The sequence below is a fragment of the Hemicordylus capensis genome, chromosome 4 (assembly GCF_027244095.1).
Source record: "Hemicordylus capensis ecotype Gifberg chromosome 4, rHemCap1.1.pri, whole genome shotgun sequence".
Lineage (NCBI taxonomy): Eukaryota > Metazoa > Chordata > Lepidosauria > Squamata > Cordylidae > Hemicordylus > Hemicordylus capensis.
In genome coordinates, this window is record NC_069660.1 from 10,592,057 (window position 1) to 10,648,832 (window position 56,776).

General features: G+C 45.4%; 1 protein-coding gene, 1 long non-coding RNA gene and 1 other non-coding gene across 5 annotated transcripts; 1 reads left to right on the plus strand and 2 right to left on the minus strand.

Moving 5' to 3' along the window:
* Positions 1-238: 238 nt before the first annotated feature.
* Positions 239-44,511, plus strand: EEF1A2 (eukaryotic translation elongation factor 1 alpha 2). Of its 2 annotated transcripts, none has more exons than XM_053245514.1 (8): positions 239-262; positions 5,088-5,293; positions 18,104-18,283; positions 25,685-25,981; positions 33,521-33,671; positions 37,065-37,321; positions 40,225-40,459; positions 44,163-44,511. In XM_053245514.1, the coding sequence occupies exons 2-8, from the start codon at positions 5,150-5,152 to the stop codon at positions 44,288-44,290; spliced, it is 1,392 nt and encodes a 463-aa protein (XP_053101489.1). In that variant the 5' UTR covers positions 239-262; positions 5,088-5,149; the 3' UTR covers positions 44,291-44,511. The 2 variants fall into 2 exon arrangements, with proteins under 2 accessions (XP_053101489.1, XP_053101488.1); XM_053245513.1 differs by lacking the exon at positions 239-262 and adding an exon at positions 2,023-2,178.
* On the minus strand, positions 27,794-33,527 carry LOC128323027 (uncharacterized). 2 transcript variants are annotated; one of them, XR_008306158.1, is made up of 4 exons: positions 31,712-33,527; positions 30,815-31,040; positions 28,860-28,971; positions 27,794-28,539 (listed from the first exon to the last, which is right to left on the minus strand). It is a non-coding gene; the product is annotated as an uncharacterized LOC128323027 (long non-coding RNA). The 2 variants fall into 2 exon arrangements; XR_008306157.1 differs by having other exon boundaries at positions 30,815-33,527.
* A 6,736-nt stretch (positions 44,512-51,247) lies between the features above and the next one.
* TRNAV-UAC (transfer RNA valine (anticodon UAC)) lies at positions 51,248-51,316 on the minus strand. Its single transcript has one exon. It is a non-coding gene; the product is annotated as a tRNA-Val (tRNA).
* Positions 51,317-56,776: the final 5,460 nt, after the last annotated feature.

Below are 56,776 nucleotides of genomic sequence, written 5' to 3' on the forward strand. Positions count from 1 at the left end.
TGTGCCCAGCAATAGACTGGCAGCTAGTGTAGCTGTTTAAAGCAGGACATAATTAAAAAATTATGTCTCCTATAGTTGGTCCTATTAGAATCCAGCAACTGCGAATTGTATAACTGAAGTTAGTAAGAAGTCTTCAAACGCCCGTATCAAGCCCCTGGTGGTTTACAGAGGAACATAACAGGTCCCTGCCAAAGTGGTTACAATCCAAATTTGGACCTAGAACAAGAGACAACAGTTTGAAGGGGAGGAGAGAAAGACAGAGGTGAGGATTGTACCCCTGCTAATTGGGCAAAGAGGCACCTTTTTAACGTGGTGATTCTCTTTAGCAGAGGGAGAGTTACTGGCCCTATCCACCCCCAGCACCTCCAGTGACTGTTGCTGCCTGGTGTCTATCTTATATTTCTTTTTAGATGGTGAGCCCTTTGGGGACAGAGAGCCATCCTATCTATCTATCTATCTATCTATCTATCTATCTATCTATCTATCTATCTTTTTCTAAGTTGCTAATCCCATGTTCAGCAGCAAGAGTTCACGAGTGAGCTGCCCACAGGGGAAGGAAAGCAACGGACAGGCTTGCGGGCGAGGCGGGAAACAAAATGGTGGCAGGGGGTGGTGGTGGGAGAAAACTGGCGGGCAGGCAGAAGAAATCGGCCGCAGCAGGTAGGGAAAGAAAATGGTGGCGAGGAGACCTAGAGGCTCATATGCTCTGCGCCTGGCCCAGCTAGTTTATTTTTTATTTCTCTGTGTAAACCACTGTGGAAACTTTTGTTGTTGAAAAGCAATATATAAATATTTTGTTTTGTTGTTGCTGTAGCTCTTCCCCTTCAAACTGTTGTCTGCTGTTCTAGGTAAAAATTTATGTTTTAAGATCAGCAAAGATTGACCTATGTTTTGAGATCAACAAAGGAGGCCCTGCTGTCTGGCCCACATTAACTAAGCAGGAATACGGGACAGGGCCTTTGCCGCCTTTCAGGAGCGGCTGCTTCTCTGAGAAATTATCTTCCTGGGAAGGTGCATGCAGCAGGTTGGCCCTCTTTCCCCAGAAATGGAAGACCTTCCTCTTTCAGTGTGTGACTGCAGGGGTTCCCATTGTGGGGTTCCCCAGATGACGTTGTTGGACTACAATTCCCATCATCCCCAGTCACAATGGCTGAAGGCTGATGGGAGCCTTAGGTTGACAACATCTGGAGACCCAATCTTGGGAACTCAGGCAGCCTGACTCTGTTTTATTCTTTATTGTGTCTCATTTTCCTTTTTTTGAAAAAATTCTGCTTCTTCAAATTGCCATGACTTATTTTTGATGATGTCTTATATGTTTTTATCATTTGAAATATTGTTTTGCAACCTGCATTGATATTTTATTCTAGAAGCAGGATATAAATACATTAAAATAACATACTAATATTAACCAACACAATCACAATTTACATTCTGCTGTATTCAATTGCCATCATACGTTTGAGCACCATAATCCTAATCACAACAATTTAAACTCCGCGTTTTAAATTGCTGTTATTTACGCTTGATGAGGCCTTCTATCTGTTTATTGCTGAAAACCCTGGTCTGCCACTCGCAGTGACATTTGAAGCAGATATGCAGGCGGAGGAGAAGAAGAACCACAACCTTTGACACTCTTCTCTTTCCAACCATGCTTCCTTATGTGGGATGAGGAGATGATGATGTCTCCTAGCCTTGGCTTGCAACTCGGCGGGGATGCTTGGTTCTGCAAGCGGGACACCCAGCAAATGGAAATGGTGCTGATAACAGTGGCAAGGCAACCACAGAGGGAAATCTTGTGCAAATGCAGCTGCACAGAAGAGTCAAAGACATCACCTTCTTCGCTAAAATGGAAAATATTTTCGCGCACAGCGCCCATTGCAGCCCCCTCTGGCTGGCTCTCCGTTTGTCCTTATCTCTCCCCTTTCCAGCCCATCATCCTCTCTCCCTCCCTCCTCCCTCCCTCCACCTGCTGGCTTCCTCCCTCCCTCCCTCTCTGCTCCCTCCCTCCCTGCCGTCTCTCTCCGGCGCCTGTACCGCATTGCTGTAGTGCGAGGGGAGGGGAGCGGGGCTGACTGACTGCATTGCGCCGTCCCCGTCAATAGGTGGACCCCCTCCCGGGGAAATAAAGCCGCCCGAGCCGAAGCTGGCAGCCTCTGCTGTCTGAGACCACAGCTGCCGGTAAGAGCTCCTGGAGCGGGCTGCTGCTGCTATAGAATCATCCACGAACCCCCGCCCCGGGGGGAGGGGGCTGGTTTTTCTTGGGGGGGGGCTCGCAAAATGTTGGAGTGGGGGGGCTGTCGAGGTGAGGGGGGGCGCGATCCCGGCTGCTTTGGCTTTCTAGGGCGGCGGGGGGGTGGTTATTCCGCTTTTTGCTTTCTTGGTTTTTCCTCCCCCCCGTTTTGTTTTTTGTTTTGCAAGGGAGAGAGAATAAGGCGGAGAAAATAACGGGCACGGTCTGGGCTTGCAATGGAAACCGGGAGGCGGCGGCGGGCGCTTTGCGGAGGGCCGGGCTGCTCCCTCCACCCCCCCCCCCGCGCGGTTGGAAAGGCAGGCAGCGACCTCTCTTGCTGCCCAGGCTCCTTCCCCCGCCCCAAGTTGCGCAGGTGATATGCGGGCTGAGGAGCGGCAGAGCCTCCCGCCGGAGCGCGCGCGCTGGATCCCCGGGCGCGATCCTCCACGCATTTGAGCCGGGAGCGTGCCGCCTCCAAACCGGTGTGAAGCCATCCAGGCATTTCGGCGCAACCGGACTTTGGATGCTGCTTTGCTGCGCTCTGGGAGGACCCGCTGTCGGTCTTGCTGCTGCCCCCTTCTCCCCCCGCCCGCAGCTCCGTTTATCAACCTCCATCTAGGGCCTTCTAATTAGAAGGTGACCCCTCCTCTTTTTATTTTGATTCTTTTTTGGGGGGGGGGATTAATACAAAAATCATCCATATGCAACTGGCTGCACTTGACCTTGTTACCATACGCACGCCCCCCCCCCCAAAAAAAATTGGAAAACCGTTCGTAATTTTTGTTATACGGGAGGGAAGGAAATGTTGTGTCTCCCCCGTGCCCAAGATTTATCCGGTGTTTAGCCTGCGGGGGATCTGAAATCGCCTCGGTCGGGTCATTCTGGTTTTAAAAATAGCCCATGGCACGTCGGGGGGGTGGGGGCGAGGAGGGAGCGTGCCTTTCCAGCGGATCAGATCCCACATGTGGGTGTGTGGTGACGAAGACCGGTAGCAATCGTGGGTCATGCAATTAGCCCCCCCCCCGTAATCTGAATATATATATATATTTGCCCAGCAACACAATGAATTTAGCTCCCGAAGAAAGAGCGAGAGAAAGAGGAGGGGAAAGTCATTTATTTGCATGGATAGAGGCTTCTGGAATCTGATATAGTGGCTTATTATTTGAGATGCTTTTGCCGCCTGGAGAATTCGGTTGCATGATCTGCAAGTCGCTGGCATTTCAGTTCTTTATTTTATTTATTTATTTATTTATTTATTTATTTATTTTTAAAAGGCTGATCGGGTACATCAGATGTCATATTCCCAGATTATACCTGCTGATGTGTCCCTTCTTCCTTTTCAGTTCCCTGAGCACGTGGGGTAGATTTTGCTATTCAGAGCCCTAAGCAAGAGGTTGGCAGAATGGGTGTTAATGCTGGCAAATTGGCTTCAGCTTCTTCCCTTGTTTTTTTGAGCGGGGTGGGTGGGTGGGGGAGCAACCTTTAAGGGCAGAGACACCAGATCAGATTTAGAGACTTAACCAGGCCCTTTTTGTGATTTATTTTATTTTCTGTTTTCTGGCATCATTATATGCAATGCAGTTATGCAAGAGATTTCTGCCCGGGTAACATGGACATCTTGTTTAGGTTGACCTACAATGTGTATTTATCTGCCTATGTTATATCTTGGTATATGGAATAAAACCTAGCTCTCCCTTCCCCTCCCCTCCCCTCTCCCCCTACTGGTTGATCCTTCTACGCACAGTTGGCTTCCAGTTCAGCTCCGAGGAAGCGCCTGAGAAGCTATTTCTGGCTCTTTCCTTTTCTGGATGCCACCATATTCTCCCTTCCAGCAATGCACTTATTGGGACATTTTCTAAGGTGGATCTGAATATTGGGCAGAAAAATTCCGATGCTTTTGTTGTCCAGGAGTAAATGGGCACTAGGAGTGGAATGTAGGAGGCTTCTGCCTAGATCTTTTTTGGGGGAAGAGGGTGGCATCCTTTGTGCATAAACAGGAACCTAGGAAGCTGCTTAACACTGAGTCAGTCCCCTGGGCCATCTAACTCAGTATTGTCTACACTGCCTGGCAGTTCAAGGGTGGCTCTGGAGGGGGGGAGGGGGGAGCATGTGTCTCCTTAGACGTGACTCCCCCCCATTTCTGTTTCAGAAATCGAATATGTGGGACCCATAAATGCACTTTGCTCTTCCTGTGCCCTCTGGGCCATTTTTTCTAATGCTGTCACAGTGGCTTCTCCAAGGTTTCAGGCAGGAGTCTCTCCCAGCCCCACCTGGAGATGCTCCCAGGGATTGAACCTGGGACCTTCTGCCCACAAAGCAGATACCCAACCACTGAGCTACAGCCCCATCCCCAGGGGTGATTTTTATTTTTATTTTACTGCGTAATGCAATCACACGCGCGGTTTCTTTGGAGTGGGGAAAGGGGCTGGGGACACCCATGAATCACAGGTGTTATCAGTTCTGAAAAAGCAATCTCTGCGTTAGAAGGAGGTGACATAGCCATCTTGGGTTGGCAACGTGGTTACTGTGGAGGAGTAGGCAGTAAGGGGGTATGATTCAGACTCAAGGAACAGAGGAGAAATGGGTTCCTTTCCTGGCTAAAGTCAGGACAGATTTCTCCCATCCCAGACAGAAAATCCTTCTTCTGTCTGGCCTACATTCAGCCTGCTGTTATCCAGCAAAAGATCTAATGCCCAAAGCACAGGCTTAACTTATTAAACAAAATCTAGGCATAATATCCATGGAAGAAGAGCCTAGAAGGAAGGCTTTGCACTGCACGGGCTGTGTTGTGTTGCTGTTGCTCATGGCGACCCTACTGATCTCCTCCTCCTCTGCCCTCTCTTCCTCCTCTCAACAGCCTCCGGTCGCAGCGGCTGCTCAGTTTTCCATCCCTTAGCTAGCGTTGGGCCCTTCGGAAGGATGGGGAAGGAGAAGACCCATATCAACATTGTTGTCATTGGACATGTGGACTCTGGCAAATCCACGACCACTGGCCATCTCATCTACAAATGCGGGGGCATCGACAAAAGGACCATTGAGAAATTCGAGAAGGAAGCCGCGGAGGTAAGGCAAAAACACCCCCTCCCATTCACAAGTTGACCTTCACGTTTGCCCTTCCCTTTTTTCTCAGGCACAGAAAATGGGAGATGAAAAGCATTTGTCATCCTGTGAGCATCCTGCCCTGGTTAGAATATTCTGTATTTTTCCTCTCTTGTTTTCCTCTGTTTTGCTTTGTTCCCTGTTCTTTCTTGCCTTTTATTTTGGTATATAGAGGTGCACCTAGGTAATTTCGGAGCCTGGACCTAAAGGCCTTTGGAGGCCCCCACCCACCCACCACTGCAAGTTAAACTTCATTTTTTAACATGTAGGTTCTTGAGGCACAAGCCACACCACTCAAGACAGACTGGGTGGAGAGCTGGACTGAGAGCTGGTCTTGTGGTAGCAAGCATGACTTGTCCCCTTAGCTAAGCAGGGTCCACCCTCATTACATATGAATGGGAGACCAGAAGTGTGAGCACAGTAAGATCTTCCCCACAGGGGATGGAGCCGCTCTGGGAAGAGGATCTAGGTTCCAAGTTCCCTCCCTGGCAGCATCTCCAGGATAGGGCTGAAAGAGACTCCTGACTGCAACCTTGGAGAAGCTGCTGCCAGTCTGTGAAGACAATACTGAGTCAGTCCAATGGTCTGACTCAGTATATGGCAGCTTCCTATGTTCCTATGACTAAAGAAGATTTGGGAGGGGGCCCAGGGGGTGTGGAGGCCCTGGACTTAGGCCCTGATGTCAAGGGGTAAGAGCGCCTCTGGCTGGTATATACCCTTTCCCCAGTATTGATTTCTGATTCCTTTGCATTAAAAACAAGGATAGGCCAGTGTGAATGGGGGAAGAGATGATGATGTATACCCCATAACAAGTCAACTCTCTATCTTCCTCTAGGGTTGTTAATAAGCCTGCATGTGTCATACTCTAATACGTGCTTTAAAAAAGAAATGTATTAGCTTTATGAGCGAGATTGGCCTGTAAGAACAAGGGCGTCCTGTTTTCAGAATGGCTGCTAAGAGAGAGTTTCTTTGCAACTCACCTTTCACATCACATCCTTGAAACCCTGTAGTTAATGTGTAAATTAATGTGCTCCCCCATGGAGCCACATAGGAAGCTGCCTTCTATTGAGTCAGACCATTGGTCCACCTACCTCAGTGTTGCCTACACTGACAGGCAGCAGCTCTCCAAGGCTTCTTAGAGGGGGGTCTTTTCCAGCCCTATCTAGAGATACTGCCAGGAATTGAACCCGGAGCCTTCTGCATTCAAAGCAGATGCTCTGTCACTGACAATGTCCAGTGACTGAAACCGAGAACTGTGTTTCCTTTGTTTGGCTAATGGGGCATAGTTGCATAAACCTTCACCTCCAAGACATTTCTAACCACATACCTTATTTATTTATTTTTGTTTATTTGATTATTACATTTCTACATCACCCCATCCAATGGCTCTGGGTGGTTTACAAACTAAAACAAAATATAATCATCATATATGTATGTATGTATTTCATATTTCTATACTGCCCAAAACTTGCGTCTCTAGGCGGTTTACAGTTAAAATCAAAATCATGTAAATATTAAAATCATTAACATTAAAATCATTTAAAACCCAACATTGAAAGGATTAAAACTATAAATCTAATTAAATGCCTGGGCGAACAAATATGTCTTCAGTGCCTTTTTAAAGGTTGCCAGAGATGGGGAGGCTCTTATCTCGACAGGAAACTCATGTCAAAGCCAAGAGGCAGAAACTCCTGGAGCCTGTCCTTAAGTAGCCTCCAGACAAGCCAGTGGCAACTGTAGACGTACCTCTCCAGAAGATCATTAGGAACCTCTAAGAAAAACACCAAATTATTCTAACCCTTATACCAAATTAGAGGAGTCTTTTCCAGCCTTCCTAAACCAATAGGTTTATACACATCATAAACTGAGAGTTCTGATTAATCAAATAGGTAGCAGCCCCCTCCCCCAGTATAGTTTACTAATATGTACTAAAAACAATTATTTTCTATACTCTGGCTGCAGTCCTCTGTACAGACTGCTAATGCCTCATTGAATTGGGGCTTCTCTCACAATTTTGTCCCGCATTATGAGAAGCTCCAGAAGAAGCACACAGATTCCACAAATGACAGCTTCACAACAGTTCCAAGACCAGTTTCTTCTCCTAGAGATCTGTCAACCTTGCACAGCCATAGTGCGTAGTTCAACACCCCCTCAGAGCCCATAGGTAAGTAGAATTAAAGAACGAACCCTTTCCATGGCCCTAATAAAATGGGAATGGGAATAAGCAAGCACATTAGATATACCAGGACAGATCTCTGCACATGGCCTTGTACAATATAATTGTCTGGGCTGTGTGTCTTCCGTGCTAAGATTTATGTGTCAAGACAAGTGAAATTTGCACGGTCCTTTTACCAATTGCAAAATCCCTCTTATTTTGCATTTTTTGAAAATTTATATATCTTCTGTAATTCATTCTGATTTTGCTAGTCCAGCATCTTGTTTCACACAGTGGCCCACCAGATGCCACTTGAAGCCTACAGCAGGAGTTGAGGGCATGCCCTCTCTCCTGCTGTTACTCCCCTGCAACTGGTACTCAGAGGCATCCTGCCTTTGAGGCTGGAGGTGGCCTATAGTCCTCTGACTAGTAGCTGTTGAGAGACTTCTCCTCCATGAAGTTATCCAAATCCCTCTTAAAGCCATCCAGGTTGTTGGCTGTCACCACATCTTGTGGCAGAGAATTCCACAAGTGGATTATGCGTTGTCTGAAAAAGTACTTCCGTTTGTTGGTCCTAGATTTCCTGGCAATCAATTTCATGGGATGAGCCCTGGTTCTAGTGTGATGTGAGAGGGAGAAGAATTTCTCTCAGTCCACTTTCTCCACATGGTTCTTTCAAGCCTTCCCCTTTCCTCCCCACCTCTGATTAACTCACACAGGAAGCTGCTTTACAGCGAGTCGGTCCCTTGGTCCATCTAGCTCAGTATTCTCAGACTTCTATATATACACAGGATATACACAGACTCGGTATATTCACAGACTTCTCCAAGGTTGCAGGCAGGGATCTCTCTCAGCCCTATCTTGGAGATGCTGCCAGGGAGGGAACTTGGAACCTTCTGCATGCAAACATGCAGATGCTCTTTCCAGAGCAGCCCCATCCCCTATTGTATAGTGTTCAAACATGTGGTGTCCCATTGAAATGCAAACCAGGGTGGATCCTGCTTAGCAAAGGGGACAAGTCATACTTGCTGCCACCAGACCATCTCTCCTTGCCTGCACATAATATAGTCCACAATATGCCAGGATCAGAGACCATGCACCATACCAAGAACTAAAAAGAGAGTGAGCCACTTATGGGTGAAATTTTGTAGGATTGCTACCCGATGTGACATAGGGGAAATCTCCCCCCTTGCCCCCAGATGTGGTGGTGAGACAGGCCTGGAGCACGTACAAAAATCTTTGTGCAGTCTCTTGGAAGGGAGGGGGCCCAAGGTTAATGGTAGAATACATGCTGAAGGTCCCAGGTTCAATTCCAGGTGTCTGTAGGTAGCATGGCTGGGGAACACCCCTGTCTGAAAGCCTGGGAAGTTGCTGCTAGTCAGTGTTGACTATACTGAGCTAACTGAGTCAAGGTTCTGACTCAGTACTGTATTAAGCTGAATCCAAGACTAGATCCCCCTCCCCCAAGTTCTTTGATGTTCAAAATCAGGGGGCCATCTTAAAGAGTCCCTTTCCTTTTGGGTAAATATAAGTATAACCTGTATCTAACCTCTTCTTTTCGTCTTCAATTCAGGGGCTCGTCTTCAATTCAGAGTCATCTTGCATTCGAGTAAATACGGTATATTACAGGTTCATACTGTATTTACTTGAAAACAAGATGACCCTGAATTCAAGATGAGTCCTTTTAAAAATAGAGGTTAAATGCAGGTTATACCTATATTTACCTGATAGGAAGAGGTCTCTGAATTTAAGATGACCTCTTGATTTCTAACATCAAAGAACTTGGAAAAAACCCTAGTCTTGGATTCAGGTAAATTCAGTATGAAATGTTGTTAGGTTCTCTGCACTCTCGTACCCTTCCACTTTAATAAGGTGGATTAATTTGCTTAGGGAGCAAGAGGTTGCTGGTTCGAATCCCCGCTGGTAGGCTCTGTGGTTGCCAGGAGTCGACACCGACTCGAGGGCACACTTTACCTTTATTAGAGTGGTGCTTAGTAGAGTGACCCATACTCTGAACATGCTCAGAAGCACTGTGTTTCACGTTTGTGGAACTGAAAACAGGTTCTGGGGGTTGAGGCTGGTGAACTGCATGATGGCTGGTGAACGAGCCAGCGTGGTGTAGTGGTTAGAATGCTGGACTAGGACTGGGGAGACCCAGGTTCAAATCCCCATTCAGCCATAAAACTAGCTGAGTGACTCTGGGCCAGTCACTTTTCTCTCAGCCTGACCTACTTCACAGGGTTGTTGTGAGGAGAAACTTAAGTATGTAGTACACTGCTCTGGGCTCCTTAGAGGAAGAGCGGGATATAAAATGTAAATAATAATAATAATAATAATAATAATCATAGTTTAGCATGGCCTAAATCCACCACCACTAGACATGAGCCCTGAAAACCATTGTAATTCTGCATTGTCATGTCAATTCGTATCCCTGAACCTCCCTGAGATGAATGATGAGGCAAATTTATCCTTTGGGCTGCCGAGTCTTATTACATCTGAACTTAAGAGTCCAGGAGGAAGTTGTCTTCTGTTGAAATGTATAAATGATGGGGTGTCTACAGGGTTTAGATTGCTGAAAACATTCTGTCTTGGCCCAGGGAGGTTGCATTCTGCATTTGACAGTTGAGACGCGGATAGAGAAAAAGATGAGTGACTGACAAAGGAGTTTGGATGGTGGGTAGGATTTGGCATGTGTCTGAGGATGATGAGAGTGTGGCATTTTAGGAGAAGAGGCTGTAGCTCTGTGGTGGAGCAATCCAGGCAGAAGGCCTCAGGTTCAGCCCCTAGCATCTCCAGGCCAGCCTGGGAAAGACCCCTGCCTAGAACCCTGGGAAGCCGCGTAGTAAGAGATTGCCCATACCTCAGTGCTAGAGTATCTGCTTTGTATGCAGGTGGCTTCAGGTTGAATCCCTGGCGTCTCCAGGTAGGATGAGGAAAAACTCCTGCCTGAAACCTTCACAGAAGCTACTTTCCTGATTAGAAAACTCACAGGGTGCACTTCTTTTTAGGCACAGCAGAACTAGCCACTGCAGACTTTCTTGTGCCCCGCCTCAGGCATTAATTTATGCATGGCAGGCCAAAAGGAAATATTTCAAAAGGTGATATTAGAACTGGCTTTGACTGTAGTTGCAGAACGTGGCAGAATCTGAATTCACATCTTCTGTGCCCGTGACTTAACATTTAAGATGCTGGCGAAATTCTCCAAGCTCTGGCTCAGAGAAGAATTTGGGGGCTTTGAAAAAGAAATCCTTTTCAGAAGGCTGCTGGGGGATACAATTTGGCAACTAGAGGGGGAGTCTGGGTGGGGCTTATTGATTTAAAGAAGGGCTCTCATGCCTTTCTCCCTTATTTCAAGGGAGAAAATCCAATTTGGGACGGTATGTGTGGGTCATTTGATCTGCCCTTATTTTTCTCCCCGACACCCAGTTTTCATTCTCTTGTCTGCAAATGATTGTCTACAGAAACAATACACATTTATCTATTTATCTGTTTATCAATCATTTACGACATTTATAGACCACCCCATCCAAATCGCAAACATAGATAGTGATCTGCTGCAGTGGTAGGCAGAAAGTAGACAGTAGACCAGTGAACTACCAGCCAGTTTCTGGTGGACTGCCCAGTGCCTGCTGGTTCCTGGGATTTCTACAAGGAGTGCTGGATAGGGTCAGCCTTGATGTAATCCTGCCTCTGAGGCTGGAGGTGGCCTTTTAGGTTCCCGTATGCAAAGTCATGAACTTTGCATATTTTTAAATGGGTTGCAGGAAGCATCTCTCAGGGAGTGCACAATTTTTATTTGTTTATTTTAACCCCAGAATAAACATGGCCATGGAACAATGCAATGTATTACAAGAGGCTTGGTTTCTAGCCTTGCCTCATAATTGCTAGTAATGCACCAAGAAGACTAAAAGCAGAGATGCCATTTCATAATGACATCTATTAAAACCCAGTATCCTGACTTCTTATATAAATAAGAACAGAGAGTTGGATCTCAGTGATTTCCTTTTTTGGGGGTGGGGGTGCCCCTTTAACATTTGCAAAAGATAATTGATGTATTTTAAGGACAAACTCTCAATACCTGAAGTCCGTATAGACATTGCTAATTGCCTTTGATTCTCAGATGTGTGATTTAGCCTTTAAAAATGTATGTGACCGAAAGCAGACGTGTTTTGCTGATCTCACTGTGCCCTTCTGAGCATCCGGAATAATATTCTGTGAATAATATCCTGTCTTAGGGATTCTCTAGAACTTGGGTTGCCCAAAAAGGCCACTGTGACTGGGAATGATGGGAATTTAGTCCAACAATATCTGGGGACATAAGTCTGAGAACCCCTGTAACTTGAATGGCCCTAATATTCCATTTGTGTGGTTTTTCTTTTCTGTCAATCCTGCTTTCTTCTTTTGCTTCCTCTGTGTGTTCTACTTTGCCTCCGTCTTTATTTAACAATGACATCATTTGGGTAGTGATCTCATGCCTATTTCTCCAGTTTGCCTCATTGTCACAGCTCTGTAGTTCTGATCTGTCTATCAAATGCTGCTTCCAGTCTACAAAAGGGATTCTCAAACTTGGGTCCCCAGATGTTGTTGCCCTTGGCCATTGGAGCTGGGGATGATGGGAATTGTAATCCATCAACACCTGGGCCTGAGTTTGAGAGCTTCTGGTCTATGGGTAACTAACTAGATAGATTAGATCATTTTCAGAGGTGGAAAGCTTGTTCAGCATTGAGAATTGCATCTTACTCTTTTTTTGGGGTCATAACATATTCACAGAAAGAAAGAAAAATAGGATTTTGAAAGTGTTAGATGTGGGCCACGGTACTGGAGACAATTTTGCAGTCCTGATCTAATTTGTCCTTTCTGTCTCTTTATCTGTTTTAGTTGTCTAATCTTTACTATTGTTTTTTGAAAATGTTTTTATTGTCTTTGTGTGCTTCTTTGAGGTCCTTGATTAGCCAAAAGGTAGCACACGGATATTTAGAATAAACAGAATCTCTCTTGTCTGTAACAGATCAGTAGCAATGAAACAGATGCAGTAAGAACTTGTCTCTTCTAGAAAATGATCTACCATTTTAAAAAATCAATCAGGCAAGCTCTCGGCCACCTTGCTTGGCACAGCGGAATATGCAGAGGGACATGAACCTGCTATTCATAGCCCATTGACTGTGCTTTCAGGCTCCATTTTCTGATGCACGGCTGTGGATGGGGTATTCCTTTTCACTCGTTTGCATTGGTAGGAAATGGAGGCTGACTCTAATAAGATTTTTAAAGGTGCTGCTTAACAGGAGGATTAAAAAAAAGAGGGTACCAAAAGGGAAGAGGGTGCCAGGCTTTGAGAACAGAGATAGCAACAGCTTGGAAGGCTTTTTCTCTTTTAAAAAATTCGTCCTTTGTGGTCTGAACAATACGACTGTGCCTTCTGTCCGGCCAGATCAAGACAGAGCCATGTAACAGAGCCGGTACTGTGCTAAGCAAGAAAATACAAGGCTCCCCCCCACCCTTTCTTCTTCTTTTTCTTTTGCCTACAATCTCGCCTGGTAATTGAATATAGCCAGCTGGAAAAAGGGGCAGGAGTGGGGGCTGTTTGCCAGATAGAGGCCCGTCTTCATCTCTGAGTGATGCATGATGCAGCAAAATTTGGCATGCACCATTTTCAGACAGAAGAGGCTAGTTTGGGCTGAAGTGGGGGAGATTCAGCTGGGTGGGTGTGGGGAGGGTACGCTGATTATGGTTGTTAGTTCATCATCATTATGTTTGGCCTGTGGGGGAAGGGTTGGCATGCTTCCTTTGTAGGAAAATACTTCTTAATCACAGATCAGGGGTTCCCACCCTTTCTCACCATGGGCCTTCCTGAAGTCCGATTAGTTTCATCCTTCCCAAGTGTGAATAATATTCTTGGTTGTTGATATATGTGCAAAATTCAGGTGCCACCAGTTCACCTAGTGACAATTTGGGATCAGGCCTTCTCAACTGTCATCTCTATGTTGTGGAACATGCTCCCCATGGGTATTAGTTAGAGGCTTATTTTTGGAGGTTTTCAGAAGAGCCATAAAGACCCATCTTTTCAGCCTGGCTTTTAATCATATTTAAATGGTTTTATTGATTTTTAAATTAGTTTTATGTGAATATTTTAATTGCTTTTATTTTATGTTTTTAATGTTTTGACTTTTTATTATAAGCCAGCCTGGGCCACTTTACGGTGGGCAGTGCAGAAATGAAATGAAATAAATGAAATTAAAGCCACGATCCAACGCAGAACCTGCCAATTTCAGCTATAACTGATGTTACTCTGACTTGGTTCTAGTTCAAGCGATAGTTTAGTAACTGATACTATATGCATGACACAATATTCTGCTTTCCTTGGTGCAGAATTTGGATTGCTTGGGTGCAGAATTTTAATTCTTTTCGTGTGGAGGAGATGCCATCCTTAAGATACTAAACAACAACAACAACAAATACTTATATACCGCTTTTCAACAAGAGTTTCCAAAGTGGTTTACATAGAGAAATAATAAATAAATAAATAAATAAATAGGGCTCCCTGTGCCCAGAGGGCTCACAATCTACACACATACACACACTACTGTAGGTATGCTGTTCTGGAGTTGGAATCTAAATGAACAAACACATCAGGGAAGCTTGAACATAGTTGATTGCCGACTGGCAGGAACACAGGGAAAGAACAGACATTGATCCTAGATTTAAGATTTGATTTGAAAGATAAAATATGCTGGGGGTAAACTAACAAAGATTCTTATTAAATCTCTTATTTTACTGCCCACATATTGCCAGCCCACTGAACTGCCAATTTCCTTCTTTCTAAAACCCTACTCACATCTTATATTCAACACACATGTAATTTGTGTACAGTATTTGCACATAATAGATCTGCACAGTGCAGTTATTGCACTGTGCAGTTATTCAGATATTATATTGAAGATACATTCAGCAGTACACTTCCTATCTATACCCTGCATTTGAGGGCTCCTGTGCCCAGGTTCACTTTTAACATGATTGCATGTAGAGCCGTTCACCCAAACACATGTACAAGTGGCCCTCGTTATCTACAGACCCGGCACTTGCGGTTTTGCATATCCACGGTTGAGTCATAGGGACCCAGTTTGTTTATTTGTGGGTGAAAATAGGGTTATCTTTGCCTATCCGTGGTTCTTGAGTGGACGGAAATGTCTTCTGATGTCATTTCCCACTGCCATTTTGTCGTGCTGAGCCATTTTGTGGCTCTTTTCTGCAAAGAAACCCCCCTCAAAAAGGAACAAAAATCAAAGGATTTGGAAGTTGGTGGGGGGCATAGCTGGAGAACAAGGCACTTTCTGCTCTCCCCTGCTTTTGTGTGTGTGTCTGTGTGTGTGATTTTCAGCTCACTTTAGTGTGCTTAGGAACCTAAACAACCCCCATAGGGTTGAAGCTTCTTTATGTATGGTTTCTTTATCCACGGAAATAGGCAGGAACTGAACCCCGCGAATAATGAGGGCCACCTGTACATGCATATAGATGCCTGTACACAGCGGGGAAATGCCTGACTAACAAGCAGAAGGTTGCCGGTTCGAACGAATCTCCGCTGTTCCTATATTGGGCAGCAGCAATATAGGAAGATGCTGAAAGGCACCATCTCATACTGCACGAGAGGAGGCAATGGGAATCTCCTCCTGTATTCTGCCAAAGAAAACCACAGGGCTCTGTGGGCGCCAGGAGTCGAAATCGACTCGACGACACACTTTACCTTTACACATCTAAAACATAATGTCTGAATAGGGCTTAGGTCTCCCCATCTCAAATCAAGGGTGCTGGGAGGATTAATTCTGCTCTGCCAGGGATTCTTTAGGCCAGCTTACCAGTGTTCCCTCTCACAGGGATTTCCAGATGTTGTTGACTACAACTCCCAGAATCCCCAAGCAAAAGCCATTGCAGCTGGGGATTCTGGGAGCTGTAGTCAGCAACATCTGGGAATCCCTGTGAGAGAGGACACTGCAGCTTACATGGCTGTAGCCTGTTTGTAAAGAAGCTCCCTTTTGTTGCCTTTTGGGTTGAAATTAAAAATAATAATAATAGAAGAAGAGGTTTCAGTGACCATTTTTCAGAGCTAGTGAGCGCCGACTGGAGCAGGCAGCAGCAATTTTGTCTCCTCCTCACTCCATCGGACACTTCCACTCCACAGCATCCTGCAGTGGGGTGCAGCCTTAAAGCCCAGGCTTTTGACCTGCCTGCTGCTTCCTAGCCCTTGAAGGTGGCAGGAGACACAAGAGTGGGCCCAACCCAAATTGATTTTATGTGCCCTTGAATTGTTCTAGTTGGGGCGAGCGAGTTTACCACTCACTGGCCCCAACTCTTACTTTGAACTAGCAAACCGATTTTCCTTAGGAAGCTCCTACTGAGTCAGACCCTTGGTCCCTCTAGCTCAGCATTGTCTACACTGACTGGCAGCAGCTCTCCAAGGTTTCAGGCAGGAGCCTTTCCCAGCCCTACCTGCCAGGAATGGAACCTGGGACCTTCTAAAATGTGAAGCCGATGATCCAACACTGAGCAATGGGCCCCATCCTCATCATCAAGTGAAAAGGACTTTGTATGAGTCACATCTCTATTCTGCTGCTCCTCCAAGGAGCATTTTGTTTTAGTCCTCACAACAACCCTGTGAGGTAGATTAGGCTGGGATGCAGTGCCTGGCCCAGAATTACCCTCTCAGCTGCTTCATGGTGTACCCCAAGGGCTCCCAGTCTTGGGTCCCCAGATGTTGTTGCACGGCATCTCTCACCGTCCCCGGCCACAACGGGCTTTGGAAGGACCCCTGCCTGAAACCATGGAGAGCAGCTGCCTGTCAGTGTAGGAAATACTGAGCAAGATGGACGGATGGACCAAAAGGTCGCATTGCATGCAGTCAAAATTTAAAAGCCAGCCATCTCCGTGTTTTCTGCTTCTATGAAGAACGGCATCCACACCTCTATAAAATGTTTTGTTTGAGGTTGGCTTGTTCGCCTCATTAAATTCTAACAATAATTTGATTGTGTGTGTGTGTGTGTGTGTGTGTGTGTGTGTGTGTAAAATACACACACACACACACACACAGGGTATTCACATGACCATTCGGGCGGGCAGTGGGGGAGACTGCAGAACCCGGACTTTTCCAGATGAGCAGCACAGCAGCAGGCATTGGATTGTTCTGGAGGCCGGGACGGTGCATCCCGGCCTCCAGGTATCCCACAATGCACTGAGCATGGTGCAGTGGGGGATTCCCGCAGGGGACGGGCACTCTAGGCTCCCAGCTCTGTGTCTCACACAGCCCAAGGTTACCCACGATCGCAGAGCCCAGGTTAAAAGAGTGCCTTAACCCCAGCTAGAAGCTAGGCTAAAAGCCGGGCTAAGCAGTGTTGCCCAGTGGTTCTCATGCACAGCCTAACCCTAGCCTGGGTTAGGCTGCCTGTGAGAACAACCTCAGTATATATCCATATATAACTATAATAAAACACAATCACCACTTCTCCTTGCAAATGGAACTCGGGTTGTTTTATGGAATACAATGAAATTCCCGGAAGAATGCCAGTGAATGTGTGTTTTGGAATATAAGAAGCTGGTTTAGACCAAGTTAGACCTTGGGTCCATCTAGCTCAGTATTGTCTCTAAACTGACTGGCAGTGGCTCTCCAAGATCTCGGGCAGGAGTTCCTCTCAGCCCTACCAGGAGCTGCTGGGACCTTTTGATGGGACCTGAGACCTTCTGATGCTCTACCACTGAGCTATTGCCCTGTGCTCTTAAGGGGAGCACCTTACAGTGCTCACATGTAGCCACCCATCCAAATGCAAACCAAGCTGAGCCCTGCTTAGCAAAGGTGGCAGGCCATGCTTGCTACCCCAGGACCAGCTCTCCTCTCAAACCGCTGTTGGTCTGCACTGTTGTAATATCTGAACCACAGACTTCCCAGCTCACAGCCTCTTAGACTTAGTTTTCACAAACAACTACTGTAATCTGCTGATCTGGATTGTCATGGGAAAGGTTAGGCTAGCTACAACCCTTCTCCGTGACACTGAGTTTTGTGCCTGTGAGTGCTTGGTTGGTTTTTTGTTTTGGTATGAAGCAGGATTCAGTCAGGTGAGTCCCCGTGTGTAATCTGAGAGCCAGCATAGCATAGTGGTTAGAGTGTTGGACTAGGACTGCGAAGAGCCAAGTTCGAATCCCCATTCAACCATGAAACTCACTGGGTGACTCTGGGCCAGTCATGTATCTCTCAGCCTAACCTACCTCACAGGGTTGTTGTGAGGATAAGCTCCTCGGAGAAAGAGCGGGATATAAATGTAAAAATAAATAATCTGAAGTAGTACATTCCAGATACAGGTTAGAATCCCAGCATATTAGCATTGGAAGGGGCCTCAGAGGTCTTCTAACCTCCTGCACAGTGCAGGAATCTGCTAGAGCGTCCCTGAGAGCAGGTGCCTGCCCAGCCTCCATTTCAAAACCTTCAGCGAAGGGGAACCCAACACTGCACCAGGCAGGCTGTTCCTCTACAGTTAGCAAATCCCTCCTGATGTCTCCTCCTCTGGCGTTGATAGGAACTGGGCCTTAGCTTCTGTGTATATCCAACTCTGGTTTCTCTTTCCCCCTTTTTTCCCTAGATGGGGAAGGGATCCTTCAAGTACGCCTGGGTGCTGGATAAGCTGAAGGCTGAGCGTGAGCGAGGCATCACTATCGACATCTCCCTGTGGAAGTTTGAGACCACCAAATACTACATCACCATCATTGATGCCCCTGGCCACAGGGACTTCATCAAGAACATGATTACAGGGACCTCTCAGGTGAGAAATGAAAGGGGTGACTCTGTGGACTTAGACGTGGGACAGAGTGCACGTTTGGGACATGTCCAGATGGCAGGTTCCTGAGCATTGGCTGAGCACAGAGCCAGGGCTATTTTTTTCAGTGAGTCTCTGCCACTTTTGTGGACAAGTGGAGCTGGTAACACACTGCTAGGGTTGTGCAGAACTGGTTTGAAGTCGAACCGATTCGGCCTCAATGAAAAACGCGGCCGGTTCGACCCGGTTTGAGGGGCTATGCTTGCCAAAACCGGTTCCATGCACAGCCCTAGTCCTACATACTGCCTGTGTTTAAACATACTTTAGGGCCCAGATTAGCAATTCACCAGGATTGTATTTGGCTAAGCAAGAGCTAATGCTTGGGTCCCCAGATTTTGTAGGACTACAACTCTCATAATCCTCAACCACAAAGACCTTCCTTATAACCAGGGGTCATCCTTTGAAACTTATTGCCAGGAAATTTAGGACTGGCAAAAGGAAGTGAACATAAGAACAGCCCTGCTGGATTGGGCCCAAGGCCCATCTAGTCCAGCATCCTGTTTCACACAGTGGCCCACCAGATGCTGCTGGGAGCCTACAGGCAGCATCTGAGGGCATGTCCTCTCTCCTGCTGTTACTCCCCTGCAACTGGTACTCAGAGGCATCCTGCCTTTGAGACTGGAGGTGGCCTATAGTCCTCTGACTAATAGCAGTTGATAGACTTCTCCTCCATGAAGTTATCCAAACTCCTCTTAAAGCCAATAAGAACATAAGTGCTTTTTCACACGGCACATAATTAATCTATGGAATTCTCTACCTGTGGATGTGGTGGTGGTCACCACCTTCGATGGCTTTAAGCAGGGCTTAGACAAATTAATAGAGGACAGGTCTATCGGTGACTACTAGTCTTGGTGACTATAGGCCACCTCCAGGCTCAGAGCCAAGAAGCCTCTGAATATAGTTGCAGGGGAGCAACAGCAGGGCATTCCTTAATCACCTGGTTGTGGGCATCTGCTGGGTCACTGGGGGAAACCTTGGGCCAGGCCTGATCCAGCAAGGCTGTTCTCCTGATCCAGTTATATTGGTTCCATCCTCTGACTTGCTCCCATGCAAGCCATGAAACTGGCAAAGGATGCTTTAACTCAGGGCTCCCCAGTCCGAACTACATCGGAGACTTTTTCAGAATGTTTTTCTCTTGGTATGTTTTCCTCTCCCCTCCCACCCCCCTCTCCAGTTCCCATTGGAAAACCTCTTTGGGACTTTTTAATTTATACCTTATGTGTTTACAGATCTCTCTACAAGTATTTATTGTTGTTGGTCTTTACCCTGGAGAGTATTTTTTTTTAATTGTCCTTGTATATATTTTGTCTGGAATTATACAGGTTTTATTCAGATTATTTTTAGATCATATGTTGCCTATCTTTTATGAAGTAAGAATACAGATTTGTGATTCCAGATAGTTTCAAACCTAAATATAAATATATTATTTGTCTCCTGCTAACTGAGCAAAGGCCACCTAATGGCGCAGCTGGGAAGTAGCGAGCAAGAGGTTGCTGGTTCGAATCCCCGCTGGTATGTTTCCCAGACTACGGGAGACACCTATATCAGGCAGCAGCAATATAGGAAGGTGCTGAAAGGCGCCATCTCATCCTGCACGGGAGGAGGCAATGGTCAACCCCTCCTGTATTCTACCAAAGACAACCACAGGGCTCTGTGGGTGCCAGGAGTCGACACCAACTCGGTGGCACAACTTTAACTGAGCAAAGAGGCACCTTATTAAAGTGGTGATTTGCTTTATTGAACGGGGCAGAGCAACGGGCCCTGTCCACCCCCAGCACAGCATCCCTCCAGTGGCTCTTGCTGGTGTCTATATCGTCTGTTTCTTTTTTAGATAGTGAGCCCTTTGTGGACGGGGAGCCGTTTTATTTATTTATTTATATCTGTGTAGTCTGCTTTGGGAACTTTTTGTTGAAAAGCAGACTATAAATAGGCATAGAACATATAGCTGAACTACAACTCCCATTTTCCTCAGCCAAAGTAAATCTTGGCACGGCACGATGGGAGTTGTTATTCACCAAACGTTGGAGAGCCAAGGTCACCTACCCTCTGAGCTGGGATGTATCATAAATGGAAGACTCTGCCAAAGTCTCTGTTGCAGTTTGTGTTGGGCAGGAAAAAGTTAATGAACCCTTTGCCTGCATCTTGATTCACATGGAAAAGCAACTGGGGTAAATCGTAAGGGGAGGGGGCTGGGTTCATGAGCGGTGGGGGCGGGATGCATTATGGGAGTGCCCATGCACAGACCAAGGCAAGGAACTTTCTAGAGAGCCAGGCAGAATAGCAGACGCTCCTGCCTGTCCCTGTGGCTCAGTATTTGGTGCGTACTTGAGCTTGTAGCATTTTGCATGCCGGGCAGGGCACTGCGCCTACTAGAAATCTGGGCCGGATAAGAGACACTCCTGCCCTTCCCTCAACTGGGAATTTGGTGTGTCCACTGCCCATATGAAATAGAGGTTGGGGCTTCTACAGTTGTGTGGAGGAGGACATTTTAGCAGATGCTGCTTTTCTTGCCGCCACCTTGCAGAGGTGAGAAAAGCGGCGCTGGCCAAAATTCCCTCTTCTACACAACTATGAAAGATGAGCAAGATGCCTGCCATTACGAAGGTCAGGGCAGATGTGGAGGGAGAGTTATATGTTGGAAGGACCCCCCTGTATGTGTCTTGAGTGTATGGGCAATGTGTCTCTGAGCACAAATATACACTTGACTCATGTGTGGGGTTCTGATCAATGGGGCTGGGCCACTCAGTATCACAAGTGGAAGGGAGGAGGTATCTTGGGGGTGGAAGCTACTCTTTGCCCCGGGCGACCCCTAGACCTGGAGAATCAAGCCTGCTTTGGTCTACATGGCCCAGTCCTGGATCCTGTTTCTTGGTCATGCTGGAGTGTGATGGAACTGGCTTTTATATAAGAAGAGCCTTGTCCTCTGTTGCATCTGCTCATCCATACAAGAATTGTACGTCTGCTTTACATCTAAATGGAATCTATTTGAAGCACGGTTTTCCCCCCTGTGAGTGAAAAGGATGAACTCTCCAAAGGCTCATCAACTATTTATAGAAGCAGTCGGCATTGTTGGGTTTCGGATATCAAGCCAACATCCTTAGAACTTATTAAGTTACAATATAAAGGGAGTATTTGCTGATAGGAGCCCAAGATGAAATCTCAGATAATGGTGTGCGCTGGTTATACCTAGAAGTATGTTTTGTTTTAAGTATGTTGTGTTGTGTAAAAAAGTATGTTGTGTTGGTGTTACTTTTTAAGAGTTTCGTGTCTTCAGCAGTTCTGTGACAAATATAATCCTGAGTGTGTGTGTAATTTCAGTTAGGATGGATATACATGTCCATATACTGCTCAGTAATGATACTCTATAGAAACATTGGTTGACAGCCAGCCTAGATTACTCCTGCGTGGTTCTGTTGAAATCAACCAATTCTGTAGAGTAACTCCTTAGTACTGATTAAGGATGTGCAACTTAGTCTGGATGTTGACCATTTATTATTATTAAAATGTTGATCACCAAGTATGATAAACCTCAGTCTAGAAAGTAATTTCAAATCAAGCATCAAGTTTCTCTACTCTTGAGCCACTAATATGGGTTTTCTGGAGATTTCTGAATTGGAAAACTTTCTGATGCCCTAAGTTGATCTGGATCCAATTCAGTATGTTTGAGTTACGTTTAGTAAACAGAACTATTTTTTTAAATGCCTTGATTGTTTTACATACTCTATAAATATAGGGTTTCCCCCCAGTAGCCAAAAGTATTGCAATGGAAATAATTTATTAGGAAAATAAAATTTAAAACAGCATATTTAATGTGATTCAAACATTAGAACAAATCCAGAACTTTATTTAGTAATTCTTCTTATTCAGATACTTATAAATATTTGGAAACATGACAGGCCAATAGAATAAACTTCCATAACATTGTTTGAACTTAAAAGTAAAATAAGGGCACTGAAAACATACTAATTTTAGCACACCAGGATTTATGCATTGATAGTTATTCTATATGCATGCATGCTTCCTAAAAGTAAATTTAAGTCACCTAAAAAAAGTTAATTACAACTTTGGAACTGCCCCATATAATTGGTATTGTATCAATTCATTATCATACTAATTATTTTTTAGAAGCAATGCATTTTTAGAAATGTAAATAGAAAGATTTTCATGAAAAAATAGAGCCATGGGACATTTCTGAAGCTATTTCCCCTACAAACACAACTATTTTGAGCCCAAATGTTCCTATCATTCCTATAAGGAAACCCTTCTGTTAAGGTTTTCAGATTGTTTTAAAAAATTGTATCTTGCCACTCTATATCAAGGCAGCTGATGGAAACCAGCAAACACTAAAGAAGCAATAAATCTGCAGTACAACAAATAACAAATTTAAAATTATCTAAACTTACAGTAAAGAGTTCAAAAACAGTAGGAGCCGGATCTTAATTTAAAAGCAGCATCCAGATACAGTGTCCCCTGAAATAAAACAGTTTTTGCTGCTGTTGGAAGCGAGGCCAGGCATAACTCCCTGAGACTGTTCCAGATTCCAGCTGCCACTACAGAAAAGACCCTGCCTCTTGTGCTCACCCACCAGATATCCAGTGGCGGGGACGACACAGAAGAAGGCTGTAGTAGATGGTAGTGCCCAAGCAAGTTCATATGGAAGGGAGTGATGGTTCTGTGTGGGGCTGCCCTGGAAGACAGCCTCACACAGCTTCAACAGCTGCAGAAATCACTGCCAGAGTTCATTTTTACTGGAGCCATAAGCCCTATTCACACATTATACATATTCAACACTCATACGATGCGTGTACTGTGTACACAGGTACAGATCTGAACACAAATACAAATTTTCATACATTATGTTGAACACAGGTACAGCAGTACATCTCCGGTCTATGCCATGCACCTGAGGGGCCTGTACCCAGGTTTACTTTTGAAATGAATGCAGGTACGGTCATTCACACAAAAAACATGGACAAGTATAAAGGTGGACCTTGTTATTGTGGGGGTTCTGTTCCCACTGATTTCTGCGGGTAATGAAACCGTGGATAACAAAGCATTGAGTGAATGGGAATTGCGGGCATTAGGTACCTGGAGACTTTTTAAAAAGGTGAAAGTAAGAGCAATAAAGGGCCATAGCGTGCTCCTCAGGGTTCCATGAAAATAATTTTAAAAAAAAAAAAACAAAAGAGCCACAAAATGGCTCCTTTAAACAAAATGGTGGCCGGAAATGACATTGGAGGTCATTTCCAGCCATGCCGAAATCGTGGATACGCAGAAATTAACCATTTTCCCACCAAGTAAACCGAGGTTGGGTGTCAATAGCCGACTATGGATATGCGGAACGGTGGATGTTAGAGCCGCGTATAACAAGGTTTGCCTGTACAGATCTCACACCTCCAATATAATGTCTGAATGGGGCTATAGAAGACAAACTCTTTATCAGCTCACTGGTTACCAAATTGCTTGGTCTTGGTCTCTGGAGCCTTGAATGATCTGGGACCAGAATACCTGGAGCACTATCTCCCCTCATATGAACCTGCCCAAGAACTTTGTGTCTCCTCTGAGGCCTTCTTCTGGGTCCCTGCATCAACTTAGAATGATTTTAATTGTTAAGTGATTTAGTGTTTTAAGTGATTTTAATTCTAAACCACCCCGAGATGCAAGTTTTGGGCGGTATAGAAATATTTTAAATAAATAAAATAAAATAAAACTGAGGTGTGGTGGATGAGGACTAGAGATAACAGCCTTTCCCACTGAAGGGCTCTGGATTTAGAACTTCTCCCCAAGAGAATTGTGGCTCTGCTTCCCAGTTGTAGGCAGGAAGGGGATATTAGCTCGTTTCTCAGATCATTGGGCCTTGAGAGCATATGGCTGTTGTTTGCTGTTTTAGATGGATTGATGTTTGTGTTTTTTATTGTAGTTTTGCTTTATTTTTGTTTCATTATTTTTTAAACATTTGTGAAGTGTCCTGATTTTGCTTTAGAAAAGCAGCATATAATATATGAATACAAACATACGAAAGCCTTTGGCGCTGGTCTTTGGTGCTTTATTTCCGGGCAGTTTACAATAACATAAATTAAAACATTAACCATTAAAACAACAGCAGATTCTATATGGTAAATATAAGGTTAAATCATAAATATATATCTATGTGTGTGTGTGTAAATGTATGGTAATTATCTGTCTATCTATCTATCTATCTATCTATCTATCTATCTATCTATCTATCTATCTATCTATCTATCTAAATTAAAATATATATAAGGTAATTAAAAGCCTGGATGAATAAATGCGTCTTCACAGCCCTTTTAAAAGTTGCCAGAGATGAGGAGGCTTTTATTTCTGCCGAAGTACATTCCAAAGTCATGCAACAGAGAAGGTTGTGTAACCAGTAGACAAGCTGGTGGCAACTGCAGATGGACCTCCCCAGATGAACTCAATGGGCAGTGGGGTTAATAATAGAGGTGTTCTCTTAAAGACCCTTTGCCCAAGCTGTTTAGGGCTTTATAGGTTATAACCAGCACTTTGTATTTTTGCCCAGAAGCATATTGGTAGCCAGAATAGTTATTTTAATATAAGTGTAATATGGTATTTGAGATGGAGACCAACCTGACCGCCACATTTTGCACCAGTTGCAGTTTCTGGACTATATACAAAGGCAGTCCCACATAAAGCAAATGTTCGCATCGAAACCATAGAATTGGCATTGATAGCCACGTGAATAAAAGAGCTTCCTTATACAAAGTAAAAGTATTGCATGAGTCCAAGGGTAACAGAATTGGGCATGTTGCCACTTTTTTGATGACTGTAGCCATAAGCAATTTTTCAAGTTGATATATATGCCTACTGGCAAAAGAACATCACCTACTATGAGGCCATGCTTTTTTTAAAAAACTGGAATATTATAGATAGTGTTTGAAATGTGCAAAATATGCTGGTAACAGAATGGAAATTACTGGAATTGTTTCTGATTCCATTTACCAACATATTTTGCACATTCAGACACAAAATATAATATTTAAGAGTGTTGTAAAAATATGGCCTTACAGTAGGAGACACTATCTTGCCAGTGGGAACATATCTACTTGAAAATCTGCTTATGGCTATAGTCATCGGAAAAAGTGGCAACATGCCTGATTCCGTTACCCTTGGGATTGTCCTAGTGGATCACCTAACTCCGGATTGTCTTCTGCAATTATAGTTTCAAGTAGGGGGTCTAGAGATGCCAGGGATTGCACCTGGATCTTTTGCACATTAAGCAGGTGCTTTTTCACTGAGTTGTAGGCCAATTCCTCCTGCCATGATGCAACGTCTTCTTAACCAGATCCTCGTTGTTTCTCTGTTCAGGCTGACTGTGCAGTCTTGATTGTGGCGGCGGGTGTAGGTGAATTCGAAGCTGGCATCTCCAAAAATGGGCAGACCCGTGAGCATGCCCTCCTGGCCTACACCCTGGGCGTCAAACAGCTGATTGTAGGCATCAACAAGATGGATTCTACAGAGCCACCCTACAGCGAGAAGCGCTACGACGAGATTGTCAAGGAAGTCAGCGCCTACATCAAGAAGATTGGCTACAACCCATCGACCGTGCCCTTTGTGCCCATCTCTGGCTGGCACGGTGATAACATGCTAGAGCCCTCTCCCAACGTAAGTGTCTTGTGGGCCTGGGCAGCGTTGAGCCTCTCTCGTGTGGGACTTGCTGTTTCCAAATTCAACCAGAGTTTGAGATGCTCAGAGTTGGCGTCTGAGAGAGCACAGGTTGGAGGGTGAACCTAAGAACTAGATCAGACACGGTGAGAAATGTGTCGTTGCATTTCTGTCTTTTGAACTTTTGAAAACATGGCAGCTGGAGCCACGGGGAAAGGAGGTTTAATGGCTCCCCTCTGTAATCATTTTGCTACTGAAAATCACTCCCCCCAACCCCTGAAGTTCCTATTTGTCCCAGAAGGAAAAACCTATGGGAACCTATATTCTTGCCTTGTCTGATTGGGTTCTACCTCCAAGGCCAGATGTAATCCAGGGTCAAATATGATAAGGGATTGTTTCCTTTCCTTTCTCTGGGGCAGTGGTTTCCAAATGGTATTATGCAGAGCACTTGGTTTTCTTCAGGAGCTTCTCCTGGAAACAAGTATGGCACATCTGAAGGCGTACTCAGTTGGCACAGGGTGCAGACCTGGCCAGGGTTCAGTATGACCCGAGTGTGTGCCCCAGAATCCTTTGCACTATACTCAGATTCTGCAGCAAGGTTCAGAAGGGTTCTTCGGCAGGCCATCAGTGCAAACGGAGCATCCCAGTTGTAAGAAGTTTGAAAAATGCAGCTCTGGGGCATAATGTACTGCCAGCACTCAAGTTGGGCCTGATATAGGGTTTTTTTGGACTGAGTAAGGCCTGGTTCTCCCCAAAGTGCTAAACGGCCTGTACCACTGGCCTGTACCACTGTACCTTCTGGCCTGTACCACTTCAGCCTTCAGGGCAAAAGTTACATGACTGAATGCTCTTCCGTAAAAAACAAAATCCCTGCACATTAAAAAACCCCCAAAAACTTAATATGTCAGGGGAAAAGGTTTTAGTCTGGCACAAGGGTAGGCAACCTTGGCTCTCCAGCTGTTGTTGAACAAGTCCCATCATCCCCAGCCAAAATAAATTTTGGCTAGGGATGATGGGAGTTGTAGTTCAGCAACAGCCGGAGAACCAAGGCTGCGTGTTGTAGCATTTTCGCTGACATACTTAATTGATTTTCTGGGAGCAAGCAGTATTTCTTTCTCTGGAGAAATATTAAATCATGTCTGAAGTGGTACAGTCCCGACGTAGGTTTATCACCTCCATGCTGACTATGCCTTAGTCAAACCAGCAATCATCTACCACCCACATTCAGTATATTCAGTACCCACTGAGAGAGTACTGGCCCACTTTGTTAGGCTATTGTAAAAGTTACTGAGAGAATGAGGTTGTGCACACGACCTCGCTGGGGTGAGCGGGCTGCGGGGAAGGCAGGGGTTCACCGTCCTCCTCTCCACCGCACTGTGTGCCCACACCAGCAGCATGGCAAAGGGAAACGCTGGGAGTGGGAGGAATTTTTCCCCTCCCACATCGCATGTCCTCTGCCCTGCACGGCCACTCCTCCCCCCCCCCCGCGTGCTGCTGGGATGGCGCTGGGCCTGGAGGAAGTTGCTTAACCTGGTGGCTATCACCCAGACGATTACAGGACCAGGTGAAGTGACGGGTTTTAAAGGGGGCTTGGCTCAGGCGCAGCGCCGGGAGCGACCTCGCTCCCGGAGCATCACATGTGCTGCCTAACCCTATTAACTTGAAGCTATGCCGTCAATACCAGGTGCGAGGAGAGCTAGGGAAAGCAAATTAGGAGGCAAACAGAACAAAAAATAGATGCAGATTTGCTTTCGTAGCATAATAACCCTTGCAGATGGACAGATTCCGCTTTATTTGTCTATTTATTTATTTTTATTTATTATATTTATAAACCGCCCCATCCAGAGGCTCTGGGTGGTGTACAACAACTTTTAAAAAGACATAAAAACTGACAATTCAAAACACAGTGTTAAAAATATAAAAACAATTCAAAAACTATTAAAACCAAATATATACACACACACACACACACACACACACACACCACTTTACAAGCCTTGGAAGGCACAGAATCTGGATTGTTCCGGTGCAAAAATGTGTAGCATCCTCATGGTTTTGCTTCTCCCATATGAGGGGACTCAGAGCTGGTCCGTTTTTGTTGTTGTTGTTTTGAATGGGCATTTGTCCCTTTGGAAATTATTATAAGAAGCAGCACGTGTTTCTCTTTGCTGTTTCTCTTTCCTCCCACTCCCCTTTTCTGGTTGGGTCTTCCTTAACATAGAAGTCAGTCAGATCGATGACCCTGCTCAGTCCTGTCATGAGAGTGCTGCTCAATTCAGCAAGTCAGCGTTGGCGTCCCAGCAGAGATTAGAGTCCGCAATTCCTCTACCAAATCCTCCCAGCCTGAGCTGATGCACTGTGTCCTCTTTCAGGGGGAAAAGGACAAGACAGAGGCTCACCTTGGCTAGGAGCACAGCAGCGGGTTGTCCTTAGCCGTTTCAAAACAAAACAGTATTTCCAAGGCCCAAAGCGCTTGTGCGAGAAACAAAGTTGCACATGCAGAAGAAAATTGCACAGCTGTGCAAAATCCAGAAGTTGCACCCTTGCACAAAAGTTCCCTACAACAAAAACAGATTGAGAGAAAGGTTGCCCAGAGATGCAAGGAACATGTAAGAAATGCAGTTAGGACAGCTGTAAATGCAACTGACCACTGGGTGGCGCTGTTGCTTCTACTATGAATATTTATAACTAGTAGATGAGGTCCATCCTGGACTGGGCAATTTCATTTTGCGTGGATTACGCTTATCGGCAAAGACACGAAATTAAATATGTGTTGTGTAATTTTTTTACTAATGTGCTTGCAAAAGGGAACTAAGAGAGCAGTTAGAAATTTGTAGAATTTCAACACCAAAAATTATTCATTTGATTAAATAATTACCATGGATGGTAAATTTGTATCACAGTAAATTTGAATCTGAGAAAGATCTTCCACTTCTCTTGGGTGTGATGTTGTTTTTGAATTATTGATCTGATTTTTGAGTGTTACAAACCTGTGAAGTACAAGAACAATTAAAATATGAGGATTGTATCCAGAATTTCTTCTAAAAAAATCCCCAAATTTAAATCTTCCCCACAGCATATTCTGGGTTAGAGTAAGCCCAGATCAGTCTGTTCAGACAGCACAACTGATCCTGGTTTGTTTCTAAACTTAGTTGGAAGTATAATACTTCCTGCTCCTGAGACAGCGAGAATTTTCACAGAGCCAGGAGATGTAGTGTTGATTCCACATTAGGTCTGAATCAGACAACATCCTGAAGGTTAGATTTTTCATAATCATGGCCTGTCCAAATCATTCAGGCTACCACAAAAGTATGTTTAGTGTGCAGGTCAAACAGATACAATCAATCTATAAAGCAGGAGTTCTCAAGCCTGGCTCTCCAGATGTGGTTGGAGCTTAATTTCTATCACCCCCGGCCACAAGGGCTGACCACTGTGGTTGGAGATAAGGGAAGTTGTTGTCCAACAACATCTGGGGACCTAAGCTTGAGAACCCCCACTTATAAGGAGAACTAACATGCTGTTCCTGTGAGACCCAAGTTCAAATCCCCACAGCCAGGAAGCTCACTTTGGGCCAGACGCCTTCCCTTAGCCTAAACCTCCCCATGAGAATAAAAGGAATAGTGGGGAAGAATCATGTAGAACAAACTAGATCCAAAATATGCAGGATGCTTTATTATACAGGCACTCAAGATACAAATACAATGTAAATGACTGTGAGGAAACTGAATCCACAAATATGTCTTATCATGAACACAAAGTGTATAAATCCCCAATACAGTTTCTATTGCTTCAGTGTACAATGTTGACCCAGTGATCTCTGTTTTGATTTGGCATCTTTTTCAAGTGGACAAACCTTGAAATGATGAAATATCTAATTTTTTTTGTAAGGGACTTGATTAAGATTCTAGAAGAATGCTCATGCGTTATCGATTTTGCACAAAACATGTACACAGCAAAGACAGACAGACAGACAGACAGACAGACACACATTTATTTATTCAATTTCTATACCGCCCTTCCAAAAATGGCTCAGGGCGGTTTACACAGAGAAATAACAAATAAATAAGATGGAACCCTGTCCCCAAAGGGTTCACAATCTAAAAAGAAATACAAGATAGACACCAGCAACTGTCACTGGAGGTCCTGGGGGGTGGATAGGGCCAGTTACTCTCCCCTGCTAAATATAGGGAATCACCACGTTAAAAGGTGCCTCTTTGCCAAGTTAGCAGGGGTTAGCATATATGAATATGATTGTATTAAACTAATCATATATGAATGTGATTGTATTAAACTGTTCATCAACCCAATTGGCTGTGTTCAATTCAATTAATAATTTACTCAGTATATAATCTTAGTGCTTCTTACAAATCATTGCCAAAATTGCTACTATTTAAACACGTTGATCAAGAAAGTTCTGTGTTTCTACGCGAATAAATATACACATTTATTTTGTAGGGAAGAGCCATGTAGGCCACCTTGAGCCTTCTGGAAGTATGGTAGGATATAACTAAAATAAAATAAAGTTCATTAATTAATAAAAGAGCAGGATGAGGGCACTAGCGTGCAGTTATCCAATGGCGGTTCATCCTTTCTAAGCCTGGTCAATGTACAGGCTTGAATAGAACCAACAGATACAGCACCTGGGAAAGAACCCGCTCTGTCTTGTGGCTCCTTTCCGGGTGTGCACCTTTCCCTCCAACAATCTGCTGGTTCTGAGGAACAAAGGAAGCTACCTTAAACAGAGTCAGCACCTTGGTCTGTCCGGCTCAGTAGTGTCTGCACTGGCTGGCAGCGGTTCTCCCAAGATTTCAGGCAGGAGTTTCCCAGGCCTACCTGGAGATGCTGCCAGGGATTGAACCTGGAAGCTTTTGCATGCAAAGCAGGTGCTCTTCCACTGAGCCTTGCTTGCTTGACTGGGGGCCATAGCCTGAGGCTGGGAAATGTGTTGCCTGCTGTTGGAATCGAGCCGCAGCTGAAGTCAGCCCCCTGTCCTGGGTGGTGGCGTTTCTGGGAGCTGTGCCCAGAGAGAACTGCTAGGATTCACACTCCAGGCCTGGTGCTGTGGGAGACAAAAAGGCATCTGTGAGCAACCGAGAGAGGCAGGCTGTAAAAGTTGAATGGTTCCAGGGAGCAAAGAAAGAATTAAATCATTCTAGCCAATCCTTGCTGTAGTGAAGGAATGCACAAATCGGATGCCTTGGAAGTGGCCTCTGTTTGAAACAGGTGACTGAGCCTGAGAGATGTGAGGCTGTTTTCATGTTTCCTTCTCAGGCCTTTTTGCATCCATGTAGTTCCATCTAAGCAGGATGGATACAAATCAATGATATTTGTTTATTTTCAATCCAATTTCAAAAATTTAAACTAGATTTAAATCAGATTTTTTAAAAAAGAAATGTAAATAAAACACCACATTTCAAATTCTCATGTTGGAAGAATTGCCGAACATGTTCCCTGAGAGCCAGGAGCTCTTTGCATTGAGGGCATACACCCATGACCTCTGCCCCTTAGGCAGGTCGTCATATATGCAAAACTCTGTGCAATACACTGGGAAGCACCCCCTCCCCTGCTGGCATTCTACCTTTAGTTTTAGACTACCTTTTGGTTTTATTGGCTATTTAGATTATATAGAGGTTGTTTATTTGAAATCTAGGTTTTAGCTGCAGTTGTCAGCTAAGTAAAGGTTTCAAGCTCTGTCCTCCAAGAAAATTGCAAAAGTGGGGTAGTGCTCACCTTTTCATGCTGGGTGTCTCCTTTTTTATAAGGAGGGATGCTTGTGTGCCTTTATGCACAGATCCCTGCTAAACTCCACACATAATCCTTTGATATCTGTTGCAAACTCCTGTTCGCAAAGCTCCCCTGATCTGAGCTTTGTCTTCTCAAGAGCTGCTTCCAAACTGAGCCACCTCAGGAATGTGGCCCCTCCCTTAATCTGCAGTGAATCCCCGCCCAATGTCTCTCTAGGCACAACTGGAACTGAAACTGCCCTGTCAAAAAAATCGAATAAATAAATAAAATAAAGAAATAAAATAAAAACAACCCCCCTAGCCAGCCAGATATCAAATCCTAGAAAAGACTATCCCTAACAAATATACCTTGTCCTTTGCTCCTTGTTTTCCTATTGGTGATTTATTTATTTATTTGCTTCTTGCTTGCTTCTTTAAGAAAGAAAACAAAGGTTTGCTACTTCTCCTGGCCTGAGCCTTATCTTCTCAAGGGCTGCTTCCAAACAAGCCACCTCAGGAATCACTCTCAAGTCACTTCTCCCTCCTCCTACCTATTTGTTTGCTCCCACACAAGCAAAAATTGGGAACGCACACAGCTCGCAAACCTGGGTAGGACATTTGTCCTACCCAGTTTTCACTTGTGTGGACAGCCTCAGTGAGTTACATACCAGCCAAAAATGGGTGTTAATTTCAGTTTCATCTCATGAAAATAGTTCTAGCCTGCTCAGCAGCGCCCAGCAACTACCAGCTCTTGCTTTGGGAAACCTCTGGGCTCTCCATTTGTGTTTCTAAGCTGTTTTTCATGTGCAAAGACACAGGCTGATTAATAGGGTGTTTGTTTTGCGGTGGGTCTTGGCCAAGGCAGAGTTAAGACAGAGACGCCATATAGGAAAGGAGGTAAAGTAGAAAAATGGAGGCAGGAAGGGAAGGCATTATGCAGTACACAGCTTCCTGTATTTCTCCACATGTTGCCACTGAAAAACTGCCCTAGCTTCTGGGTGTAGGAACCACCCTATGTGGCCAAATTATGAAGAAGTGCCTTCCTTGGGTAAAAAGGAAAGTGTGTCTGGTGTAAACAGTTCAACAAGAAGATACAGAGCAGCTTGACACGCGTAATGTGAAAGGTATCCATTACATTAAAAACCAGGTATTATGTACTGTTCGCTAAACTAATAAAAATCAAATTATCTAAAAGAAATCACACCAAGTACTTCCTCCTAGATGCTGTAAACACTCTATTGCGTTGTGAATTAACAAGTTTTCGTGGTCAGATTTGCACCATTGTTTAAGAAATGTATGAGGTAACCGTAGGAAACTTGATTTAAATCAGTGGCTTTAATTGTGGTTTTCTCTCCGTGAGTTAAATCAATAATTTAAATCGCCTTGATTTAATCAATCCACCCTGCGTATAAGAGGGTCATTATCGCCTCAGTGGTGTCGGGTTTCTGTCGGGCACCATAGGAACATAGGAAGCTGCCATATACTGAGTCAGACCACTGATCTATCTAGCTCAGTATTGTCTTCACAGACTGGCAGCGGCTTCTCCAAGGTTGCAGGCAGGAATCTCTCTCAGCCCTATCTTGGAGAAGCCAGGGAGGGAACTTGGAACCTTCTGCTTTTCCCAGAGTGGCTCCATCCCTTGAGGGGAAGATCTGACAGTGCTCACACTTCTAGTCTCCCTTTCATATGCAACCAGGGCAGACCCTGCTTAGCTAAGGGGACAAGTCATGCTTGCTACCACAAGACCAGCTCACCATAGGTTCTTCCACAGAGGAGAATTGCACTCAGTGTCTTCGGCCACCATTTTGTTTTTCAGATGCCTTGGTTCAAAGGCTGGAAAGTGGAGCGCAAGGAAGGGAATGCCAGTGGGGTCTCCCTGCTGGAAGCTCTGGACACCATCCTGCCCCCCACCCGCCCTACAGACAAACCTCTGCGCCTGCCCCTTCAGGATGTCTACAAGATTGGAGGTCAGCCAAAAGCTTTGCCTGCACTTCTGTAATGGTGGGGTTGGGGTGGGGAATCTGCTCTGTTCACACACCTCTATGGAATTCCAGTTTGTAATTTACTCTTGCCATCTAAGGAAGGGGAAGTGAAGAGGGTTATTTCCTGGTACCAACTTTTATTTATATGTAGACTATGCTATAAAGTACAGATGGGTAAAATATATGTAGCTTTATGCATATCGTACTGAACATTCATTTCTAAAAAGTAAGTTTCTAGCCCTCATGATTGCAGACATAGCCTTTGTTGGAGAGCTGCTGTGGTGTTACAGAATGTTTATAGACATCCCAGTAGCTTGTGGGCAGGGGTGGAGTACTGTAGTTCACGAGAACTACATGCATTGTATAATGTTGTCGGCGCACTATGGAAGGACGAATGTTGATATTGGGTACAGAAATCAGCATCCTGAGCATCTCAGACTTTCAACTTTCTGGTCCTTAAGGATGCAGAGTTAAGCTTGAAGAGGTGTTCACAATTCTTGATGATATCCCAAAAGCTTGAGCAGTATTTCTAGGGTTCATGGCCTTGGACTTGGACCCTGCAGAGCTCCTTGCTTCTTCCCACTACTGACAGAAGCAGAACACCTGACACCTGGGGTTTTCAAACTTGGGTCCCTTGATGTTGCAACTCCCGTTATCTCCAGCCACAATGGCCTTTGGCTGATTGGAGTTGTAGTCCGCCACCATCTGGGGAACGAAGTTTGAGAACCCCATGTCATGAGCATTCTGGAAGACTCCGAAAAGGAGTTGGAGGCGGAGACTGAGCTGACAGCAGAGGAGGGTGGGCAAGGACCAGAAGATGCAAAGGAGAGTGGGTCTGATGCACAGGGAGTCGAAGATGAGTTAGAGACAGGTGAGGCGGCTCTTGTGGAGGAGGCGCAACTGTTCTCAGCTGTGGAGAGGCGCCAGTCCAAGAGACAGCAAGAGTTAAGGAGCCGCGTGCATAGAACAACAGGCAAAGCTGCTGACTCAGCAACTCTTAATTAACAGCACTGGGGGTCAGCCTATTTAAGACACTTGTAACATTGCTAACATGCTGATAGCAACATCAATTTCATGTGAGCTAATCAGCTGTGTTTGTGTATTGCCTTGACTGTATTTGAACCCTGGACTGTGTTGACCTTGCCCGTGGATTTCGCTTTGGACTCTGTTTGGATTTATTGGGTTGACTCAGATTGGACCTGGTTTGGAGAATGTATTCCTGTTAGACTTTGCTGTTCTGCTTCTGCCTCTGTTACGCTTCATCTGGCTAGCCTGACAGATTTATGACATCCCAGCCTTATGCCCTGTAAGCAAATGGGCAGGTCCTGCAAGGTAGGGCTGGGCCCATTTAGTATCCTTCTGAATAACTCTTCCACTTGGATCAGGAGGTAGGGTTAAAAATCTGGACTCCTCTGGGGAACGGTTCCACAATCCCACAGGCTGGCCCTGCCTGACATTTGGAACTAAAGGAGATACCCCGTTACTCGTGGGATTTCCGTTCCACGCCTACTTCCACGAGTAACGGAACCACAGGTAATGAGGTATTATTGCTGTGGGGAAAGGGGGGAGGTTCCCAAGGAGAGGGAAAATGTGAAAAAATGGCAGAGTAACTTGAAATAACTTACTGTGGTGTGCTCCGCAGGGGTCTGTATGTGTCCAGGAATCCCCCTCATGTGTCCAGGAATACCCTGAAATTCCCCCCCCCCCCCGCCAAATCGCGGGGGAAAGTCTGTTTTTAAAAAGACCGGAGCCACAAAATGTCTCCTGAAGACAAAATGGTGGGCGGAAGCAGGGGCCGATTAAGCCTAGCCGCCCATAGGCGGCCAAGGATTTTCCGCCCCCACCACTGCAGTGAGGAGGGTAGGGCACCCCCCCCCCCATTTTTCTTCTAAATGCCTCTGCAGTGGCAGGATGGGGGGCAGTGCCAGCAAAGGCTGCACAGCAGTTGCTTTAGGGAGCAGGGGATGAAGGGGATGTCCCTTTTACATCAAAATGCTGCTGCCTGCGCGGCAGAATTGGGCTGCAGTGGCTGGAGTGGGGACGGTTGTGTTGGGGGAGGAAGTTCCCCGGTTTACCTTAAAGCAGCATCCGCTGCCTGACGGGGCGTGGGAGGGACAGCGAGGGAGAGCGCCTTCCAGCTCCCCTCCTCTCCCAAATGAGTGCACGCCCTGTCCTGACGCAGCCCATCTTCGACCTTGGCTGCATCGGGGGCATGCCCGAAAAATGGGGAGACTTCCTTCCTCCTCGCCACCCCTACCCTCCTCGCTGTGGCGGTGGCAAAAGACTTGATCTCTCACTGCTGCCACGCAGTGGCAGTTTTAAAAGTTGAAACAAAAACACAAAAACCTTTCCCCCACCGCAAGATTTGCCGCTATAGGCAGTTGCCTCTATTACCTTTGCGGTAATCCGCTTGTGGGCAGGAGTGACCTCCACGGTCACTTCCAGTCCCCTAGAAACCATGGATATGTGGGTTTTAACCCTCTCGTATCCACAGATTCTGAAAACAGGTGTCAGTGAGACACCCTGCGGAACTGTGAATAGCGGAGCCAGCATGGTGCAGCAGTTAGAGTGCTGGACTAGGACCAGGGAGACCCGAGTTCAAATCCCCATTCAGTCACGTCACTAGCTGGGTGACTCTGGGCCAGTCACTTCTCTCTCAGCCTAACCAACTTCACAGGATAGTTGTGAGGAGAAACTCAAGTATGTAGTACACTGCTCTGGGCTCCTTGGAAGAAGAGTGGGATATAAATGTAAAAACAAAATAAATAAAAATAAATAGCGAGGTTTTCCTATACTACTGCTACAAGCAATTATATATGGCTTATCAACAAAGGTTCTCAAAGCCTTTTACATATAAAAACAAACAAACAAGATGGTTCCCTGTCCCAAAATGGCTCACAATGACAAAAGAAGCACAAGGTAGAAGCCAGCAACAGCCAGTGGTGGAATGCTGTGCTGGGGAGGAATTTGGGAAGCAGGTTTCCATTTGAGCCCCTTAAGAAAACAGCTGTAGACCAGGCCTGCTCAACTTAGGCCCCCCCAGCTGTTTTTGGACAACAACTCCCATAATCCCCATCCACTGTGGTCAATAGGCAGAGATTATGGGAGTTGTAGGCCAACATCTGCAGGAGGACCGAAGTTGAGCAGCCTTGTGTGGACCCATTCACACATTATGTTCAACATTCATATGACGAGTGTACAGTGTACTCAGGTACAGATCTGTCCACAGGTATGGTCATCCACGTGTTGTGTTGAACGCAGGTGCAATAAACAGGAAGTCTGCTGCTGCTGCTGCCATGAAATCCCTCAGGTCTGCCCTGGGTCTCAAGGATGGAGTTCTTTTACACTGACTGGTGGCTTCTTGTGGGTCCTGTGCAGGGATCGGGACTGTCCCAGTTGGTCGTGTGGAGACGGGGATTCTGAGACCCGGCATGGTGGTGACCTTTGCGCCCGTCAACATCACCACAGAGGTGAAGTCTGTCGAGATGCACCACGAGGCCCTGAGCGAGGCCCTGCCTGGAGATAACGTTGGCTTCAACGTGAAGAACGTCTCTGTGAAGGACATCCGCCGTGGCAACGTTTGTGGGGACAGCAAGTCAGACCCGCCTCAGGAGGCCGCCCAGTTCACTTCTCAGGTCAGCAGCAAACCAACAGCAGCTGTTTTGAGAGGTCACATCTTCAGTTCAGAATGTTTGGGGCCACATTCCCCTCCCAGAAGGGGAGGTATAGTTTAGGTCACGGATTCCCAACCTGTTTGGACATGTGTTTGATCCCTTCTGGCACAAACCATCAGCTCAAGCACCCCATAGAGATTTTGAGTCTTCACATCTTCAATTCTTTCTCCCCCCCCCCCCTTCAGCACCATTTCTTTCTCCTTAGGAGAGCTGGTCTTGTGGTAGCAAGCATGACTCGTCCCCTTAGCTAAGCAGAATCCACCCTGGTTGCATATGAATGGGAGACCTGATGTGTGAGCATTGCAAGATATTCCCCTTAGGAGATGGATCCACTCTGGGAAGAGCAGAAGATTCCAAGTTCTCCCTCCCTGGCTTCTCCAAGATAGGGCCGAGAGAGATTCCTGCCTGCAACCTTGGAGAAGCTGCTGCTAGTCTGTGAAGACAATACTGAGCTAGATAGACCAATAGTCTGACTCAGTATATGGCAGCTTCCTGTGTTCCTATGTGTGTGTGCACATACACACACATGCACACATTTAAAGGTTACAGTTATGATACTGGCTACTCCAGTCACTGGCTTACATCCAGACTAAGTTATGGGACAAGTTTACTTGTCTCATTAATTTCAACTAGCTTAACCTACACAGAGCATCTGCATGCTAGTACTTGATTGCTCCCCTCATCCTCTGCCACAGCCCCCCTCACCTCAGAGGTCTCACCACCCTCACCTGGGCCACACTCCCGCTCCCCCTCCATCCGCTGGCTTCCATCCCACTCACTCCTCTTGGTTGTGGCTTCAGTGTTGCTGGCGCCTATTGGCCAAGTTGCAGCCCCCTATCCCCAGAGACCTCCTCACCCAAGCCGCGCTCCTTTTCCTCCCCCCAGGAGCAGCAGCAGCGGTTAACCAGGCCCTTCCTCACTGCTGGCACCACCATGGCCACTCATTCCCCTCAGGTCACTGACAGGCCCAGGCCCATCCCTTGCCTGCCTGCCTGCCTCCCTCCACCAATGGCCTCGGTAGCCCCAAACAGCAGCAGTGGGTTGACTGGGCCCTTCCTTGCTGCCAATAGGCATCGCCATGGCTGCTCATTCCCCTCAGGCCACTGACAGGCTTGGGCCCATCCCTCGCCCTTCCTTCTTTCTTTCTCTTTCTCTTTCCTCCACTCGCTCTTCCCCTCTGTCTTTCTTCCCCTCCCTTCTCTCTCTCCCTCTCCTTCTCCCTCTCCGAGTTAACAGATCTTGTTCATCTTGTTTCCTCATCTAATTCACTCAACGACAGCCTCCTTACATAGGAACATAGGAAACTGTCATATACTGAGTCAGACCATTAGTCCAGCTAGCTCAGTATTGACTACCCAGACTGGCAGCAGCTTCACACATCAGGTCTCCCATTCATATGCAACCAGGACGGACCCTGCTTAGCTAGGGGGACAAGTCATGCTTGCTACCACAAGACCAGCTCTCTTCTCCATGAGGGGCTCCTTCTCCTGAAGGGGATGTTTCCTCCCTCATGACCCCTCTCTTCTCAGACTCCTGCCCACTATCCTTTTATAGAGAGAGATTCCTCTCCTCTACAATCAAGAAAATCTTACGACCAGTAACAGTTGCATTCCAACTAACCATCACAGGGTCTTCCTCCCTATCTGCATATGGAATCCCCACTGCCCAATCACCATGATGCCACAGGCTCCTGCCCCCCATCTGCATATGGAATCCCCACTGCCCAATCAGGTGCTTCTGCTTGCGAACTCTTGTGAGAGCTACCATGCATGGGATTAGGCACGGGTACACCTTAGAGAATTATATATATAGTTGGGAGTACAGTGCTAATTTTCTGAAGATCATCAGTCAGGCTGAGGTGAGGAGTATGCTGATTTTTCAGGCACCCAGGAGCCAAGGAGGAGGGTCTTCCCTCCCCTTCTGCAGCAAACAGATTGCTGAGGGCAGGTTGGCTTCAAGCTGGTGATCCTCAGATGGGGAACAAATAGCACTTCAGGTACCCTTAGGATACTAGTAGCCCCTGTTGGGAATCCCTGGTTTAGGTGAAACAGTCTCGTATTAATGGATGGAACCATTGGTGGCCCATGAAGAAGGTGGAAAATGGGGCTCCCGAAATAGATTATTACTGAGAAAGCTGAAATAGATTTTATATAAGTGATATTTAAGGATGTAAACTTCAGCCAGGATCTAAAGGAGAGCTCCTATGGAATCTATACAGGAACCCCCAAACACCAAGACCTTTATTGAAATTCATGATGTGTTTGCAGAAGCATTTGAATTTCTTAGAACTCTTGCAAAACAAAGTTTCAATAAAGATTTAAAAGGAATGAAAAGATACATAGGGTGCCTATTATGGTGTGCTTTGCCTGTAGTTTGGTGGTGGAGGAATCCCTCCTGCAAACTAGTTAGGTTTGTGCAGAAGATCTCAGAGGCCTGCGGGGGGTACAGAAGCAAGGGTAAATTCACTTTGAAAATCTAAAAACCAGCTGTTACCAAAATTAGCCTCTGGCTCAAAGTAGTACACAGAGGTCTGTTGCAGTGCAAAAAACAGAAGTAAAGATACCATGTTGTCCTTATATGAGCCAAAGTGGTGATCTTTGTAAAAGTAGGAGTTCTCAGACTTGGGTCCCCAGATTGTGTTGGACTACAGTTCCCATCATCCTTGGCCACTATGGCTGCGGATGGTGGAAGTTGTCATCTGGGGGCCCTCGTTTGAGGACCCTGGCAAAGCATACCAGCTGGAAGCAATTGCTTTTCATTTGTTTTCCACAAGAGGGCAGCGTTGCTCAGCCACATTGAGGTCTGATTTCGTCCATACGGAGTTTGCTCCAAGCCCAGTTTTCATTCTGTTTTATGCCTACCAGGTGATCATCTTGAACCACCCTGGCCAGATTAGTGCCGGATATTCCCCTGTCATTGACTGCCACACCGCCCACATTGCTTGCAAATTTGCCGAGCTGAAGGAGAAGATTGACCGGCGCTCTGGCAAGAAGCTGGAGGACAACCCCAAATCCTTGAAATCCGGAGATGCCGCGATTGTGGAGATGATCCCCGGAAAGCCCATGTGTGTGGAGAGCTTCTCCCAGTACCCACCCCTGGGTGAGCATAGCTGCCTTCTTATTCTCATAAGTGCTAAAATAATATCTATTCTATAGTTTCAAGAGTTTGTGGGTGTGTTTGTGCGACAGAAAGTCAAACTTCCCAATTGCCTACAAATATCAAATTTTATGTCTTCAATCCTGCCACTGAAATTAGCTGAATGCATTACTTTTTACACCAGAATATGCTAGGTGAAAGGTTTTTAGTTTGTTTGTTTCTAATGGTATTTTGTAGAATAAATCCTGAATTATTTATTTATTTATTTATTTATTAGATTTATATACCACCCTTCCAAAATGGCTCAGGGCGGTTTACAACACGGTAAAAATAATTAAAACAAGTTAACAGTTAAAATCAAACTATAAAAACAGAATAAAACCAATTAAACAATTCAAACAGCTAAAAAACCCCTGGAAAATCAGAGCAGCGGTTTAAAACAGTTTTTCAGTCATTTAAAAACCCTGGAAGGCCAGGCCAAACAGATAGTGTTTTAAGAGCTCTCCTGAAGGACAGTAATGATCTCAAATTATGGATTTCTGCCGGGAGTGCATTCCACAGACCAGGAGCAGCTACAGAGAAGGCCTGCCTCTGAGTCGCCACCAGGTGAACCGCTGGCAACTGGAGACGGACCTCCTCAGATGACAAAGCATATAATCATCTGATTTCAATTGTTATTGTTCAGGACAAATTTTTAACACTCAATAATCAGATCAATAATTCAAAAATGGCATCATGCTCAAAAGAAGCAGAAGATCTTTCTCAGATTCAAATTTACTATGATTCAAATTTACCATATATGGTAAATATTCAATACAATGAATAATGTTTGAAGCTGAAATCCTACAGATTTCAAACTTTTCCTTTCCTTTCCTTTCCTTTCGCCAGCACATTTATACAATAATCTATTACATATATTTAATTTATTGAACTTGCTTATCAGTGTAATCTACTCCAAAATGACTTTGCCTTTCAATGAGAGACATCCCTGGCTAGTTATAAATATTTTTAAAGTATTTAGAGTGATTATGTACTGCTTTTCTAAGAAGTTCACAAAATGGTTTAACATAACAGAGAAGAGAAAAAAGGGAAAAAACAAACATAAAAGAAACATGAAAAACAGGGGCTTTTCCAGCCCCTGGAAAAGATGCTGCCTCTCATCCTTCACTGCAAGTCGCCCATCTAAGTGTGGGAGGAGAGCTGGTCTGGTGGAACCAAACATGAACTGGCCGCTGTGCTAAGCAGGGTCCACTTTGGTTTGCATTTGGATGGGAGACTAAACGTGAGTGCTGTCTTCTTTAAGATATTCCCCTTAGGTGATGCAGTCAAAGCTCAGTGGAAGAACACCTGCATGCTTGCATGCAGACATTTTTGGGTTTGCTCCCTGGCGTCTCCAGATAGGCCTGGGAGAGTCTCCTGCCTGAAACTTTGGAGGGCTGCTGCTAGTCAGTGTAGCCAGTGCTGAACTCGATGGACCAGTGGTCAGACTCAGTTGGAGGCAGCTTCCTATGTTTCTCAACGATGGGTGTGCTCGCTGCTTCAGCGCCCAATCACTTAGTAGCGATGGAGCCTCCCCGCCTATGCAAGCAGTGCCAATGTGGTTTAAAGGGGCTCAGAAGCATCAAGCACACCCGTGGCTTAGACGAGCGGCTCTCTGCTCAGTTTGTCAGCCAGTATGCTGAACTGGAAAGGCCTAGAGTTGCTTCCGCTCCCCCCCCCCCCGCCACTGCATAGAAGAGAACTGTCACTGGGAAGTGGAAAAGTGCTTCTGTCGAATGAGCAGGAGTTTATATTGTTGTTGTTGTTGTTACATTTATATCCCGCTCTTCCTCCAAGGAGCCCAGAGCGGTGTACTACATACTTGAGTTTCTCTTTCACAACAACCCTGTGAAGTAGGTTAGGCTGAGAGAGAAGTGACTGGCCCAGAGTCACCCAGCTAGTATGATGGCTGAATGGGGATTTGAACTCGGGTCTCCCCGGTCCTAGTCCAGCACTCTAACCTGGCTAGCTGTTTCTGGTCCTCTAAGATATAACCAAAGCTGATCCTCAGCAGTGGCTCCAGGCTGATATTCTTCATTGTAAGGCCCAGGGACCAGTGGTGGCCTCTCTCAACCCCTGACTAATTGTTTCTTGGGCCTGTGTGAAACTTCAGCCAGAGCTGTATACTCTTCACAGCCCCCCTTGGCACCAAGAGGAGGTGGACATTCTCGGCGTGCAGTGCTGTGCCTTGCCCAGTGCTGGGTAGGGGGGCTCCTTTAGGGGAAACCGAGTCCTCTTGAGCCCCTGCACCCTCTTGCAAGGCAGGCACGGGATGCTGGGATGGGTCTCCCTTCCCCGCGCTTTCCCCACAGAGCTCTTCAGAGAGGGCTCCGTCTCTCTCAAAGGGCCCCCACAACACTTGAGAAAAGCACAGCGCCATGTGGACATCAGCACAGGGGGAAATGGCCCTCACGTTGGAGATACTTTGTCTGTTATCTGGCCAAAATTACCTCCGCTTGAAAAACAGTGAAGATCGCGCCCCTAGATGTTCTCTCTGACCTGGGCATCTTTTCTGCCTTTCCCTTAGGACACAAGAGTCTTTCAGTACCCTTGGGAAGGTGAGGAGGGCAGCACTAGTCTCTCCAGGAGCTGATGAAAAGAGCTCTCTGGCCCGGTTGCACCTTCTGCCTTTCCCTCGGGGCACACATTTTAAGGGTGGTTGTATCCTGGTGGAGATTACTTCCTGTCACAGAAGACCCATGGGAGAAAAATGACTGAGAATGCGGTTAAAAGGAGGAGGCAACAGTAGAGTTCCTCCCACCCTTGCCCATCCAGTTATGTTGAGATTTGGCGGCGGCGACTCACTCATGGTACCTCAGGCGGCCATTTTGCAATCTATTTTGGCCCCGACACACAGAAATTAAGCCAGTGAAGCTCTTCCTGGCATGGAGAGAGGTGGTGGGTCACTCGCCCAACTTTTGTGGATCAAGTTGCTGTTAAATGCACATCAGCAGGGTCGGAAGAAATGGTGGCAACCCAGCTTTTGTGTCCCCACCATTGGGTATGAGTAGTAGTGTTGCATGATGCCTCTGTTTATTTATTTATCTGTCATATTTCTGTTCCACCTGGTGTGTGTTCCTAGGCAGTGTACATAATTTAAAATAAAAGAAATGTAAAAAATAGGATTAAAAAAACACAATTTTACAGAATAAATTAAACCTTTTAAAATTAATTTTAATTCATTTTACCTGAGAAAACAGGTACGTCTTGAGGGTCTTTTAAAAAGCTACAAGAGATAGAGAAGCTTTTATTTTGACAGGGAGTGTATTCCAAAGCCCCGGGGCAGCCACAGAGAAGGCCCAGTCCTGAGCTGCCACCAAACAAGCCAGTGGCAACCATAACCGGACCTCTCCAGATTATCTCAATAGGCGTCAGAGTTCATAGCAAAGGAGGTACTCTATTAAGTACCCTGGAACCAAGACATTAAGAGCTTTATAGGTAATAACCAGCACTTTGTATTTTGCTTGGAAACATAGTGGTGGCCAGTGCAGAATCAGCGTTATATGGTCTCTTCTGGTTGTCCCAGTCTGGCTGCTGCATTCTGCACCAATGGTAGCATTGTAATGTATGGCCTCATCCTGCCACTAGAGGCAGTAGTGGTAGCCACTAGAGGGAGCTATGATCTCCACAAACGCTCCTGTTCCACCTGTCATGTGCTGTTTTCCAGGGCGCTTTGCCGTGCGTGACATGAGGCAGACCGTGGCAGTGGGCGTCATCAAGAACGTGGAGAAGAAGAGCGGCGGTGCCGGCAAGGTCACCAAGTCGGCACAGAAGGCCCAGAAGGCTGGCAAATGAATCGTAGGCGCCCAGTGCCTCGCGCAGAAACCATCCCCGCGACCAGGATGCCGTCACCTTCTCCCCGAGGCGCATGTGTGCACATCCGCTTGTAAGAGTTTGTACGTCAACGACTGGATGCTCACTATTAAGGTCCAGTGGAAGTTCTTTAAAAGGAAAAGCATCTCCCAGCGTTCGTGAGGCTTTGTGTTAAATTTTACCAATAAAACTGGTACAACATCCATAGTGAAAAATTGTGTGTGTGTGTGCATGCATTGGTTGGCTAGATGGTGTATTCTGAGGAACCCTGGAGACTCTCAGAACATTATCAGAGGTTTCTCAGTGACAAAATCAGTAATGGTGGATAGTTTTATTCTACCCCTACAACAGGAGTTCTCAAACCTGGGTGCCTACGTGTTCTTGACCTACAATGCCCATCATCCCCAGCCAAAATGGCCCTAGAACCCCCATCCTCTCCAGTCACAGTGGCCATTGTGGCTGGGGATGGTGGGAGTTGTAGTCCAACTCTCTACTTTGGCCATTGTGGCTGGGGATAATGTAAGTTGTAATCCAACAACATCTGGGCACCCAGGTTTGGGAACCCCCTTCCCTACAATGTTCAAGCACTGGGGAGTGCTAGCTACTGGGGTACACACTCAGGTTGTGCAGGGCAGCAGTGAAGCCCATGAGGCAAGCCACACGAACAAAATGTTCATTATTTAGTAATAATGTATACTGCCCTGAGCCATTTTTGGAAGGGCGGTATAGAAAAATAAATAAATAAATAAAAATAGTAATGTATTTCTTAGTTTTTGTTCTGCAAATCAAGGTGAACCTAAAGGTGAGATTCTTGCAAAAAGCAAGTATCGGCATGCTCCTGCTTCAAACACTTGCTAAATGCCCTATTTTGATTAGGGTTTTCAACACTTTAACATTATGGAAGCCTGGTTTTAACATATCCTCCATCATAGTTTTCAGTACCATTCACTCAGTTTGCCTCAGCAGCAATTGTGCTCCCTACTGCTGCTTGTTCCCATATTTTATTCTATTTTATTTTTGCCCACAAAATGCTAGAGGGAGGGCACCGTGCCTTGTCTTCACTCTGCATTGACTTCAGGCACCATTTTACTCTCATTGACTATGTTGTGTCATCATGAAGTTATATCAGAGTGAGGACAATGCTTCTTGCCCTATAAACAGCCAGGGGGACAAAATGGTGCCAACAGTGTTGGGTCAATGCAAATATTTGGCAAGGCGAACAATTTTTGGATGATTTGTTGGGTGATTTGTGTGAGTGTGCTGCTTTCAAAGTGAATATCAAGTACTTGACACAGTGCTTTCCACATCTGCTCATGAAGTCATCCGCTTCATTCACTAAGAGCAGAAGCTATAGCGTTCTGTAGCTTTTCATTGTAGCTTGAGTGGTGACGACATGCCAATCAGAAGCCTTTTGTGTGCAACCAATGGTTTGGGTGTTTGGTCCACATTCACACGTTACATTTCTAGGTGTCCAATCCATGTTAAGCTTTGTGTTCCTTTTAAAACTAAACATAGTGCATGGTGTGCCCACCTCCATGGTGATTAGAGCCAGGGCCAGTACTACACAAAACGGACAGTGTCAAACCTTGTTTTAGCTCTCATTCACACATAACAACCTGTTTCATACAGTCATTCAAATCTAGGTTTAGCGACATGGGCATGGTTGTGTGAACCCACACCAAGGTGGTTTGTGGCCCAAGATGAACATTCCATTCCCGTACCTTAGCGAGAATTCACACAAGCATGCCAGTGTTACTAACCCACCTTAAACCTTGATCTGAATGGCTGTGTGGACCAGGCTTCTCTTTCTCTGGGTACAAATTATGGTTTTTTAAAAAATTGAAATCGTCATGTGTGAAGCCAAACAATTTGCTGGAGCCCAGGCAAGCAATGTGGCAAAAAGACTCAATTTCTCCATTCTCACCCACACCCTTCCCCTCAAATTTGGAATGGCATGATGAGACCCTCTGACCCCAAAGTGCTCTCAAGTACTCCTTGGGGAACCCCATTTCTTGCAGTGGGTGGCTGTGTTGCCACTGACCTCTAGCACTGGCAGCAACCACCACTCTGTCCGCCCCCCCCCCCCCCCCGCAGCTGGCTCAGAAATATTTACATGGAAGCGTGAAGGGGAAGAGGGACGGAAGACAACCCCCCCACCACCACCACCGTGTGCGGTTGCTAGGAAACTGCAGAAGCATCCTTCACTGCTTTCTGCCAACCCAGAAGCAACCCACCCAGCAACAAAGGAGGTGATTCTTCCTAGGGAAAAGGTGGGGCTGTCACTCAGCAGCAGAGCATCTTTGCATGCAGAAGGTCCCAGGTTCAATCCCTGGAAACATCTCCAGGTAGAGCTGGGAAAGACTCCGGCCTAAAACCTTGGAGAGCCTCTGCCAGTCAGTGCAGACAATATAATAGATTTGCGAAGCGTGCTGTTCTTTTATGTGTGCAGGACAAGCCCCTTTTGTCAGACCCCTGTGTTAAGTATCTCTTATTCTGGGCCCAAAAAGGGCGCTTGGGTATCAACTCAGTGCCTGTCATCAGGGATCAGAGTCTATGCTCTAGTCCAGGGTTTCTTAACCTTGGGCCCCCAGATGTTGATGGACTATAACTCCCATCATCCCCAGCCACAGTGGGCATGGCTGGGGATTATGGGAGTTGTAGTCCATCAACATCTGGGAGCCCAAGGTTAAGAAACCCTGCTCTAGTCTAGATCAGGGATTCCCAACCGTTTTTAACAGGTGTATCCCTTCTGACGCAAACCTTCAGCTAAGGTACCCCATAGAGCAGCAGGAGGCAAGGTGTGGCTCTCCAGATGTTGCTGAACTACAACTCCCATCAGCCTCAGCCACAATTTATTACAGCTGGGGATGGCGGGCATTGTAGCTCAGCAACATCTGGAGAGCTACACATTGCCATAGTGTGTGTGTATGCAAATGTACGTTACAGTTATAAGACAGGCTACTCTAGTAAAGCCACCTGACTAATAGCCATTGATAGACTTGCCCTCCATGGATTTGTCTGAGCTAAACAAGAAAGCAGAGAAAACTGGCCTGACAAGACCCTCGCAACCCTACATTTCACCTTCCTGCTGTTCATCGATGCTCCATTCTGTCCCTTCCTCCCACATGAAATTTCAGATCTGACACATTTTTGTCATGGGTTCCACTTCTGTTTCTTGATTAGCATACTATTTATTTTTACTTCTTCATTTAACATAATTTTATACTGCCCAAAACTTACGTCAATGGATGGTTTACGGGAAAAAAAATTAACAAAACTTAAAACCTTAGTTAAATAATGACAAACAGAAATTTAAACATTGCTTAAAATAAATGACAGCAAAAAGTTAAAACATTACAATTTAAAACCTTAAAACAATATTTTAAAACAATGTTATAACTTAAAATGGTATTTAATGAAAAGCCTCGGTGAACAGATATGTCTTTAAAGAATTTTTAAAAATTGTCAGAGATGGGGCGGCTCTTATTTCAGCAGGGCGCGTGTTCCAAAGCTTCAGGGCAGTAATGGAGAAGGCCTGTCCCCGAGCTGGTGAAAACTGCAGACAAACCTCTCCTGATGATCTCAATGGTTGGTGTGGTTCATAGCAAAGAACACCTTCTCTTACATACCCAGGGCCCAAGCTGTTTAGGGCTTTATAGTTTATAACCCAAACCTTGTACTTTGCCTGGAAACTTATCGGCAGTCATTGTAGATCTTTTACGATAGGAGTTATATGGTCTCTCTGAGATGACCCAGAGACAACCTCGCTGCCGCATTCTGGACTAACTGCAGTTTCCGGACTACATACAAAGGCAGCCCCACATAGAGCACATTGCAGTAGTCAAGTCTGGAGGTGACCAGCAGATGTGCTACTGTTCTGAGGTCATTTCTCTCAAGAAACAGACACAGCTGGTGTATCAGCAGAAGTTGATAAAAGGCACCTCTGGCCACTGCCACAACCTGGGACACCAGGGAGAATTTTGTGTCCAGAAGCACCTCCAGACGGCATTCCTGTTCCTTCTGGGGAAATGTGACCCCATCCAGAACTGTAGACTGTAACTTGCAAATTGTGTGAGGAGAGATTGTGTCACTGCTCCAGCCCATAAAGCATCCAACACACCACTGAGAGAATATAAATGAACTGCAAGTAAAGCAATGAATAACCACTTATGCCTCAGGGATTCCTTGCACTGAAGCAGGAAGTCGCTACTTGCACATGATCCTCATAGACTAATAATCCCCCCTCCTTCAAAAAAGTAAATGAGCTCAAATAACAGGGTTTTGTTATGAACCAATGAATCTGCAGCGTTGAGCTCAGCTAGGCAACATGAAGTTTTAGCAGAAATAGCCCAAATCCATACAATGCCTTTTGAACACCAAGTCTCTGTAAGTATCAGATGAGAATTTCGGAAGTTGGTGTAATGTAACCATGTAAGAACAAAGGGGTGCTACTAATGCAGTTCATTCCCTTTCATGGTTCTTTTGAGAACTGAACTATTCTTGTTTGCGAACAACACAGGCCATGTTACTGCATACTGAAAAAAGGGTCTTCTGAAAAAGCACCCTAGAATATGTTGGGAATTCTCTCTGGTAAGAGATACCCTTCTATTACAGCAGAGTGCACAGAGGCAAAACACAGCGGAGTCTGCCTAGGCATGCGTGTATGCTGAGAGTAGAAGAAACTTGGAGCCAGTTCATAGTTTCAAATCAATATAAAGAGTCTTTATTGGAGAACTCCATTCTAGATAGGAAAGTGGAGAGATAGGATCTCTAATCTATCTAGTTAGCTGGATGCAGTCTGATGCTGTCTGCATCTCTGTGCACACATGGTGCAGGGAGAGAGGAGCGTGGGTGTTGCAAGGCAGAAGAAAGGGAAAGAGGAAGAGGCCAGGCAGGCAGGCAGGAAGTCCCTGAGAATAGCATTCTACATATCAAAGGGATAGTGTCAGAGCAGTAAAGAAGGGATGACCAATGTCTTGACCCTTCTAGCCCTCTGACTCACTAATCTGTCCCCCTCTGTCATTGAAACATGATACAGTGCAGAGTCCTTCACTTCCAACAAAATAGACCAGGTTGGCAACACTATTTTAGTCGGAAAAGAAAACAGGATTTTACAGCCCATGATAGAAGCATATTATTGCTTTAAAAAGTCATATCCGGCATGGAGTATATTACTATTACTCTAGTGCATGTAGATGAAAATCCAGGAAAATATATTAACAATGGTTTCAAAGAAACAGATAAGAACATAGAAACAGAAAATAGTAGAGGTTATTTATTTATGTATTTATTTATTTAACATATTTTTATACTGCCCAAAACTTACGTCTCTGGGCAGTTTACAACAGAATGAAAACAAAGTAAAATATTCGTTAAAACAAAAATGAAAAGTTTAAAACATTACAATTTAAAAATTTTTAAACAATATTTTAAAACAGCATTAAAACCATTAAAACAATATTAATTAAAAACCTGGGTGAACAGATGTGTCTTTAAAGATTTTTTAAAAGCTATCAGAGATGGGGAGGCTCTTATTTCACTAGTGAGCACATTCCAAAGCCTCGGGGCAGCAGTGGAGAAGGCCTGTCCCTGAGTGGCCACCAGACAAGCTGGTGGCAACATCCGACAGACTTCTCCAGTGGATCTCAGTGGGCGGTGGGGTTCATGACGAAGAAGGCGTTCTCTTAAATACATAGGGCCCAAGCTGTTTAGGGTTTTATAGATTATAATCAGCACCTTGTATGTTGCCCGGAAACATATCGGCAGCCAGTATTGCTCCTTCAATACTGGAGTTATAGGGTCTCTCCGAGATGACCCAGAGACCAACCTGGCTGCCACATTCTGAACCAACTGTAGTTTCCAGACTACGTACAAGGGCAGCCCCACATAGAGCGCATTGCAGTAATCCAGTCTGGAGGTTACCAGCAGATGTACCACTGTTTTGAGGTCGTCGATCTCAAGAAACGGACACAGCTGGCGTATCAGCCGAAGCTGATAGAAGGCACTTCTGGCCATTGCCTCAACCTAGGACACCAGGGAGAGGCTTGGATCCAGAAGCACACCTAGACTGCGTACGTGTTCCTTCCGGGGAAGTGTGACCACATCCAAAACAGGCAGATCAAAATAGTCTCTCAAGTTCTGACCCCGCACAATAAATACCTCTGTCTTATCTGGATTCAGTCTCAGTTTGTTATCCCTTATTCAGCCCATCACCGACTCCAGGCAGGCATTTAGGGAGGTTATACCCTCTCCTGATGATGCTGACATGGAGAAATAGATTTGGATGTCATCAGCATACTGATAGCACCCTGCACCAAATCTCCTGATGATCTCTCCCATTGGTTTCATGTAGATGTTAAACAACATCGGAGACAATATGGAGCCCTGAGGTACACCATATAAGAGTTCAGATTTTGCAAAACAGCAGTCTACAAGGGACACCATCTGGAAACTGCATGAGAGGTAGGAGCAGAACCACTGCAAAGCAGTGCCTCCCACTCCCAACCCCCTCAGACGCTCCAGAAGGATACTGTGGTCGATAGTATCGAAAGCCGCTGAGAGGTCAAAAAGGACCAACAGAGTCACACTTCCCCTGTCCATTCCCAGTTGGAGGTCATCCATCAGGCCGACCAAGGCAGTCTCCACCCCATAGCTAGCCCGAAAGCCAGTAAGAGTGTAGTTAGGATTTGTGAAGAGTGTAGTTAGTTTACTATAGATGTCTTCTTTTACCTACTGAGTAAATTCAAATACTCAATTGCTACAGAGCAACTGGTGTGCAGTGGTCAGAACACAGAGGAGTAGAGAGACCCAATTTCAAACTCAACCATAGGAAGCTGCCTTATACCAAGGCAGTCCCTTGGTCCATCTTACTCAGTATTGTCTACACTGACTGGCAGCAGTTCTCCAAGGTTTTGGACAGGTGTCTTTCCCACCCCTACCTGGAGATGCCAGGGATTGAACCTGGGACCTTCTGCATGTAAAGCAGATGCTCTACCAGTGAGCTACAGCCTTGAAACTTATTGGATGACCATAGTCCAGTCACAACAGCTACAGAAGTAAAAAACCCAAATTCTTTTATGTGCCATTGTGTTCCAATTTCGAATATCAATGAATGAAGTCTTAATTGATCACTCCTATTGCAAAATATGAGCTGAATTTACTATTTTTATTAATAGCTTAGATAAATATGGCTGGCATGATGAGCAGTGTTCCGTTGACAGGATCAGAGCTGCCTCAAGGTAGGAAGTAGTTAGTTGCCCTGCAAGCTTGATGGGCAGGGCAGTGTGTGAGAGGAGGGTGACCGAAAGCTATTTTTGCTTCTATCTCCTCCCTGCAAAAGCACTGTTAGCCACCAAAAATATGTCCATGAGGGCTGTGCAGCCCTCAGGGACATCATTCAACAAGTGAACAAGGTTTTTTAAGGAAGGGAGAAGCATGGAGGAATATGGAGGCAAAAAGGCAGTAAACAAGTAAACGTCCAGTACCCTGACATAGCATATACATTCTTGGGGATTGGTCATGTAAAGATCCAATCAGAAAGCAGTAAACAACTTTTGTCATTAAAACTTATAAAATCAATAGTATTGGGTAATATGGGGTCCTTGCACAGATCTTTGTGCAGAAGCGTGTCGGTCTTTCATACCAGTTGAGATAACTGTTCTTGTGGCTCCAGTTTGAATTGTGGTAAGCTCTGAAATAAAGACTTGTCCTTAAGGAAGACCTTGTCTCTACCTGAAGTTCTTAAGGAAATCTATGCCTAGAACTTAGAACCTAACTTGTGATGGTGATGCTTCTCGTTGGGTCTAGGCCAAGCTCAGTATGACCCATCCCAATAGCGATCATCAATTTCTTTCACTATACCTGCCAAATCTTGTCCATTAAATGATTTCCCAAACAAAGATCTCTTGCTGATTCAAGAAGAGTCTTAGGCAGGTTCTGATTATCAGTGGTTTCTGTTATCCTTATTGGCACAGCTACACCCGATCAAGTGCCTGCTGATCAGCCCTCATCCGGATACTAGGAACATGGACACCTACACTTTCCACAGCAAAGAGCTGCCCTGTGTAGTTACCCAAAAAGGCTGTCATCAATCTGTACACGTATTATTCAGTCTATGAACCTTGTATTCATAGATTCTACACTTTGTTGCTCCAGCCTAAGATTCTACAATACAGCTGGATAAAAACCAAGATACTTCTTTAAACTATATGAAAATTCACCATTGCCTTCATGAATGTTTCTACAAAGATTTGTCACATTAACATATCTGATTGCTGCTATCTAGAGGCTTATGAATGAGCATCTTTCAAGCCAAAATGCACAAATAGCAGCACATGTCAGGCCAAAAGTGCAGCACGGTGGGTATTAGCTAGAATCAGGGGAGTGACAGATAAGGCTTTGTCAGCCTGCGTCTTCTCATTGCATTCAGCTGCGTTTCTTCCAGGCACGTCTATGGAGACAGCTGAAGAGAAACTTTTTTACTTGCTGCCAGATTAATAGGCTATTATAGGACCTACAGAATTAGCTGCTCAGCTATTTGGTAAGATATATCTACATATTCTGAAATAATGATATTTACTAGAGCAGGGATCCTCAACGTTGGGTCCCCAGATGATATTGGACTTCAGCTCCCATAATCCCCAACCAAAGGCCACTGGGGCTGGGGATTATGGGAGTTGAAGTCCAATAACATCTGTGGACTCAACGTTGGGAATCCTGCACTAGAGGATATCAACGTCCTGCATTTTCCCTGCTTGAGGTCTTAACAAGATAAAGGAAGTTCTCTAACAATTGGTTTCTTGCCACAATTAATATAGGAGAAACATGCCCAGAAATGCAAGCCCTTAAGGCTCAAAGAGCCAGCGTGGTGTAGTGGTTAGAGTGCTGGGCTAGGACTGGGGAGACCCGGGTTCAAATCCCCATTCAGCCATGAGACTTGCTGGGTGACTCTGGGCCAGTCACTTCTCTGTCAGCCTAACCTACTTCACAGGGTTGTTGTGAGGAGAAACTTACGTATGTAGTACACCGCTCTGGGCTCCTTGGAGGAAGAGCGGGATATAAAATGTAAAAATAAATAAAAATATTCCCATGACCACTGGAAACTGGGTTAAGGGAGCCTAGCCTGGTTTCCAGTGATCGTTGGAGCCCACGAGTCCAGTGGTTCCACAGCAGCTAGCCCGTCTAACAACCGCTCCCTTTAAACGAGGTTAATGGAGTGACACACTTGGTGTGGGGAGTGTAGGCTAAGCCCACTCTCCCTGCTGAACCCCATGAGGCTCTACTCATTGATTGTGTGTAGAGCCTCCTTGTCTATAAAGTGGGAGAATATCGGCTAGCATATGGAGGGGAGTGACTCAGAATAATCCCATTGCCATTAAAAGTCTGGCATTATCTAACTTGCCCTTTTACTTTCAGTGGGACTAACTTTAAGTAATTTGTCAGTCTGTTAGCCATCAAGGATAAGAATATTGACCTCCAACTACAAAATGAGAAGGGAACATAGGAAGATCTTGATCCCTTCAGCTCAGGACTCTCATCAGGCATAAAGTTGACAATACTAGAGTATTTCATGGCAAGGATAATAAAACACTTCGTTCGAGGCAACAATTTAAGATGCAAGAATGATTGTGGAGCTATATGTATTGTTATGTATCCTAAGCACTTGTGATAGATGGACTACCACTTTTTCCTATCCAAAGACCAAAACATTCAACCATCTAGTGAATGACTACTTCTGAAGAGACAACCAAGTACCCTGTAAAAAATAATGACACAGACCTTTACTACCACTGTCCTATATGATCCACATCAATAATTCTGTAATATTCAGAATAAGAGGGACACCTAAATTAGCTGCTTTTTAAGAAATGTGCTTAACTTATGAACTGAAAAGACACGCTGTGTACATCAGATGATTTCCAACAGTTTTATTTTATTAGAAATTCCATTTCTTGATGCTCTTTCTGTTAGAAGTTCCTGGAACAGAAGAGGAGAAAAAGCTCACAGTTACAAATGTATAAATTTTCAACAGAAAGTTAAAGCGTTTGATAAAGCAACAGCAACAGAAATTGGTAAACCTATAATACACAGCTGCAAATTCTCCTTAGAAAAAGAGATTCGATGCAAGGAGGAAATTGCCTTGCCTACAACTTCCACCGGCTCATAAACACAGTTACTTGGAAACAATGCCATCATTCTTTGCCAGACGTAGAATAAGAGTCATCAGATTTCCTCTGAACACCTAACCTACTTCACAGGGTTGTTGTGAGGAGAAAACCTAAGTATGTAGTACACTGCTCTGGGCTCCTTGGAGGAAGAGCGGGATGTAAAATGTAAACATTAATTAATTAATTAAAATAAAGTGCTTGGGCTTGCATTGGAATTTGTCACTAGCTGAGTGGAGAACCTGAGCAGAGTGCAGGGGCAGCAGCAGTGGGGCATTTTCTCCCCCTCATAGCCTTTTAAGCCAGCATATCCCAGCCATTTTCATCCTGCAGCACATTTCCATTTAAAAACAAAAACCCATGGAGCATACTGCCCCAACACACCTTTTTGGTGTGACTGCAAAGCTGCTGCACAATCCTTGCTTTCATATTTATTTTTGCTTCCTTCCTCTTCGAGCCCAGCAGCTCATGTGGGCACAAACAGCACAGCGGAACTCTGGAGAGGAGAGCTGGTCTTGTGGTAGCAAGCATGACTTGTTCCCATAGCTAAGCAGGGTCTGCCCTGGTTGCATATGAATGGGAGACTTGATGTGTGAGCACTGCAAGATATTCCCTGCAGGGGATGGAGCTGCTCTGGGAAGAGCGGAAGGTTTCAAGTTCCTTCCCTGGCAGCATCTCCAAGATAGGGCTGAGAGAGATTCCTGCCTGCAACCTTGGAGAAGCCGCTGCCAGTCTGTGTAGACAATACTGAGCCAGATAGACCAATGGTCTGACTCAGTATATGGCAGTTTCCTATGTTCCTATGTTGTTCCCATTCGGTGTGCTGTGCTGACGTGCTCCAAGTTAACTCCAAAGGCAGGACGTTTGAACTCCCTGCTTTGGGAGGTGACTCCAAGCAAGTGAGCACAGCACACCAGTCACAAAATGCTGTTCTAAACTACTACAAATACAGAGCATTTATGTAGCACTTTAGTGTGTTCAGCATACTTCATGCTCATTTTGTAACAGCACATTAAGATAAGGATGAAATGCTGAACTTCTCATGCAGCCAGCTTTAAGAGCACATGAGTCGGAACTGATATGTTAGCATGCTCACTTGATTTGCTCTCCTTCCTGCTTTAAAGCAACCAGAGCAGGAGGAGAAAGGGCAAGCAAGCACCCTCTCAGTAAGGATCTTCCGGAATGATTTAGGCTATGTCCAATGCATTGCTAATGGGTACCCAGGCCAGGTTTTTGTATTGCTTTTTGAGGTGGTCCAGACACTACTCTAAACCCTAAGCCAGTGCACAAAATTATGGGGGATAAGACTCCTCCACCCCTACCCCAATGTTAGCCAGATCAGATCCTTCTCCCATGGCTTTCCAAAAAACAAAAGCTAAGAGGGCCAGGCTCCCTCTGTAATTCGAACACTAACTAAATGAAGTCCAGTTCCCACCAGTGCCGTCAAGTGTGTTATTTGCTTCTTAGTAACTTTATCCATTATGAAGTGGTACAAGAGCTGAATTCTTACCACTTCTCCTGAAATTCTGATCACAACAGGGCTCACCCTACCTATTCTACAATGACTGTGTGTATGACAGAGGAAATTATTACTTCCTTCCCTAGGAGCAGGTATTTATGGTGGTTGCTTCCTGTGTCTGGAGAAGTACAGTCAGTGAGGACTTGTAAAGAACCACTGTGCATGAGCACATGGCGGGGGGGGGGGGGGAGATGGGAACTCTTGAATGCCCCCTGTGACTTCTCTAATTCATCTGCCATCTTCTGGGAGAACTGAGGATACATCAGAACACTACAAGCATAACACCTACTACTAGTGCCTCAATGTGGTTCACAACAATTTAAAATACAGCCATAAAATTTCAACACAATTTAAACACTGTACGATTTAAAATTAAACTATTTTTTAACCTCTTTCAAACCAGTTTTTCATGCAACTTGGCAAAGAGGTACCTTTTAATGTGGCAATTCTCTTATATTGAGCAGGGGGAGAGTAACTGGCCCTATCCAGCCCCAGCACAGCATCCCTCCAGTGACTGTTGCTGGTGTCTATCTCATGTTTCTTTTTCGATTGTGAGCCCTTTGGGGACAGGGATCCATCTTATTTATGAATTATTTCTCTGTGCAAATCGCCCTGAGCCATTTTTGTAAGGGTGGTATAGAAATCAAACCAATCAACCAACCAACCAATCAAATAGACCTCATATCATGGGTTTAATTCATGTGGAAGACTAATAGTCCAACCATAAGCATTCTGACTGGCCAACAGCCAGAAGGACCTTCTAGGGGAGCACCAAGGTTTTCTATT

Excerpts from the sequence above, each read along its gene's own strand:
- EEF1A2 (XM_053245514.1), top strand. The coding sequence starts at position 5,150 with ATGGGGAAGGAGAAGACCCATATCAACATTGTTGTCATTGGACATGTG. Across the intron at positions 18,284-25,684 it reads TGATTACAGGGACCTCTCAG|GCTGACTGTGCAGTCTTGAT; the intron begins GTGAGAAATGAA and ends TTCTCTGTTCAG. Across the intron at positions 37,322-40,224 it reads CCGCCCAGTTCACTTCTCAG|GTGATCATCTTGAACCACCC; the intron begins GTCAGCAGCAAA and ends TATGCCTACCAG.